The sequence below is a fragment of the Sceloporus occidentalis genome, unplaced genomic scaffold (genome assembly GCF_023333645.1).
Source record: "Sceloporus occidentalis isolate IW3139 unplaced genomic scaffold, rSceOcc1.0.p SCAF_62, whole genome shotgun sequence".
Lineage (NCBI taxonomy): Eukaryota > Metazoa > Chordata > Lepidosauria > Squamata > Phrynosomatidae > Sceloporus > Sceloporus occidentalis.
In genome coordinates this window covers 1,790,835-1,862,923 of record NW_028317042.1, presented here as the reverse complement: position 1 = coordinate 1,862,923, position 72,089 = coordinate 1,790,835, and the positions used below count along the sequence as shown (strand labels likewise).

Here is a 72,089-nt window from a genome sequence, read left to right as displayed (position 1 = left end):
GCAGCATGTAGCCAGTAATTGCCAGCAGGTCTAGATTCAGCACGTCCTTGTCTAAAGCCCGTTGTGTCAGCAACCCTTGTGGATGGACATCTGACAACCCTGCCTTAGGCAGACGGGAAAACTAGAGAAAGAGTGGGTTTTTTTGTGTTTAAAATAACCTTCCCACATTCTTTCACTATCTGAAGCAAGACCCTTAACCTCCTACTGGTTCACATTCACAAATCTTAATTGTTAAAGTTTGGTTCCAAGAGCATCTGATGGCGGCCTTACTGCAATCTGTTATAAAGGGCTAAACATTGCACTCTCTGGCAGTTAAACGGTTACTACGGATGGCCGAAGGTCAGCTGGTCATGTGAGAGCAGCAGACACGTCACGTAATGAAGACCTCGGATAAGGTTGCGGATTCATACAGACGGTGGAATCCAAGAATACGTGTCATTCCGCTGACGTTCTCAGAATTACATTTCCTGTTAACAAAGATGGGCTCACCAGACAAAGAAAGAAAGGCATATTCAGAGGTAGACGTTTCCTTTTCATATTCGTCACCGTGTCGCCTGCTAATGAGCGCTTTGGGAACTGCTAGCAGCTCCAGACAGAATGCCAGAGTGTTACTGGGGGGGTAAAATACGTTTACAGAACGTAGGACACAAGTTATTTCAGGATGTGCCGTTTACAGGACCGATCCAGTGCACGTTTCAATTAAGTCTCAATTAAAGGGACACTCCAGCCAGTACATACACTGTAATGCATACAATTGCTCTACGGTCCCTTTAAATTCCTGTCCTGTTCCCCCCTTGCAAATGCCAATGTCTGTTCAGACCCCCCCCCTGTGCGCATGTGCAGAAAGCGCTTCCATTGATTTAGGTTGAGTTCATTCCTGCCACTGATTGGCTGCTTTAAACAGCCAACGGGTAGGCAGCCAATGGGAGTGTCTCCTCCTCGCTCATCTCCCATCTCCCATTGGAGAAACACAAATTTGGAACAGTGACATTTAGGTTCTTCAAATTATGCACTTCTTAAGTCTACCTGAGGTACAAGAAACTGAACCGTTCTAGATACTCCTCCATCCCAGGACACCATCTCCATCATGAAACCTACAAGAGAGCAAGACGATTTATAATCTGAGCTGTTTTAGTTATACGTTCTACAGATAACACGTTAGTTACATGTATGCCAAACAGACAGAAACATATTTGGGAAGTGGAGCTCCACGTGCAAAATGCTCTGGAATGAAGAAATACTTCCATGGTGGCTGCAATGTACCTAGAACCCAAAACCGCACTTTACTCATATAACCCATTATGTTGGTTTTTTTTTTAATACATCATTTTTTTAAATGTAAAACACTTATAGCACCATGAATATTGGAATAATAATAATAATAATGTGATTTCAAAGCTTATAGTGAGTTAAAGTGTCAGCTCACCTTTGACACACTTAAACACCAGCTCGGCTCTCTTTGAGCACCATGGAATGGTCATTTCCTAAACAGAAAAGAAAGGCTGTGAGAAAATCTTTTTGGATCATTATTATTAGGTCCTGAGGGTGTGTGTGTGTGTAGAGAGTACGTGCATGTGAACAAACGCTAGTTCAGCGTCTCCTGTTATCATCAAAAATAACACACAAAGTATTTGGAGAGCCACGGCTGTGAGGTACGTGTGGCATTCTCCGAGGGTGTATACTGGGAAATAGGAACATTCTCCTTTTTTTTTTTTTAAGTTAGAAACAAAGGCATTTCACAGATTACATTGTTATTGACATGGCCCACTAGGCTTGATTGCGGGAAAATATGCTGCTATGGGTGGGTTTCTTTGTATATTGTGTTTTTTGCAGTCATCTGTGGGGCTGGAACCAGAGAAAGCGACCAAAAATATTTCAATGTGGTCTACGTGTTCCTTGGCTCCTGAGACATAGCCCTTCTAAATAATACCTTATATGGGGTTCTAGAGCAGGGTCCTAATTCATATTTATGAAACAGTTTTGTATCCCACCGACATTTTCTATATGCCGACACTACTAGACGGGAAGCCTCCAACGAAATAGTTTCATGGGACATTGAGGTTCCCAAAACTGATTTCAACGCAAGATGGAGCCCAATGTATATCGGACTTCAATATACATTTCACAAGGGCTTGTTTAAATGTTTAACTGGTTACATCTATAAATGATATGCCTTGAGAGATACCCGCTAATGAGGACCTTAAAGGCTGAAACGTTCTCCTGGGGTTGTTGGTTCCCTCGTGTAGAGGACATTGGCCCCACATTTCCGTTCTGGACTGCCCTTTGTGGCAGGATCAGACCGATACGTTTTCCCTCTGTAACGGTCCATGAGAACCAAAACTTGAGATGCTCCAGAGTGGGGACAACTCTTCCCAGTGAAGTTCTGCTCAGACTATTTTTTGGTACGTGGTACATAATACCGTAAATTCATATTTTTTAAGATAAACAAATAGTTTTTCGACATATGTTTTCTATCATTGATGGCGCATGCCTTTCGAGTTGCTTTTGCGGGATTAAACAATTTAGGAGAGGTCCATCCTGATGTGGATAAATTTGTTCACTTGGACCATAAATTTAAAAGCAATCCTTTTCACTCTCTCGCTGAGAAGGGAAGAGAGATGAATTCCTTTGGGCATCATAATGATTCATCTGCCTACACGGAACCGATGCTGTCAACAGTAGTGTAGGCGACGGACAGTGGTTTCAGCCCTGTGTTTTGTACAACGATAAAAGCCAGTGTCCTAAAAAGAACTGTCTTTTTTCCGCACCCAAGTGACATTAATGTCATACATATGGAAGAGAGAGGTCAATAAGGTTAAGGGAGAACAAGCTCAGAATTGAAAGGATATTTGGTAATATGAGATGGCTTCACTGGTCTCAGGGGTTAAATCTCTCCCCTAGCGCTTCATTCACAAAATACCGGTATATGGAATGCCAATCAACAGGTTATAGCCATATTAAAAGAAATCTTTAACATACAATGTGAGCAGACATCAGATATAGAACCCAAGGGGACATATAACAGTCACTAACTATTATATATATATATATATATATATATATATATATATATATATATACACACACACACACACATATATATATATATATACACATATATTCATAAATATACTATATATATACATATATACTATATATATATATACTATATTCATATATATATATATATACTATATTTATATTTACTATACTATTTATATGTACTATGTATGTATATATATATATATATATATATATATATAAACAAATACAAAAAGGAAGCACTCACCTGAACTAGCATTAATTATAAGGGGGTGCTGCTGAAGACCAAAATCATACACAATCTCTAAATCAGCGCACACACATCAAATAGATTATAAACTCTCATGACTGTAGTTAAAACTACTTAAAAACACCTTTCTAAGATGACAAAATTGGAGTTTTAGTCACATTATATGGCCATATTATGCTAAGCCCACCACTACGCCAAAGTACTCCAATGTAGGTGGGTCCTAACCTAAATACTGCTGCTTATATGGAGCTAAATCTTTGCAAGTACATTGCTTACCAGGAGCCAAAAGGCCTTCCTAAACACAGACACTCCTGCAATTTATAGGTTTCCAAGGACCTCACAAATGGAGCACCTGTGGTGGAGCACAATGTACTTGCAAAGATTTAGCTCCATATAAGCAGCAGTATTTAGGTTAGGACCCACCTACATTGGAGTACTTTGGCGTAGTGGTGGGCTTAGCATAATATGGCCATATAATGTGACTAAAACTCCAATTTTGTCATCTTAGAAAGGTGTTTTTAAGTAGTTTTAACTACAGTCATGAGAGTTTATAATCTATTTGATGTGTGTGCGCTGATTTAGAGATTGTGTATATATATATACTATATATTAATTTATTTATATATATATACACTATATATTCATATATATATATATATACTATATATTTATATTTACTATACTATTTATATATATATATCTATATATTTATATATAATATATATATATATATATATATATATATATTTATAACCCCATTGTACAGTGCTACGGAATTTGATGGCACTATATAAAACAATAAATAATAATAATAATATATGCTATATCTATTTATATATATATATATATATATATATATATATTTATATGTATGTATGTCCTGTGAACTATTTAGCATGACGGAAACTTCATGTTAAAGGTCTATACTCTTCCCTTGCAATAGGAACAGTCTAAAGCAGATCTGTCATACATTTTGCAGTTTTGTAATAAAATAAACCTATGCAATGGCATTTAAATTGTAGGAAGTAATGTATGTCCTTTGAAACCCACCTTATGTATATACCATGACGTGATAACCTCCTGCTCTTGCGATCTGCATGATTATTCTTCTGAATTAAGTTTGTCACATTCCTACTGTTAACCATTTGGTGATCAACTTTTTTTTACGATATATTAGTCCTTTGGAGAACAGTGCAATTTGGCCACAGACTCTCTGGGGGTGTTTGCGGACCCCAGGGTTCTCTCCTCATGGTGAGATTATTTTTACTCTTTTATGTTTTACTTTTATTTTGTATTACCGTATTTGCTCGATTATAAGACGAGGTTTTTTTCAGAGCAAATGCTCTGAAAAATACCCCTCGTCTTCTAATTGGGGTCGTCTTCTAATCAGACCTCAAATAGAGTCTGATTAGGAGACTAAGATCCAGATCCCCCGCACCGCTGCAGGGGACCTGGATCCTCCTGTCTCACCCCCCCCCCCCCATCATACACACTTACCGTCCGCTGCAGCCGGAAGGAGGTGTGGCTAGCAGCGGGGGTTGTCTGCGTCCGTCGCGTAGACCTTCCCCGACTGTCAGAGATCTCTGATCTCTGACAGCCGGGGAAAGTATACGCGACGGACGCATACAAACCCCCGCTGCCAACTCCACCTCCTTCCGGCTGCAGCAGAAGGCGACGTCAACCCGCTGCCCCGGCTGGAAGCACCGGTAAGAGAGGGCTGAGAGGGGAGAGAGGGGAGAGAGGAGAGAGGAGAGGGGAGGGGAGGGGGGGGAGAGAGTGTGTGTGTGTGTGTTAGTTAAATGGGGGCATAGGGCATTTCTGGAGTGGCGTTAAGGGGGCATTTAATAGAGCACTCTGCCTCCTGAAATGCCTTATACCTCCCTATATGCCACTCTGCCCCATAATATGCCTTTTAACCCCCTAAATGCCAGAGTGGCATATAGGGGTATAAGGCATTTCTGGAGGCAGAGTGCTCTTTACAATGCCTTTTAACTCCCTTAATGCCACTCTGCCTCCTGAAATGCCTTATACCTCCCTATATGCCACTCTGCCCCATAATATGCCTTTTAACCCCCTAAATGCCAGAGTGGCATATAGGGGTATAAGGCATTTCTGGAGGCAGAGTGCTCTATACAATGCCTTTTAACTCCCTTAATGCCACTCTGCCTCCTGAAATGCCTTATACCTCCCTATATGCCACTCTGCCCCATAATATGCATTTTAACTCCCTAAATGCCAGAATGGGATATAGGGGTATAAGGCATTTCTGGAGGCAGAGTGGCATATAGGGGGTCAAAAGGCATACCATGGGGCACAGTGGCATATAGAGGGTTAAAAGGCATATCATGGGCCACAGTGCCATATTGGTGTGGCAAGCCTGGGGGCAGATGTGCGTAACTGGGGGACAGGCTGGAAAATACAAGAAATAAAAACAAAAAAAATATTTTTCTCAATCATAGCTTTTATTAAAAAAAATAGTTTACATGAATTAACATTTACTGGTAAAACTTTTTTCCTTTAGGGTCGTCTTATATTCAGGCTTTTTCTTTTTTCCTAAGTTAATATTCAGATTTTGGGGGGTCGTCTTATAATCAGGGTCGTCTCTTATAATCGAGCAAATACGGTATTTTTTTTGTTTGGAAGAGTTAGAGTTGTTTCGCCACCTTCTCAGTCTGATCTCATCGCCAACTAACCACACAGTGATCAGGAAACAGTGGGACTTTCCTGATCGTACCTTGTGTGATCGCTAACAGAGGGGAAAAAGGAATATTTCATACTTCATGCTACTTTAAAGACGGGAAACAGCACATGTCCCGTTCAGAAGAGCATTATTCGCTTTGGATGCTGAAGAAAAGTCTCGATAAGCTTCAAACCACATAAACATCTACGCAGCTGTGCCATCGGATAACACATGAAAATAACAGTGTGGGCGAAAGAAACCTCAAAAAGAAAATGTTAGAGCGTCACGTGGTTCAACACTTGGTTTGGGAAATCTAATACCTGGAACTTTGGCGCTCCAACGTTCTTCTGCATAATTTGAATGTTCCAGATTGGGGACATCCAGCTGCAGAAATTCTCAAAAAAAAATAAAAAATCCCCCCTGTCATTAGCCGAACAGAGAAAATCCATCTCTGGGTCAAGGAGTTTTCTCTATCCTTGTATCTACGTCCGTGAACTCTTACTGTTTTAATCTGAAACACAAGATTCTCCACGTGTGATTTCTTGTTCTTTCCTGGTGTCTGCAGTTGGCCCATTAATGGTCCTGATGTGGAGAAGACCTCAGTGTCACCGACGGTACCACTTGCCTATTTACACCCTGTGCTCTTAATAAAAACAATAAAAATGTCACACTCATGGAGATCACCGCAAACCCAAAATGCCATTTTTATCATTTACCTAGAGCTTGGGGAGATGGAAAAAAACTTATGTTAGGCATTTTTTAGGGATGCATGTTCTTACCTCGGACATTTCATGAACCAGAAGCAGGGGTATATTAATGGTGGTGATATCGTGGGTACAGCAGACCTTCAGAATATTTCTCAAGCCCATTATTGCCGGATCACGCGCAGATATGTTGCCGCTCCGTATATTGTCATCCACGCACAGGTGGAAAACCACGTGGATTTCGGACAGGTTAGAATGTCGGGATACGTAGAACTCGCCTGAAGAACGAACGCAGAACTGGAGACGGTAGGATCTGTACTAAAGTTCAGCCAAGTATAGAGGTAACAAAATCGATATGCACGGGGATTTGAATCTAAAATATCCATCATTACAGAGGATCACTCTATGTCACAACTCCAGATTTATATCTAGGCTTGGAGTTTCAAATAAATAAATAAATGATAAAAAAAATAATAATAATAATAATTGTATATATATATATATATATATATATATATATATATATATTTAGAGCTGGGGCTTCCCATTTGCGGCTATGGCTATGGGCGGGGGGGATTTGTCAATGTGTACCCCAAAGGAAGGTATCAGGCAGACCTGCTTGGCTGATATCCGGGACTGACCCCCCAGTCTGCGTTCCGCAGTAATTTTTTTTTACTTTTTACTAATATAACACTATTAACCCCCGTTTACCTGGAAGTAAATTAGCTTGGTTGCGCTCGGTGTTTTTCACTTTATCGCCCCGTCCTTCGTTCCCATTTGCAGATTCTGTAAAACAATTTTCAAACATCACAAACGGGAGCATTGATTTTGCTTTCGGGCACCATCGTTGGAAGAACAAAGAACCGAACAATAGACATCCACATAAAACGCACAGGCGCCATACTGTGCAAATCACAATAACACTGTGTGATGATACCCCACCATCATGCATTATTTATGGCCCCTGATTTAAACGTTAAAGCAGGTAATAGGATATTTAACGGCCCCCTTCAGAAACATTAGTAGCTGGAGGAGCAGAGGAGGTGATGACACTGGACCTTTTTCACGGCACTACATGTAACCATCCATCATGTAGCACTGACTGCGAAGGACACACACATCAAATTGCATTTGGCTCCCTGGACAGGTACTGCAAGCCTGCGATCTGCGCCATTTAAGTCGGTAGGAATAAACAGCCGTGTTCGGTTGCAAGGCTCGGAGTTTGGTTCGCCTTACATACGTGTGTCGGCATAGGGAGCTGTCAGCTGCCAGTTTGATGCTTTCATTCTAATGACAGTGGGCTATATTCACTAAGGAATGATATGTACACAAAAAAAAAAAAAATGCTAGGCACCTCAGAGTCTCAAAGTTTGGCCAAACACACTCACCGCCAGTCAGCTCCAGCATTGGCTTAAAAAAAGCCGTTCGGTGGCAACGAACCTCCGACCATGGAGGAGAAGGGCAGCTGCTACAGCAGGGCTGCAACCTCGGTGTCTTTTCTTTTTTTATTTTGGAACAATACGTATTAAAGTACTCACAGGGGGATAGGGTTACCCACAGATTGCTTATGTATATATTCTTATAGGGGCATTAGAATGCCCCTTTAATGAATCCTATCCCTTTAAATAAGTCCGTATTGGCTTCCTGCCCTGAGTCTGTTATAGAAGGATGGCAGAATGAATCAGAGCCCCGCGTATATATGCCTGTCACCGGCCCATGACACAATTCCTGAGTGGAACACACAGATGTGGCTTATTACGTTCGAAACACAATACAACAAAGAATGACATCATTCCCACAGGATTCCTCTTACAGCAGCACTTTACATCATGCCGAAACGGACGAAGGATTGTTAAGCTTGCATCTCACTGCAGCCTAGAAAACTCTACAGGGGGCGCATTCTAAAATAAATAAAAACTTATCAACGGATGTTACAGAAAGCTCCTCTCCGCTGGTCTATAAAGGGATGAGGCTACTAATGTTACGAGCTGGGAGGATTTTTGGCACGGAGAACGTATTCTTCATAACCCTTAATGGGTGCCTGAAGCACTTATGGGGTACGCTTTGGAATAATTGTATTTTTGGAAGTGGCGGGTAAGGTTACAACGGCGTTCACTGCGAGCCTCGCTTATCCTCCAGGCATGAGGAGGTTGCCGCAGGACATGAGCTAAAGTTGGAATGAAATAAAAAAAAGTGCAAATATTTCTGCTATTTGCAGGGAGAGTCCTACCAGTCCATCAAACGGGGAGAAGGAAGGAAGGAACGGAAAACAGGCGGTTGAAGGAAGACAAATTAACAAAAATTCCAGTGAGCATAGGACTAGCTAGGCTGAAACGTTATCAGCTTGCCGTATAGCAAGTCCACTTTTGCTCTGGTAGATAAACTAAACGGCGTCTCTGCGGAAGTGGTAGAGGTTAATACAGTGAGGAAGTGGGCATATGGCTACTGAAGATGAGACCAAGAACTGATGAAGGTTGGAGTCTTTACAGCTGGAGAAACCGGCACACTAGATAAGCGGTTCTTATATGTTGTTAGATTCTATATTTCTAAGCAGATAAAAATGCAAGTCCCAAAGCTCCAGATAAGCTTAAGCCTATTTGGGTCTTGCCAGTGAGCAGACGATGGGCCCTTCTGCATAAGAGATAAGCACCACAACCGGGCAGGGGGCGCATTGGGAGGGGAGGGCAGCGTGTGGGGTTGCCCTTTTGTGGAAGTACTTCCTATAACAAGAATATTGTAGATGGGTTAGCGGAGAAAGAGCTGCACAAATGCTTCCTTTCCATTGCAAAGCCATCTGCAATATTCTGGCTTCTTGGCAGGGCCAAAATCAGTGCATTTCACAGTATATAGTTATGAGAGTCATGCTGTCCCACTGTCTGCACCACTGTATAATGATATGAGTTATTCTGTACCACGGTTAATGCGTGGATCACTATGTAATGATGGGAGTTAGGCCATACCACCATCTGTGTCTAGCACACTATGTAATGACGGGAGTGGTGGTTTACCACTGTCGGGCTCAGTATACAATGATGGAAGTTATGCTGCACCACTGTCATTGCCTGGCTTAATATATAATGATAGGAGTTATACAGTACAACCATCAGTGTCTGGCTCAAAATATAGTAATGGTATTTACGCTGTGCCACATATTTCAGGCTCACTATGTGCTTATGCTCACTATGAGCTGCACTGTATGTCTGACTAACTGTATGCTGATGAGGGCTATGCTATAACACCTACACATGCACAATGGGCATTATAGTACCACAGAGTGCCAAAGGTAAATTTTCTGTCCCTAATGTCCTATTAAGCAGTTTTCTGCAGTTTCCTTTTCATTCATTTCCTTGTTATTTATTTATCTTCTCCCCACGTCAACTAGGCTGGTCCCTGGTTGCGTAGGGAGCATATAAGTTGTGGCAAGTTTTGGCAGTAGATAGCTCACTAAGGCCAGTAAGCAAGTATGCCCACATCAAGATTTCCTTTTGCAAACTCCTGAACCAAGCCAACAGCTCGTTCTGTACCTTTTTATACCTTAAATCATTGTTGGATCCATGGGAATTCCAGAATTAAGAGGGACAGATGTTAAACATACATGGGGTGAGCATACTGTTCCTGATTCTAAGACAAGACCAAAGGCTTACATGAGGAGAAACGGACACACTAGGTGGGCTGTCAGATTATATTTTTCTATTTAGTTATAACAGTGAGATGTAGTTTAGTTGCAGTGGGGTGTCCCACTATGCATTATGAAGGGCAAACCATGGTGGGTTTCTCCTGCATATCACACACTTAAATGAATGACATCCCTCACCTCCCAAAATGGTCTTTCTTGGGCTGAACTCACTTGGGGAAGATCTAAGTATAGCCAACCTTGGGCAGGCTCCATTTTTTTGTATCAAATTCTGTGAGGTGTGCAACTGGCTTAATACATTGCACCTACTAAGTAGAAGTGCTTTAAATATAGGGTTCCTTTATATTGAAAGATAAACCCCAAATGCATTTAGATGAGTTTTAGAACCCATATTAAGCAACAGGGATTATCCAAGTACAGTTAGTTCCTTTTAGTTAGATGCTCTGAGCCATGGCCAAATGACTAAAATCTTCGCGCCTACCATTTTTTCACTACTTAGTAAAAGCCGCTCCCTGTTTTTAGCAGCGTCCTGCTTGCATTTCAATTTATAGCGCAGCACCGAGCAGATGACATACCAAATACAGACACAGATAAATATAGACGTGTCTTCATTTTGTAATGTGCCGATATATATTAACGTCAAAGGGTTAGGCTGTTTACAACACGTCTTAAAGTGGAACTTAGTTATAGTCCACTAGTTAAAGCTACCTATAACTACCTACAGCTTATACCGTTTTGTGCCATTGCCTTGGAAGTATTTTGTTTAAAAATGTGCCTGGGAAATACGTGTGGTAGAAGGTGGCATAACTTCCGTCATCTAATCAAGTTCCTGTCTTGAAGCTCTCCTCCTTCTCCATCTCTGATCCTTACTATGGCTGCCAGAACCAATCAACAGTAATCAGCGACTTAACAACAGGGGAGAGATAATGTAATAGGGACAATCATCAGGATCCTGAGACAAGAAAGTTAATAGGAACGGTGCCCAATATTTCTCGAACGCTTGCTTACCGGTAGTGTTTTTCTTAAGAAGGTTTTGATACTCGTTACCACTACTTACCATTACGGTGCTTTGCCTTATGGCTCCTCTGGGCTCTGGCATAAAGAACCACTTGCTGGACTACATCCAACTGCTCCTGCAACTGCGGGAAATGGAAATCGGTGCATTCCTGGCAGACCGTAGCAAAATCTGAAGGCAGGGAAAAGCGGTTTCAACGTGAACTTTACATTTAAAGATACTGTGACAGCCATAATTGCCTGGCCCCTTAAGAAGCTGACGATGGCAAAGGATGCTCAACAATCATCATCAATCAATCATCAACAAAGGCTTGCAGTATACAACGACAGTCTGAGATCCAAACTGTTATAATGGCAAAGCCCATCAGTGGCCTTGAGATAATAAGAAGCCATGTTTAAACCATTGCTAATGATAGGTTCTCGGTTACTGGCATGGGTGGCACAGATGCTTAAATATCCTCGGAGCTTCCCTTACGATTTGCAAGGCCCAGGGACAGAATGGTTTGTGGGGCCCCTACAACTTCTCCCACTTTCTGCTTCCTATTCTCTCTTGGCATCAGTGCCAGTTCTAGCACTCTCTTTGGTGACAAGTGTCACGTCTCCCTCTCTCATCTTGACGCTCTGCCTCGCGTTGTCTCCAGGTTTAGAACCGCACAGGTGTATGATGTCTCTCTCTCCCCACAACCTACCTCTCTTGATACCGCTGTAAGAATTGATGCGATTGTCGACCAGCAGGACGAGGCCGCACAGCGATGTGGAATACAAGGACAGCGCCGTCTGTAATCGGTGTAACTTGACGCCGCTGCGGTGATTGCGCCTGTGCTTGCAGAAATCCAGCATGTCTGCTCTTAACAGCCGCAGGTTATGCATTGTCTTTAACTGTGCCCCTGGACAACGAAACGCATGAAGATGTGACACGGGCTGATCCAGCCAAATATTTGGTCTTATCAAGAGTTAAAACCAAAGCTTATCATCATAATAATGTCTATTTTTCTACCGACCCCTCCAATTCATAGCAAAGATTATTCATACCCAGGTGGATTGTAAAACTTTCTTCAAGCCGACGATGTTCCTCGTATGTTGGTCGACTGGAATCTACAGTATCCTGAAGATGACTTGGCTGAACTTTGATTTCTTCACTACAAAATGAACAAAACACATAAGGTTGGAAGGAAAATCTAGAATGGTGACAAAGATGGTGGGTTGAGAATGGAATTTGATTTATCATGATTGTCTTGCAGTAACCTTGGGTAAAATAACTCCATTCAACTTGGCTGAAGTAATTTGGACCTAATCAGGATTAGACACATTTGGATGCCAACCCAAGCATTGTAGAACAACACATGACAAGACCCATCAGAGAAGTCCAGGACGGGGACAAGGATCTTTAATACTGTGGTTTGCCCTCTTTTTAGCTGACTCCAGACCAAAATGTGCATCAAATGTAATTTAATCACAAGGTTGTCCCAAAATACCAGTGCAACGACCATCAGGATGTAACAATGAACACCGCTAGGGTTTCTAACGTTCTCCATTCTCGTTGGGGGTTAGCGGTTCCAAGTCCTCACCTCAATATTCTGTTTATCCACAATACGACACTTCAGAAATATCAATAGTACTTATTTTGAGGTTGACCTGCCAGCTTCCTTAATTAATGGAAACACAATGTTGATGAAGATCAAAAACCAGTGCCACTGAGACCTAATAAGCATCTGGTGTGTAAAATGATCCCCCCCCCCCCCAAAAAAAACCCCACCTTCTCATGTTTGTACAAACCTTATAAAGCTGTTGCTTGGATTCTTTAGGTCTTGGTGCAACTTTATGACCCAATCCTGGTACTCCTGTTTTTGGATGGTAGACAGCTGTTTCAGTTCTGTGACCCATTTATTTTCTAGAATCTACAAACAAAACGAGGGCGGTTACTACGGTACTTTATGTTGTAAACCTTTATTTGGATATTGCTAAAGTAGCGATGCATGTTTTAATACAACAGTAGCACTTAAACGAAGCTTTTGCCCATCAGGGGCAGATACTGAGTTCAGTGGCCCGTGGAGGCAAAACCTGAATAACTAATTACTTCTGCCCCTCCTTTTCCTTTCTTCTTACACTGATCAATATCCCACCGAAGGGGTAAAACAAATGAAAGGGAAGGAACGATCGTGCTGATCTTAGGAAAAGGAAGATGACTACACTCGTGGTATACTCATCATTGCCTTCAGACAGCCATAGCCCCATTCCTACCTCACCCACCGAGTGGTCAAATCTGAAATCTGTGATAGCCAAGGTTGCCCCCGAATCTTCCTCAAGTTTTGGAGAGCACCCAGCTGACTGGGCTTAAATCTGTAATGCTATGTCCTGTTATGTTGTTGCCCATGGGTTTCAGCGCTGGCTGTGACCGGACCAAGCGCTGGCTGTGACCGGACCAAGCGCTGGCTGTAAATATTGACTTCATTTACGTCCAATGATTTTTTCTTATTTTTTTTTTTTTTGTGGGATGCAAGGAGATCACTAAACACCTCAATTTCCAATACATGTCATCATGGGTTCAACACAAAAGGCTGGCACATGCAGAATGAGCTGGTAGCACGATTTCCTTTACGCAGACAGATCCACACCTTATCTGTACATCTACCCCCAGCGTTTTTAAGCGGACCAGCCACGGGCGAAATATCACCTGCTGAGAGTCGAAATGCTGGGCTGCCACCGCATTCACATCGTCATCACTTAGAGACTTGCCTAATTCCTGCATGACTTTGTCCATCTCTGCTCCCTGCCTGGAGACACAACGTTAACAATTAGAAACAGAATTTGATGGCAGAGAAGAAGCATTCGGTCCAACTAGTCCGCCCTTCGTCTTGTTTAAGTTTGAGGGCATTCATATGCCTATCCCATGTATGTTTAATTTCCCTATCTGACCCTTCAGCACCTCTGATGGGGGCTGGTCCCCACTTTGTTACATTACATCAAAACCTCTGATCCTCTATTTTTACATTTTTTCTAACATTCCTCCTCTTTTGAAACAAACTCCCCTCCTTTCAGAAATCCCTTTAACTATTTAAATGTTTGTTTCACATCTCCTCCCTCTCTTATCTCCTTCAAGGCAGAATATATTGAGATCGCTAAGTCCTTCCAAATTAAACTCATTTTCAACAATCTCAAGCAACTACCATGGCTCAAATCTACGTAAGGATGCACCTTGGAGAATTCACTAATATACAACGTAAACATCTCTCAATCATCCCAAAATTAAAGCAGTTCGGAGCCGAAATCACTTCTAAGATGAATACAGGGAGCATTTTCATCTATTATATCAGAACAGGCAAAAAGTTGCTTTCCTATTAAACAACACATATTAAAGGCTCCTTTAAAGTGCAGTTACCATGGAAATGTATCAACTTATAAATTCGATCTTGGTATGAAAGGTTTTTACATATAGAGTAATATTACACCGAAATTTGTGTGATTGAGATGCAAAAACGATACAGCGAGGAGAGAAAACGTAAGACCAGGGAGAATAAAAACTTCGACCCGAAGACACGGTACCTCTCTCGCAATTTCTTCATCTCCACATCTCGTTCACTTAACAGCTCGGAGATGCTGACGAAATAATTGTGTTCCAGGTTTAAAAGTGTTTCGGAAGCTGGGGAATGGATGAGGTCATGGTAAATATCGGCAAAGTCTTCATCCCTGTTAGGTTCTTCTGGCCGGGCATGTTCTAGAGTAGTCTGCAGAGAGAGAGAGAGAGAGAGACAATTATTGATACAAATAGCTTACTTGTGATCAGTCGAACATAATGTCAATAGCGGTCGGTCTGGTCCTCCTGTCATTATGGAAACAACACGCTTCTCCTCTTTACTCAAGAAGCCCCCAAAAAAAGAAGATGAACACACACTATATTAATGATAAATGCTTCTTTTAGAGGAAATGTAGTCTCATCCTTACCTCTGTGTATGCTCTCATCCAGGTGTTCGCCAGCTGGTTAACATCGACTTCAGACGATCTGACGGCCTCCAGAGCTTCTTCGGCATCCCTGTCGTAATCTTTGATGGTTTCTTCGTCCGCAAACTGATGCAGTGATTTTTTGAGATCTGAAAGAAAACAAACACGTAGCTGATTTACTTTAACAAATGTGAAGGTTCAGAGGAGAAACATAACACAAGTAATAAAGCAAACAAATTAACTGTTGACCAATCAGTACATAGTTTTGACTGATCAGATAATAAAAAAAAAATCAGTTGATTTGAAACCGTCCGTGAAAACGATGTAATCCACTTGTGTTTTATGACGTTCAGAGGCGTACTTAAGCCTTGGCATACTTTGCCTAGGATGGAAGGCTGAGAGGGGTGCAAAGATGCCAACTAGGATGCAGTGACCCGTTTTAATATGACAGATATTATTCGCTTGCATCCTTGCCCAAAGTATGATGTCATATCCTGTGTGCTATACACACAATGACCATTAGAGGGCGACATAGAGCTGTACCGCCGATATTATGTAGGTAAAGGTTCCTCGTTAGATATGATGGCATATCTAGCGGCACCCCCCATGTACATTTATTGTCGCCTGCGCGACTGATCTTGGCCAGAAAGCGTAAGAGCATAGCTCCTCGTGGCTTCGTCATTTAATTAGCCGCTAGCCTTAAAGTGGCAGAGTCCATTTAAATCCCAAGCCTTCTTATGTAACAGTTTGTGTGTCAATCTGAATACTTCATAGATCATGTCATACGTAAAGCATGGTACACCCAACAGTTCCCCATTCCTATTGGCTTCTCCTGGCTCGTCCCTCTCGGCTCTACCCACAAATACCAAAGGAGAATGACAGAAATTGGGCCACTGAGTCACCAATGGACCCAGACCCAGCCTATCTCGGATACAAGATGCTGTGTAAACGCCATTACATAGAGAATGTTACTCGAGGAAACCCATCCTTGTCGTACTATGAACCGGTCCTCAAGTTGCTTGGTTGGAAACAACCAAGAAAAAAATAGAAACTTATCTGCAGTAAATTAGTTCTCTTTACCATTATTTTAAGTTTCCATGGGATTTTACTATATTTATAAATTTTGTCACAAATACGTAATAATTAGACTTGGACGCCGGCCAACTCTTCGTCTTCGTGGGGGAAAAATCATATTCCGCGAATACTCGCCAATTCCTGTGTCCGGTTCGGGCGAATATTCGTGTTCATTTTTTTTTTTTCTTCGTTTTTTGTAGATGGGGTTATTACGGGGTTAACGCGGTACGGACTACGCAGCAGCTTTGGCGCCAGGATTTTAAATGCCCGTACGAGCAACTCTATTGGTTGCCTGCAGGGGCCTCCTCTGCCATAAACCAATGAAGTATACCACCTGAACTTCATTGGTTGATGGCAGACGAGCCCCCTGCTGGCGACCAATAGAATAGCTCGTACAGATTTTTAAAATCCTGCTACCCCAACTTGGCCGGCAGAGACCCCTGGTCTCCCTGCTCCAACAGTTAAAGGTCCATGCAAGCGACTTTATTGGTCGTTCACACAGACTTTTAACTCTTGGAGCGGGGAGACCAGTGGTCTCTGTCGGCAAAGTTGCCCGTCAGGAGTTAAAAGGCCGTGCAATTGAGCATATTGGCCGCCTGCAGTGTCCTCCTCTGCCATCAACCAATGAAGTACACCTGTACTTCACTGGTTGATGGTAGACGATGGCAGACAATGAAATCAATGGGAGCACTTTTCACATCCCCTTGTGCGACATTTGCCAAGTGAGCGCTGGCTGGTGGTAAAAATATCATGTGCCTGGACGTGTGTTCGGCACAATCCCAACATGCATTTGGAAGGGGACACCGTAAATAATTAATGGGAGCTCTTTGTCTGTATTAAAGTGCATATGGTGTCTTGAGTGTCTCTGTATTGAACCTGTCCAGCTTTCTTGTAAATCCAGAGGGATACAGATTTTTGGCGTAAACTGAAATATGAACTAAAGGCACAAGCCTATGGCTATCCCTAACGAAAAGCAGGACCAAGGACCGAATAAGATTTATGATGTCAGAACAGGCTGAAAACACGGGTAGGCAAGATAGGCTGAAAGGTTTGCCAACAAATCTGGTGCTTCCATCCTGTGAAGGCGCCTGGTAACGTCCTACGTTTAGATAACGGACCCTACAGAAGTTGTTCTACCCATACAGTAAAACAGAATATATAGTATTAGTTCTGTTCTATGTATGACCAGGTTTCCTTACTGTAATGTAAAAATTAAAGCAGATGTCACATCCGCTGATAAAGTAAACACGCCAATACGAAAATTTGAAATGCTTGCGCTTGGATATGCAGCAGATTCTGAAATATGTTGGGTCGCTGCCCGGAGTCAGGTGCTTTGGCAGCTGTCTGCGTCCTCAAAGGTCACGTGGACCCGCGGTCACGATAACAAGCTTCTGTATGACTTGTTCATTAGCTGCGAGCAACCGCATCGCCTGCGAACCTCCCAGCCCAGTACCACACCATCTGGGAATCGACTTTGGAAACCACAATGGGTAACATTAGTTAAGCGGACTATAGGACTATTCCACAAAGGGTAGTAAAGGGAGGATAAGTCTATAAGCCCATAACTCAATGCGATGAATTATCACGGAGTATGTAGCGAGTGTACTGTGGACTAACACCGATTTGTATTTTTTTTATTCAGTTGTTTTGGATATCTTTTGCTGAGTTCATATTGTTGAAGCTGAGAAGGGGAGCAGCCTGTGGCAGAATCAGCATTAAGTCATCAATTTCCTATAACTCACCTTCTCCTTCCTTTTCACCTTTATAAAGGCTGCACATAAGGTACACACACAGGTACGGGAGAAACCATTTACCGATATAACAGGCCGTTATGTCATGCAGTGTTTTAATAAGTTGGCATCGTCATGTCAACGAGTGGATATTAAGTGTTTCTACCATACTTCTGCAGGTGTTGGCATTTCCATGGGAGGATTAAACAGCCGCAAGGTACTTTGCATTGTGACGTATGGGGGGGGGGGGGGGGGGTAGGTATCCTGGACCACCATAACACCAAACAATATTTCACGACGAGTCTTTTACCAACATAAAGTACTTTATTATAATTATCTATCGCTACAGATGTACTTTGGAAAAATTAACCAGCGGAACAACCCTTAAGGCATTCTCTAAATATAAGGCAGAAAAAATATATATATCCCCTTTTTAATTTTCCTTTTCAAACTTTATTTCAATTTGTCTGAGATTTCATTGACCAAGCCAACAAGTTCACGAAAATATCCGTCCGTTTCTTCAGACTTCTCTTCCTCTTCGACAAACTCTTCAAACTCATTTCGCAACAAATCCAGAAGATTGTGAAGACTCCGGTCTTCTAGGAACTCATCCTTGCAAGACGCGGTCAGCACCGACAGCATCCTCAGAACTTTTTCTCGCGCGTCGTTTTCTGGCAAACTGAGAAGATTTGATATTATTTTGCACCAGCCTTGCTCGGTTATGGCTTCCGTTACGTTAATTTGGTCATACTGATGTTTTTTTTCTTTTGCAAGTTCGATATTGCTTTCTTTCTGAAGTAATATCTTCTCCATGATCATATCGTATAACAACGTTATCACCCGGACAAACAACGGCTCTGTGTTTTTTTCCCTGAAGACATTTTTTAGAACTTGAAGTCCACCCAGCTTGAGAAACTGTTGCTGAGCGTACGGAAACTGACGCAACAGAGAGGATAAGGCATACAGCGCCTTCTTTTTCACAGAGACGGGTTGTTCTGTTGCCAAAACTGCTAGGAGCTTCTGAAGGACACCCCCTTCAAAAGCTTTAATCTGAACCTTGGGGTTACTGGCAAGTGCAGAGCCAATAACAAAAGCCGAGTGTTCTATCAAGGAAGGCTCTGTACTGTTTAGGCTACTGATGATAAGCTGAAGACCCCCAAGTCTGTGAAGGTTTTGGGCATTGTCCACTTGGTGAACATAGTATTCAAGGTCATAGAGGGCATTGACCTTCTCAGCAGTAGTAGACACCGAGTTATTAAATCGGTTGATTATTTTAGTCATTATGTCGAAATCGGTCTCAATATTTAAATTGAGTTCACGGAACTCCTTCTTCAAGTCTTCTATTGGCCGAAAACGTCGCTTGACTTCTTCAACGTCATTCTGTTCACTCTTTAGATTGTGGTCCTCTTTGAATTTAGCCAAAGCTTCCTTTAGCTCTTTTTTGGTGTACGCTTCCGAAAAGGAAGATGACTGGGGTGCCGGCCTCTGGTTGTCCGTGTCATGGTTTCCATCTGGAAGCTTGGCCTCATTCCTTCCGGTTTGCAAATTGAGGCGCATATGTAGACCTGGGGGGACAGCCTGACCTGGTTTAACCACTTGCCATTCACGAGTTGGATAAAATACTTCCATGTCTTGGAGGTCATGTTCATCTTCATTTTCTACAACACCCTCTGTTTCGCTTTCATCTTCTGCGTCTTCTACTGTCATTAAAGAGTTTCTCACGTTTGTGTCGTTCAAGCATATGTGGAGACACAATGATAATAAAATAAAAATAACCAACTGTCCATTGAAGCCAAAGCAGCTGTAGGCAGCGTGCGGATCCATAGTAATAAAGTATCTTGAAGGACCAATAAAATTGTATCTTGAAAGCACGTCCGTAGAATTCCAATTTCCAATTCTCACACCAAGAACTTCCAAAACTATTGTTTTGCTCCACTGAAAAATCACACTGTGGAGTTAGAAAAAAATTACAGTGGGTGTAAGGCGGGAAAAAAACCCAAAATGTGTTTCATTTAATATAGCCAGTCAGAATAAAGCCACTCTGTAATAATTTGACCGCAAAAGGGAACAAGAAAGTAATTATTTCGCGTAATATTATGTGAATATTATTTGATTTTTAGACAGAAAATGTATTTTTATATTTAAATACTATGGTATAAGGAAATCCCGTGGTATAAGGAAAAAAAACAGAGGGAAGCCGAGCAGAAGAGGTAACGGTCAGATACTAAAGTGTTAAAAACAAAGAACACACCATCCACCATATGTTTCTATAAGCTGAAGCACCCTGAATCAGACAGGAATTGTTTTAGAACAATTAGAACCAGATATTCCCTCTATGAAAAGCTGATTTAAGAAGTCATTAGAAAAGAGAATTATCTAGGAACGCGCAGAACTACACCACACGATGAAAGCAAAGACCACATTCAGAGTCCGGCTTTACCTTGTTCTATAAAGCAGGGCAAGTCGTGCAGCAGCATTAGCCGTCCATGTAAATGATCGAGGTTTTCTTGTACGGGGAACTGGAGAGGAACGGTCAAGACAAAGCTCCGAGACCCAGCCTCAAACTTGTACACAAAGTCTCTCTCTCTGTAGAACGGCTTTCCTTTTCCTGGCTTCATTCTGTAGGTGAAAAGGAACCTTCCATTAAATTGAACATCACAGAGCAAACACTAGGTCTAAGAAAATATTTGTGTATATACATATATATATATATTAAAGTATATGAAAAGTTCAAAAGTTATGAAAAATACAATTAAAAAACTTGCCTTTCCTAGGATTTGTAAGATTTATCGGTCCTACTTGGTAAGATTTATTGGTTTATGTTAGAGAGTTCAATTAAAAGGACATTATTGGTTTAGCTTGGATGCAATTAAAGGGACAGTTTGGTAAAGAAAATGCACTCTGAGTACTTTAATAAGCATTCTTCAAATAGGAATTTGCAGCTGCCCTCTTCATCTATTGTCTGACTATTCTTTCCACCGATTGGCTGCTTGAAGCGGCCAATCAGTGGCAGAAACATGCTCCCATTAAAATCAAGGAAATCAGCAATAGAGCGGACTACAGGTAAGCATATCGCGTGCATGGAGATGTGCTGAACATACCTTCTGCATGGAGAACAGCTGGGAGATGGGGAAAGGGGGCAAATACATATGCGGGCGGGGGGGAATCGTCATATTGAATACTTATGGCTACGGGCTTCTCAAACCATTGACAAGCTTTTAAAAGCCATGCTTGTTGAAACAAAATATTTGCTTTTTATAAGTGGATTTGTCACCCAATGCATCAATAAATCCTTTACGTTGCGCTGACAGCTTTTAAAGCACTATATAGTGGTTTTTCAGATTTATGTTGGCCAAAGTCTTTTTTTTTTTAGCAGTGACATAAGCAGCCTACGAGCGGGTGGCTGCAAGTCGGCTGTTCTCACCAGAAAAGGTATTGCTAATATAAAGACCGTTCCTCTACTGGTCAGGGCCACGTTTACATTTGGTGACAAAGCCACACTATATACACTTTCAATATTCACAAAATACATACCCAGCTGGTAGGTGCTTTATCTCATCTGGTCCATGCAAGGAGCGTGATTAGCGCTGTAAATAAAATCAACATGTCGTTATGGAAACTATGTCTACTTACATCATCTTAAGCAACAAAGAGAACATCTACAACTATTGTAACTTTAACTTGGGGGGCTTATTCACTAAATGGTTAGTTGTCATGAGAGTTGTAGCTTCAGCTCCATCACATGACTGTATAATGAATAATTATACATTATACAGGGCCGGCCAAGTTCTCCATGCAGCAGAAATCTATCCACGATGGGCCTTCATAACGTGTAGTAGCTGAAACACAACCCTCCTGCAAACTCTCTCTTTAGTGAATCCGCCCCTAGTTTACAGAAGGCATGACAGCTGGGTCTGGTATCACTGTTCATGCCTGATACCACAACTCCCATTAACTGTAACACTCAGCCAACCACTGCTAATCACACACATCCATATAATTTAGTGCATCATATGCCTATCCCTCTCGTATGGACTACAACTCCAGTCAGGCTCATATGGCAATGCCTCAGCAACGTGGGAGCTGTATTACAGCAGCTGTCATGGCAGGAGTTGCTTTGTCTGCAATTCCAGGTGGGCGCTTGGTGATGGGAGTTTCTGCCCAAGCCCCGCACGTAAGGCTGGTAGTCTAACGCCAGGCTCCATGGCCTGTTTCGGTACCCTTACCTCACTCCGCCCCACAGCCCCGTGTGTTGTCTCACTATACTGACGTGCACCTTCGGAATCCAGCTCCCACAATCCTGCGGGCGCTACGAGTTCCAGCAGAGACCAAACTACGTCGCACATAAAAACGCATTCAACTCAGGGGCTCCATCTGGTGGCCATAGAGCGTACAGTCCGTGTGCCGTCTTTCAATGAACAAGAGAAGCAGAAGAGTTAACCTCCTCACTGCTGGGCTGCTAATTAACTCCAAGATTTATTATTATTATTATTTATTGTTTTAGATAGCACCATCAAATTCAGTAGCGCTGTACAATGGGCGGACAGGACATAACAAGTAGCATGTAACATAGCAATTTGACTATGAATAGTAAACAAATAAAAAATTGTTACTTTAACTGAGTGTTACAGAAATAGCAGGGCGGTTAGTAAATGTTGCCATGGAGAAGAATTATTTAAAAAGTTCCAGCAACTTCGACTATAACCGTAAAGTACAAAATCTTGTTGTTCTGAATAGGTTGGGAAGTATGATCTGTTACAGGGAACATATTTACCTATAGACAGTAAATTGTCTGATAGTAACAAACCTGAAGTATTCAGAGTGGGTGGGGAGGAATAAATGATTCTCCCGTAAATTCAATACACTAGTGTATTTATGTGGAGTGCTGCTCAGGGCCTGACCCAGGATAGCACCTGCAGAAGGATGCAAGGGTTTGGCACCACGTATGCTCCACACCGGGCACAAGTAAGAGAAACTATGGAGGTCTTGCCATCTACAAGGGAGATCTGAAGCCCTTCAAACAGGCTCCTTGGACAGCAGCAACCCAGGAAGCCGCCTGACCCTGGTAATGCGGCAGAGGGTCGGCCATCCAAGACGATACCCTTACTTCAGGAAGGATTGATTATATTAAAATTCACCCAAAAATGATTGTATCCTTAGAACTATGAGACTTGGTCATTTCATTCGTGTCTCTATAAGCGGTACATGTAAAAAAGTAAGAGAAGCGAACAAACATCTTCCCCAGTCAGCCCAAATTTTTTTAAAAAAAACAAAACATTTATTCATAGTTACTAAAACAGCAAGAAGTGAAGGAAATAAGTCTGATAAAATCAATACAACGTATAAAATACAATTAAAAAAAGAGGTACAGTTAATTACAAAGTGGGAAGTTGCTTCAATTATCTTTAGTGATTTCAAATGGCTATTTCTTGTTTGAAAATGGCTTGCTGACCGAGCTGCTCCAATCCCAAGAATCGTCTGTCCCCCCCCCACACCTTTTTGTTATATGGGTGTGATCGTCAAAAGTCCAAACTTAATCGTTGACAAATGTCGCATGTAATGGTTTGACTCTTGCAAATCTCGATAGGCCGAGCCGGAGACCTTGGGTGGGTGACCTTACAGCAGCCCCTCCGAGTGAGCTCTTTACGTTGTTAACTGTAGCTGCGAAAAAAGACAGACGACCTTGAATAGACAAAATAAACCAGTTTTTCTTCTTATATATAAAAAACACCAATACTTACCCATCACTGAACATTAAATATAGTCCATGATTCACACTGGGTGAATTTTGCTATATTCGATTAAAACGTAAAGTCGTATAAAAAAAATTAATAATAATACATTTAGTATTAAAGGTGCTGTCCCACCAGCTATGCTGATTTAAAGGAAAACAAAAAAAACATAATTCCTAGTACTGCTGAATGTCCCGACCCATTGTTTTCCTCACTGCAATGAATAAGATCTTGTTAGATTGTTTTAGTACATCCTAAAGAAACAAGTAGATTAGGTGTAACAAAATAATAATAATAAAAAAAAGGTTTTGATGGTACATTCAAACCGGTGGGATGTGATTGTAAACCTACTGGAGCGTTGAACGCCAGTGGTACCTGCTTGTAAAAGATTCGGGGGGGGGGGTCAGATATCATTGAATTTCTTAGGGAAAGTGACTGACTCTCCTGCCTTTTACCTGGGGGTGTCCATTTCTGCTTTTTCATGCCTACTGGAGGGCTCTGGTGAAGTGTTGGTTTTACAGGAGCAGGGGAAGAGACAAGCGCCCTCGGTGCTGGCAGTGGTTTTGACTTTACAGGCACAGAAGGTACAGCTGAACGCCCTGCAAGGTAAGAAAAAATAAAATAAATTAAAAACCCATAAAAACAAATTACAGCTGGTGACAGGGTTAATACGCATGTTCAGTGACAGCTCTTACCAGGAGCCTTGGGTTTGGAAACGATTTTCTCTTTCTTGTCAGTCTTTTTGGCACCCTTCTGCTTGTTTCCTTTACTTGGTTTTAATTTGCTTGTCTTCTTCAGATCAAATTCTTCGTCCTCCTCACTCAAGCTGAAGCTGCTTTCAGAGCTTTCATCTAAAAGAAAAGAAAAAAAAGTGTATTAAACCTAACATTATTATTTGATCGCTGTCAGGATGCAATTTTAGGTTAGTTATGTTTCACATAAAAAAAGTTAAACTTACAAGCTGCTACCTCTGGCTTAAACTCCTCTTCTGCCTCTTCTTCCTCACTGTCGTCCGCTAGAAGCTTCCTCTGTTCTGTAATGGCTTTGCTTGCTGCTTGCCTGCGACTTCGACCATTAACCTGATCTTCTGGATTGTCTGAGATCTCATCCAGACCTGTGGAGTGTGGAAAAGAAGTAGTACATTCATAACATTTAGATTTAATGTTACCTATCTGCTATTAAGCTTCTAGAAGAAACAAGAGGCACTAATAATTTAACTGTGGAATTTCTTACTGTACAACACTAGGGCTTTAAGAGATCAATTATATAATTATTATCCAGGGAATAATATGTATTGAATAAAATACATGTGGGGTATAGTACCGTCATCAAGTATTCAGAGACCATATTCATATATAATATATATATATATATATATATATATATTTTTTTTTTTTTTTTGTATAGTACTCACTTAACACAATGTGATAATTTTTTTTTCAAGTAATATAACAAAAACAGACCGGAGTATAATATGCGAAGACAATTATTTCCAGCTCTGTGGTTATAGACGGTGAGCATCAACGTCTGTGCGTATTTTACCCGAGTCATTTTTTTAAACTATCTTTTCTTTGACATATGGGTCATCTGAATGAGTCACTATAATGAAAATGGGAGAAAAGATACATCTCTGTTCATTATTTACCACCTTATATGTATCATTTAGGGGATATTTTGCGGTCTAACAGTTTCTAACATAAGCATTTACAAGTTACTAGCTCAGGTCAATGACTCCTGCCTGTGTTGCCACCTGGTGGCTATAAAGTACCTAAGGTTTATATACTTTGTCTCCTTTGAAAAAAAACAAATTACCAGCATTCAAAACTAAACACATAATTTGTATAAACACGAGGCATTAGTACTGTATTTTAAGTTAAGTACATAAGCTCACCTGCCATGTAAGCTCTGGTTAAAGATACAGAACTAAAACCTAATTCTAGTTCAAGAATTAGAAAGTTAAAAACGGTTCCTATCTTTTTATTTTAAGATCTTGTTTTCCTAAAAACGGCTACAATGTCAGTCACATTGTTTTGGCTGCACTTGAAAGCTCTAGGGGCTACACCTGGCCCAAGGACCACCGCATTAGTCCCACTGACCTAAAGCACTGCTGTCCACACTGCAGTTTGAAAAGGAAGTATCAGCGTCTTTGGTTTCGGTAAACGGTGAACCTGCACAAACAGAACAAAATACAGCATTTATTTTTGTCTCAAACCAATAACCGTTACCTGGAAAAATATAATGGGGTTTATTCATTAAAGGATAGTTGTGGATTTAACTCTCTCATTATTCATTATGAAGGACCAACATCAGCGTGGTTCTCCTGCATGAGGGGCTGAGCTGGCCCTGTATAATGTATAATTCAATGTCTAAGGATTTATAAATACATTATACACAACCAGCCCAGCTCTTCATCCAGGCAAGAACAAAACACATGGAACTCGGCACAAGAGCGGCAAACACTGCGACGATCATTAGCATTTTACTTGTAGTAAATCTAACCTAACAAACTTAATTACGGCCATCTTAGGATCAGGAAGCTACCCGGATAAAATGCCTACATTATTTTATGAAGCTTTATCTCTCCATTTTTTTATTTTTTTTTTAATCCCCCAAAACCATTACAGTACAACATGAAAAATGTACCTTTGTCCAGCTGGTCTCCACTGCTTTCCACGATGGCCGTGGTATTCTGTACAGAGAGGGCCAAAGCTACTTCTAAATCTCTTTTGTAGAGTTTCTCATCCAATGGAAGTCTGCAAACACAAAATCAAAGTTTTATTCCTTGTCTCTTTCACGTTATGACCATTGATATCTTACTGACTTCATCATTACCAATAAAAAAAGAAAAGAAACAAAGCCATCTCTGGGGTTTACTGACTAAACGATAAGTCTGCAGGTGGGAGTTGGGCCTGCATTTTTTTTTTTGCCGGGGGGTACAGAATCACCTTTTCCCCTGTGACGCTTCCTGTGATAAAGAATCTTCTTTCTGAGGCTTCTTTACAGGTTTCTCCTTTTTGTCTTTCTTCGTTTCCACCCGAGCTTTTTTAGTTGGTGGCGCAGAGGAACATGCAAAGTCCTCATCTGTCGGAAAATAACAACGTTATGGTCAGAACTGAATAAGACTTTTCCCTATCTTTATATCTTTGTTCTAAAAATAAAGTACATTTTTTATTGAATTCACTTTTTTGAGGGGAAAGCTTAGCATGATCAGCATATTTTTGTTCTATTGTAAATACATAATTCCAAAATCCTACCCTAACCACTCTTAGCAACTCCAAAAACAAATGTGCCAAGCTACCTAGGAATATGACCATTACAAAGGCCTGGAATCTATTCATTCAATTTGCACTCACCGTCATTATCCAGATCTCCGAACTGCGAATAATCAACTGCTTTCTTAACCCTGAAAAAGAGAACATGTATTTCCATGAGCCCAATAAGAATGTATTGAGGGAAATCCCAAAAACTGGACAGAGGACAATCATCTATGGATTCTAGCAATCAGAAATATGGTTGGCATGTCAAAATGTCTTCTGCTACTTAATATAAGACATTACACCTAAAAAGTAAAATTTAGACCAATTATAGTAAAATGTAAATGACACGGGGGGGGGTAGTATCGTCACTCTATTTAGATCCCCGGATATAAGATACATAGTTTACTCCCGTTCCCATTTCTAGACCATATGATTTTATTTTTAACCAGCGGACATCTATTCTTTCCAAAAAGCTGGAGAAAGCTCCAGGTAACAATTACCCCTAAAGTTCACTGTTGACCCCTACATTTTGTTACAATGATCTCCGCTGATCGAATCGATTAAAGATCCCCTAAATTCTAACGTAGATCTGTCCGGTCCTGGTCCTAGAAGTTTAATAAAAGGTCCTCGGGTCAATTTTAAGCGTCCATCACATTCAGGACGCAGAGGAAAGAATAAAGGGTACGCCAGCGAAGACTTAATTTGGGTTTTAATTCATTTTCCAGACTCTTAATGAAAACGCAGGACTGGAAAGGGATTGGCGCAGTTGGTAGAAAGCCATAGAAATGTTAATCTGTCACAGGCGGTTTGCGGTTATTAGATTTTATTAAGAAACTTGTGATCAATGACACTAATCGCACAATTTATTAACAAATAAACATGAAAATACTTTATTAGGGCCTTTAACCCTTTGGAAAGCGTTCAGTACATTCAACTCGTGACAAGTCCATGCGAGCGATGAAACGTCTTCTTTACCAAAGAACAGACGCCATGCTATCCGTCCATCAATAAATTCCTTGATCCCCAACCTTCTATCCCTAAGCTAAATAAGACAATATTTATTAAGCGTTTAAAGCGCTGCAGACTATGTGACGCTGAAAATCTACCCAACCACCCTTAAAATCAAGGGGGGGGGTACATTCTAAGGTGTGTCTATGAATGTATGTGTAATGAATTATATATATATATATATATATATATATATATATATATATATATTTATGTATATATAAACCCCCCTAAAATATTATATTTAGTACAATGTTAAGGAAAGGATATTTTCTCCCTGTATGTGCCCATACTAAATGAAGGCAGTCTATCCTGAACCCCCAATGCTGACAAATACCCACCTGACAGGCCTGTCCATAACGGGCACTCATATGAGCTCACGCCCGCTAGACTACAAGCATAATCAATCCGGTATTCCCGGAAAACACAGTCGCAGTAACCGAGAATACCCGAGATCTGGTCCGAGGAGAAGCCGCCAACCTGCACTCAAAATCCCCGCGCAACTGCCGGACCAGCAGCCGCCTGACTGCTCACAGCAGCACATTCGTTCGCTAGTAAACGTCGAATTCTCAGGGGGAAAAAATATTCCAAGGTATTTTGCGAAGCGAACAATGTAACATAAATCCTGGAATGTTTTGTTATATAAATATTTTTATTTACTTACCTTTGCATTGACGGAAAGTGCTTCTCACGAATTTGTCCGACTACTTGCAAAAGAAGTGTTTGCCTACAGCGAGGCCCCCAAAAATCACGTGATCCTATGTATTGTCACGTGATTTTGTTAGCCGGCAGCTCTTGTGTCCATACCAACCAAGTACCCTACTTCGGCCCCAAATATGTTCCTGTTTTGAAGATGTTTGCTGGGTATAAGGGTACCTCAGTGCTCTAGAGCCCAAACATTTCTAATAATGTGCATGAAAATGACAGAAAAGAAATATATAAATTGGGGAAAAATTTTGAATGATGTTAAATAAAGTTTAAAAAAAACAAACGATGTTGTAACCCCTTCAATCCTCGGGGTTTTTGGTACCTCAAAGACCGGGGCAATTTTGCCATTTTTGCGCTATGTCGGTTCAGCGATTATTCACTTTTCCTGTGAATAGTGTACCCATGTAAACTATATATTGTTTTTTCAAGGAAAGATAGAGATAGGTAAAGTGACAGAAAATTTCATCCAAATTTATCAATTCAGGTGTCCTGATTTCAGAAATACCTAATTTATATAGAATTTTCATAGTTTTCCAGCACATAAAGCCAACATACTATAAGGTGTATATTACTTTATACAAAGCTGTAAAATTTTTACATTAGGTATGATGGGACTGTAACTCTAATTTTAAACAAATAAAACAAAAACACCCACAAAGGTATATATTTCTGTAAAGCAGACAACCCAGGCTATCCTATCAGGGGTATTTTTGCATTCTACATGCAGGTATTTGGCCACCAATCACTGTCAAAGGTGGCCACAGAAATTAGTTCCTGCGCTTTTTTCAACAACGCGTCTTAGTATTTTGTAGTATTCTTAGTATTTTTTGTACAGGGCATGTGTTACGGCAGAGAAATCTATCCTAAATTGTTCAGCTGCCTCTCCTGATTACGGAAATACCCCACATGCCTAGTTTTTTTGTGGTTTTCTGGACATTACAGGGCATAAGTTGTAACGTGCCGGCATACTGGATTACTGATTACGGAAATACCCCACACGCATAGGTTTTTTATGCATATGGTTATTCATGTTTTTTTTTTAAATCATTTGCAGGGAAAAAACTTATGGAATTGTGCCAATTGAAAATACCCCCCTGTGGCTCACCCTAACACAAAAAAAAAAGTATAACGGAAATGTAATAATCTACCTTGGTGTGGTAGATCGTGAAGCACTCATCGATGCAGAGTCCTAGCAAAGAGGGACAGGAAGGGCAGTGGTACCTGAAGTCCTTCCTAATACCCTTTTTGTAACAGACTCTTACATCTTTTCTGAGGCTTCTGTTTGGCACCAGTGGTGGGGATTGTAGAAGGAAAATGCATGAATGCCGGTAACTGTTACAGCTCCCTCATCGGAGTGATCGGGTAGCCCAGCAGGGTCTAGACAGTGATATACCCTGTCCTCCCGTGAACTTCCAGGTGACGTCAGTAGTGACATCACCTGGAAGGGAAAGCCCGATCGCGCGATCGGGCATTTATATCTGGAGCAGTTTTCCATTACAGGAGATCGGGCAGCAGAAACCCAGCAACGCTGGCTTCTGCTGCCAGGGGGGAGTCCAGGCTGTCAAAAGACAGCCTGGTCTCCCGTGCAGCGGCAGGGATGTGTCCCTGACGCTGCACGAAGGGCTAGACGTACCGGTACGTGCATAGGAGTTTCTTAGTGGGCGTTTTTTGGACGTCCCGGTACGTCTATAGGGGATTGAAGGGGTTAAGTTAAGTCCCGGGCAGGCGCCCCTGCTACAATGGCGCCCTGTGCGGTCGCACAGGTCGCACACCCCTAAGGCCGGCCCTGGTGGGGAGTAGACCTGACAGCTAGCTTTCTGTTAACCCATTAACAACATTTAAGCAAATAAACTATGCTTTCTCAAAGCTGTAACCAATTTTGGCCACTAGAGGGCCTCGCATTGCAAAAAAGGGTATAGAATATATATGTGTTGTTTAATTGGATTTGTAATTAGCAACACAAGCAGAAAAAGGGCTAATTTGGGTCTCACAAAGCACAGCTAGATCAGTAATTTTGCATCATAATGGGAAGTCATGTGTACGTCCAAACTAGTCGTCGGGCACACCAGACAAACGCACTGCTGGGAGCTTACAGCTCTTTCCACCTACCGTTATAGTGCAGGTGCATGTTTGTGATTGATTGCCCGCTGACCAGGGACGATATTATCCGAGGAATATTTTGTGTGTCTTTCCCTGCTTGAACGCCACACTGAACTGGAGTTTCCCTTTGCCATGTCCGGGAGTGCAACTAATGTTTTATGCTCTATACATATATCTATTTATTAACTCATTCTTTATTAGAATCATTTGAATTAGTGATGCTTAGACACAGCCGAATGAAAGCACCTAAAACATTTCTTTGGTTCTTCCGAGCGCTGATCTTTCTACAGCTTCTGATTTTCAAATGCAATACGGCACACCGATCTCAACGAAAACAGAACACAGGCGGAGACTCGTCCCAACGCCAGCCGCGGTGCGTCTCCTTACAATACACAAGTGTGGGAAGATTAAATGTTTGTGATCGAGGTTCTGTGTGAACAATCTATAAACTCAAGAAGGCTTTTATATCTAGGGAGGGGTGTTGTTTTATTATGTCCGTATCTGTTTGCCTGGTAAATCCTTTAACTCATTGCTGGAAGGTGACTTGCAAGAAGATCTCGGGTTTGTCATGAAAAAGCGAGACTCCCATCAACAAAATTGTATCACTTCAAAAAATGTTGCGATTCTTTCTGTTTTAAAACAGTTCTTCTTTTTCATGTAATATATATTTTAAGAAAGCTGCATATCGCGTGCATGTGTTCTATTATCTTAACCCAATCTAGTAAATAAACACTGTGTGCTTATCTTATTGACTTATGGTAAACAATAGAATGGCTCGGTCCTATTCACCCAGAAGGACTCTTGAAAGCTTATGGAGGAAAGGATCCCATTAGATAAACAGGACTTCATTAGCATTGCCATAAAGCATCAGCTCAGTGTAGGTTTGAGCAGGGAAAGACATCCAAATGTCACATGGCTGACAACAATGGCCGACTCCAGGTCTGCAGATAAAGGAAGTTTTCTGGAACAAAAAGTTATTTTTTCAGGACTTTACTTTGCCTTCCTCATCATTACCATTTGTGACCATAATATTCTTCACAGACGGGAATCCAGAGATCCAACCATGACGGTATATGGAACCTTTTTAAAACGTACGGTGTGTCCTTCAACACACAACAAAAATAGGCAAGGATCTTTATAAAAAGAAGAGACCTTTGAGCTCCTGAAAGTTTAGGAGACGCCACATGTACTTCCACGCTAGTTAAATAAAAGGTGTCGCCTTTACTGTTGTAGGTGATACCCGCTGTAAAATCTCAAATCTTATGTGTTTATTATGTCTCTTATTTACGCTTCATGTATGTTCAACTTCTCTCACTGTATTAGCCGCTACCGCTTCTGCTGGAAGGCTGTTCCTCCTATCTACCACCTTCCTGGTAAAGTTTAACTTCCTTACATTACATCTAATGGTGCTGATACCACAGCAAGGTTACGATTTTAGAAATCTAAAGTGTATCTCTTAGAAATGACAGAAAAAACAATTCTAATGTCCTATTCAAAGTCTGCACTGTAACATGTAATGTCCTTTAATGAACTAAAGCAAGAAACGAAGGCATAAAATGACGGCTTGTTGAATAGTATTGGTGGTTTGGAAAGGACCAGGGAAATGACAAAATAAGGAGATTTCTATACAACAGAAACACCTATTTTTTTGTCTAGCTTCCTTGCATGCTTGTTCCTCCCCACTCCTGTCGCAGACACTGCCTGTCCCGTGCTAGCACCTCCCTCACAGGGAAGCACAGAACTTTAGTTTGTAATTCAGGGTTTACTAGTTGTCCGTCTTATCTATAAACATATGCGGATATACTAAAACACCTCGCCGACTCCTTGAAGAAATGGGTGTCCGGAGAAGCTAAGCGTCTACCTTTCCACTCCACGAAAGTAAGTAACAGTTGTTGAGAGACTGTGAGTCTGAGTGTGCGTTTGACAAGCACTCACATAAAAAGTCAACAGATGTTTCAGACAAAAATGTTGCTTGTTCTCTCGTGTTCGGGAATCTCTCCCTGCGAAGTGTCAAAATCCATATTGTCGTTTTCTCTGTTGCCTTTAATGCTTCTTGTGCATACGAATAGGTTTAAACACCTTGCATACATGCCAGCTGTCATGGATTCCTCGGAGACAGTCCTTTTTCTATTTTAATTCTCATTATGTGTTTCTTCAAAGACTTGAAAACGTTAAAGTTTATTCTTCTTAAAGAATGTTTTAGTTTCAGGCATAACGGTGTTAATAGAGAATTTCCGTCAGTCGTGCAAGTGTATACGGGGATGGGCTAGCATGGGGGAAGGGGGAAGCTGCCCCTCTGGCCAGTCCAGATTCTTCCAACAGGGTCTGTACAGCCAACTGGGCCAGTCAGCTTGGGGGGGGGGCATAGTGGGGGTCACTTAACTTGAGGTTAGGGGACCCCATGGTAACAGAACACATTCCACACAAGGTGAGAGTGTAGTGTTAGTATGTGTATGTGTCAGTCTGTGTGTGTTATTCTGTGTATGTTAGTGTTTATGTTAGTTATTTGGGGGCACTTGCCCCCTGTACCAATAGATACCAGCCCTCCCCTGGGTATATGAATAATACTCGAATAATATTATTAATATTATCATAATTATTAAAATAAATATTCCAGTAAGCACTGTTTGATCTTAAAATAAGGGCTTTAACACTCATGGGGCAAGAGGGGGAACCCAAAGGTGGGTGTGATGTCACCATATGGTGCGACCTCTGCCCCAGGCACCTGAAGCCCTAGTGGGGGCTCTGCTAAAAAAACGTTAAAGTGTCCTCATATGAATGGAATTACGAAATTTTGTAGTGGTTGCAATACCGCCTCTTTGGATGTGGTGGGTAAATTTGTTTTCCTGTGTGTAAAAAATACAAACAAACAAAAAACACCCATTCGTGGTGTGATTTGGCATCTTCTTTTTCACAGAGCTACATTCTGCTATCACTGTCACATATTGCCAAATTTCTTATACGTTGGAGCGCTCACAGTTGCGTTTTCCACCGTTATTATTATTATTATTATTATCCTTTATTTATATAGCGCCAACAGTTTACGCAGCGCTTAATACAATACATAAATTCAAGGGGTCTGACAAGACAAGAATTGACCGACTAAGACAAACTGATACATTTGGTGGAGAGAGCCCTTCTCGCAAGCTTACAATTCTTGCACTTCCATACATCTACCTGCTTCTGCGCATCGTATTGCAGGGGTTTCAATAAAGTGAAAGAATTCCATATGATAGAATTCTTTCACTTTAGTTCTTGTGAATCCAGCACAAAATATACTGAATATATATATATATATATCTTAGGCCAGAGTGCTATGTTAACCATTGACGTTTAAAATATAGTATATAATAAAAATTCTATTTAATATAGAATTTAATTATCCGACAGGCAAGTGTAAATTTGGTTATTATAAAGTAAATATGTACAATTCTTCATGAACTTGAATATGATTCTATTTATACTTTCTGTATATATATATAATCTGATGCTATTTATGGTGCACTTTACAAGTATATTGCACATTCTTTTCTTGCACGTAATTGACAGGGCAGATCGTGTATTATGTGACACCTGGTACTGCGTCCTTTATATTTTAAAAGAATATAGCGATTCTCTTATTTCAGTTTGGGGCCGTTTATGTTTAGTTGACATTTAGTTCACGTTAACATGAAAGCTGGCGTTTGGTTTCTTGCGTTCTTGTTTGCAGCCACTTGCAAGTAGTTTAAAAAAACCTGCTTTTCCGCTTGAAGAACGCTTTTCGGAGGCCGTACACGAAAGCTGATTTTTAGTAATGACTCATTGCGGGATCTCCAGGAAACCACATGCAAAAAGAGAACATAGTTTAAGGTTTAAGATACTTTAGCAAGGGAGGAAAATCCTTCTAATTAGACTGTAAGCTCTGGGGGACAGGAGAGATTTTCTTTTCAGGAGAAAGCTTAGATACTCTGCAGAGCAAACGTTTATTGGTGAAAGCTTATTTTTCCTGCGAGAGGCACTTGATAATTCCATATTTCTGCTGGATGTAAACGTAAGGTCTATCAGTATTGTCATCTTTGTATGTAACCCCCAGTTTTTCCAATGGGGGGGTGCAAAATATCCTCCACACCTTTAGTTACACAAATATAGGAAAAATGATATGACCACAGTAGTAGTAGCTACAGACCAGCATGTACCTGTGACTCATTAGAACTTGAGTATACAATAGCTGGAGTGGTACAGATTAGCCACAACTACCCCGGTCTACAATTCCTATGGCATTCAGCCAGCAATGGCCCAATGTATATCACGGGAGCGTCAGTCAACCACAAAACGTTAGTGTGTAGTGTAGGCCACACAACCCCAGTCTATAACTACAATTCCCATGATGTTCAGCTGGCAATGTGGCTGCTGAACATTATTGTAGATGCAGACAAGTTAGAGTTTGTACTGAAGACTTATTTTAGCCCCAACTCAATCTATATACTCTATACAGCCTAATCTTTCTCTCTCCCCTTGCTTCTGCTCCAGTGGACCTCTTTGAACGCCCATGGCATGGCGCCATTCAGGGTCCACCGGGCAAGACTTGAAGGCCATAACTGTTTTTCCTCCAACTCCATTAAAACAACAATTTAATTCAAAGGCCTGTTCTTATAATCTACCTCCATCTCAGTTGTCCTGTCTTTCCTTAGTCAAGTGGTGTTCTCCCTAGGACAATAAAACAAAAAAAAATTTGACTGTTGGACCCATAGGTGACCTTCCGTGGACCCCTGGTGAATTAATGGTCATTGGAATCAGCCCCTTTTACTTAACTTAAATATGACCTTGGGTAAGGTTGAAAACACTCTTGGCAACTGGAGATCAAAAGATTTGCCCAGATGCCTCCATGGCAAACGCTCTGGTTTCTTTTAGGAACAGGCTGGGGAGGGTTGCATTTGAAAGTCACCTCTGGCTTTCATGCGCAATTGGTCTATGGGTACGGGGCAAGCTACTTCACAAAACTTATGACAGATTGACCTGACCATTGATTTTGCCAAAGAAAAATAACCCCACCGACAAAATAAAAGAATGTAGTTGTGTATCTTTTTTCTTAAATTGTAGTTGCTGTAAGAAAACGCTGCAATTCTTCTTAAATACACATCACTACTGTTTGTATGAATGAATTGCCCTAATAAATGTTTAATGTTTATGACGCTTAAATAAAAATGCAATCCCCCAGAATGATAATTAAGGAACTGTATCAAAGACAAGCCTTGGTGAGCATCTGCATACATGACATCATACACAACAGTGTTCTATAATGTCAAACCTACAGTAAATGCATTCGAAAGATGGCAGGAACACAAGCATTGTCCCACTGTATTTTTTTCCATTTGGAATAATGGGTGGGTTTAGGGTTCTAGAGGCCCTAAGTGAATATATTTAGCGTACAAAAGGTGACTTAATTACATACATATAAGAACAGCGCCACTGTAGTGGTGTAACATTATGATAAGTATGTTTCACGTTTTTGTATAGGGCCATCTTTAATGCAGGGCAAAATGCAACAGCCAGGACATACCTTCAAACAATACTGGTTTTCATGAGAACAATGGTTTTAACACAGACCTCCACTGCAGCTTGTACTAAACCTCCTCCCAACACTAGTGTCACAAGGTGGCCATACCTTCCGCCCAATTCTGGAGCTGGGCTCCTCATCTCTTACCCCACACCACAATACAGGTGTCTCAATTCAGATATCTGAAATGTTGAGGGGTATGGCCACCTTAGTCTGGAGGTTTGTGGAACCACAGACACAAACAACTATACTTCCTCCCTCATGGCTCGCTCACTACCAACTGGGGCAGACAGCATGGGTATGATGTAGATTGAGACAAAATAATCATTTCTGCCGAAAAGGACAGGGGGAATCGGTACAGAAGGAGAATCTATAATAAAACCATAAAAGAGGGCCTGGAAAGGTGAGGAACTTAAAATGGGGGGGGTACTTATAGCTTACCCTTTGAGCAATGAAATAATATAGAGACAGCATTTGACGGCAGGTGAGGACCATTTGGGCCATCTAGTTTGCCCATTTTTTCCTGATGTAAAGACCAAAACCCTAATCAATCCTTGGTCTCGTCTTAGATTCGGGATTATTTGGGTAGAACAGTGATTTCCTGCAGTGAACAAGAACACAGAGGATTTTTGGGGGGGCAATATTAACCATAAGCCATTGGGGTTCTTGTAAAAAAAAAAAAAGGTAGAGTTTGTTCTACGGTAATAATATTGTGACTCTGTCTGGAATATTCATTGAATTTCTAGACCCAGTATTTCACTCAATTTTAATAAAATGGACAATGTCCCCTATTCCATTTTCTTCCATTATTAACAAAAGCTCGGCTGAATAATATTGAATTCATTTTCTCCTAATAAGTCACATTACATAGATGCTCTTGTTCCTCCATTATGAGTCTTTTTAAGCTAAAACCTCTTCTAATGAGCTAATCCCCTGTACCTATCTCAGGCAAATTTTAAAAATGTTCTAGCTTGTGCACAAAAGACCTTTCATCTTAAGAACAAGAGAGCTCTGCTATGTACTAAATTATATTTCGGCTTATAGTTTACTAGTGTTGCTTTTTTCTAAGTGTGTTTTTTTGCCTTATGTATGAAGTTTGTAGGAATAAAAAAAACTTTTTGACATGCAAAAAATGGCACAGTCTCCATAGTGACCTTACTCCGTGTATGCACTGGGGTAAGATGTCATATGCTCTGGACAGTGGTCACGGAGGTAAGTGGTGGTTGGGATGATGTCCTGAGTCCCGACTAGAGCAGCACCCAGCCAGGACACGTCTCTGGAGGTGAGGTGCCAATGTGGGAACTGTAATGGAGGCTGGTAATGCAACAGCACAGACCTCCAATGTTTTTACAGCTCTCTTAGGCAGTCAGAGGAGATCAGAGCATCACTCCAATCAGCTCATGGTCCCCATCGGCCTCAAAAGCAAATGCGTGGGGCGGCCCGGTTGGGTATCACCCAAAGATCGGCATTGCTCTGTGGGAAATGAGACTGGAGTGTTGATACATTATGTCATGTACCAGTGTGTTTGGAAAGGCAGGTAACTATGCTCACTGGTGTTTACTGTCATCTTTAATTGACTTAATTAAGCGTGTACTACATAGGTGTGCTTAATTAAGTACTATTAAGAGTTCTTGTGAAAGCCTTGTCTATGGAGACATCAGCCATACCTCAGTGATGTGGTCTACAAGCATACCTGGGAACTTGCCAGGTGTCAGGAACCAATTTTTCACTGCCTGAACCATGGCTTTTTTATACCTGTGGCGTTTACATCTGCGACCACTAGTGGCCACCCTCCGCCCTCTGGAGCACTCAGAACTCAGGTGTGCCTTGTTACCTGGGTTGAGCCCTAGTCCATACATCCAGCTGGGCCTTGTTATCTGGATTACCCTGCCTTTATGAACCTGCCCTGCCCTTCAGTCAGGGCCTTTGTATTGAAGTCTATGGACCTTCCTGCTGTGGCTCTGCACCTGTACTGTTCCTGGTTCCCTGCTATTGTGTCCTTCCAAGTGGACTCCCTGCTATTGTGTCCTTCCAAGTGGACTCCCTGCTATTGTGTCCTTCCAAGCGGGCTGTGTGCCTTTCGTACCCTTCCAAGCGGGCTCTCTGTCTGTCGTGCCCTTCCAAGCGAGCTCTCTGTCTGTCGCGCCCTTCCAAGCGGGCTCCCTGCCAAAAGACTTATTACCTGTATTTTATTTTGCCATACGTCCGGTTACTTGCTTAGACTATATTACCCTTATTTGCTGGTCCTGTTATATACATGAAATACACTGCATTACCTGGATTTCTGTTTGTGGTGTCTTTGTTTGCATAATCATGCACCGTGGGTTACATACTGAACCCCAAGTATCCCCTGCGTATGGGCTCCTACCTGAACTGATCACCCGAGTCCTGACACCAGGTTTCACCCAGTCTCTGGATAAAGTGCTGCTTCCCTAGCACCTAGTACCTATTTTCATTCACCAGCCAAGATAGTGGCCCAGGTTCTGCCCACTCCCGACTACTCAGTGCCCCTGACTACTTTACTGCACCTTTAAAGACTAACTGGGGCTAGCCCGACCACGTACTTACAACCAGACCTCCAGGGCAGCAAGAAGCTCCACATAGCCAAATCTGAGAAGCTCCCAGGAATACATATTAGTAAATTAAACATTTATTCAGTGTTAATAGCATTAATGGCATCTGTCCCGATAAATCTTATCTGTAATATCGTTTCTTTACCAGCAGAAAGTTTCCATTAGAGTTTTTGCTTATCTGACCCCAGAGGCAGACAAGACTGAAGAATGCTGCTTTACTGAGAGAAACAATGAAGGTTTATACATTTTTCAGATGCGTGTTAAAATAGACAGCCTTCAGGGGATTATTGGAGGGTCTTTACATTGTTTGAAAATGTCAAACTGTACAGCCTTAGGAAATGTGAAATACTGTTTGTATAGGTAAATGTATATATACAGTCACGTGAAAACAAAAGTACACCCTCCTTCAATTCTATAGGTTTACATATCAGGACATAATAACAATCATCTGTTCCTTAGCAGGTCCATGTAGGTAAATACAACCTCAGATGAACAACAACACATGACATATTACACCATGTCATGATTTATTCAACAAAAATAAAGCCAAAATAGAGAAGCCATGTGTGAAAAACTAAGTACATCTTATGATTAAATAGCTTGTAGAGCCACCTTTAGCAGCAATAACTTGAAGTAATCATTGTCTATCACATTGTTGTGGAGGAATTTTGGCCCACTCTTTACATTGTTGCTTCAGTTCATTGAGGTTTGCTGGCATTTGTTTTTGCACAGCTCTCTTAAGGTCCCGCCACAGCATTTCAATCGGGTTGAGGTCTGGACTTTTACTGGGCCATTGGAACACCTTGATTTTTTTCTTTTTTCAGCCATTTTGTTGTAGATTTGCTTAGGATCATTGTTATGTTGCATGACCCAATTTCAGCATTAGCTGTTGGACAGATGGCTTCACAATTGACTAAAGAATACTTTGGTATACAGAGGAGTTTATGGTCAACTCAATGAGTGTAAGGGTCCTGTGCCTGCAAAACAAGCCCAAATCATCACCCCTCCACCACCGTGCTGGACCATTGGGATGAGGTGTTTGTGCTTATATGCTGTGTTTTGTTTTCGGCAAACATGGCGCTGTGTATTATGGCCAAATATCTCCACTTTGGTCTTGTCTGTCCAAAGGACATTGTTCCAGAAGTCTTATGGATTGTTCAGATGCAACTTTGCAAACCTAAGCCATGCTACAATGTTCTTTATATATAGAGAAGAGGCTTTCTCCCTGAAACACTTCCAAACAAAACAGTATTTTTCTGTACTTGTACTGTCATGGACTTTAACACTTAACATGCTAACTGAGGGTAGTAGCATTTGACTCTTGGGATTTTTGCAATTTCTCTGAGCTCTCCACGGTGTGACCGTGGGGTGAATTTGCCGGGACGTCCAATCCTGGAAAGATAGGCAACTGTCTTGAATGTTTTCCGATTTTGTAATAACCTTTCTCACTGTAGAATGATGCATATTAAATTGTTTGGAAACCACCTTAAAACCCTTCCCAGATTGATGGGCAGCAACAATTGCTTCTCTAAGACCATTGCTTATGTCTTTACTTCTTGGCATTATGTTAACACACACCTGAATGCTCCAAACCAGCAAACCATTAAGACGTTGGCTTTTATAGAGATGCTGATAATCAATTAATCAAGGCCATTTGATTAGCAGCACCTGTCTGCTACATAGCATCTCAATTGCTATGGAAGCTTAAGGGTGTACTTAGTTTTTTTACACATGGCTTCTCCATTTTGGCTTTATTTTTGTTGAATACATAATGATTCAGTGTAATATGTCTTGTGGTTGTTCATCTGAGGTTGTATTTACCCACATTTTAGACCTGCTAGATATGTAAAACCATATAATTCAAAGAGGGTGTACTTTCTTTTTTACACAACTGAATCAATATACATATATACAGTACACATCTATATATAAATTAGGTTGTGCTGCATTAAACAGAAAGAGCCTGACCCCCCACCTTGGAAGGTCCCACATGGATTCCTGGGAACTTACCATGGTAGGCTACTACAAGCTCTTCCTCTTCCGTGAGGGGCTAGCCCTAGATTGCCTTAACACATTTCCGAGTGAAATTGGGCAGTTACTGGAATTGGACAGGTAGTGGGTGTGGCTAACACTACGTCCCTGCCTGGATAAAGAAGAAACTGACCCAGAGACCTAGGGAAACAGGGCTTTACACACAGAGACTTCAGGTCAAACCTGGAGAGTTCCTAGAAGTGCCCACACAAGCTCAGCTGCATAAGGAAAGCTGAGTTTTAAGTCATGATATCACTGGGCATATCACAATATTTACAAGGACAACCAGTAAATTTATGGAGGCTGGCTGATAAGTTGGTCTGCTGAAGCCATTGGATACCCTCTCCATGGTTGATTTTTTTTGTTCAACAATAAGAAGACCAGATCACCTTAGATCTATACTAAAACTGCGTACTGCAGGACTACATTGAAATGTTTCGATGCCCTCCCATCCTGCTTAATCTCTTAATTACCGTGTGACGTAATATTACGTACTGCACTGTTTTGCAGTATCAGCAATGAAATCTCTCTGTATGGAAGATAAGACTGCCTGGTCATCTCCCTATCAGCAGGAGCCAGCATCACTAACTCAGGTCTGACAGATTTAGTTAAATAGCGCTTGCAACATACGCAGTTACCCTGATGATGATTTCAGCATTTCCTTCCTGGCGTGTCAGCCATAAGCTTCCTGATCCCTCTTCGACCAGCAGCCAGAGGTATCAAAATGACAACAGCAGGAAACCAAATCTCCCCTTCCAAGTCAATTCAAGTATTTATAAATACCGGTATATATATAAATATTTCAAGAATTGAAATCACAGAATTTTTTAAATAGAATAAAAATAACTCCCAAAAAAACAAGTGCCAGGCATACACATAATAAAGAAACTTTTCATAACCTGAGCATACGGACCCTAAAGTACGGTAAAGGAAGAAGAAATAACTAAAAACAAAATGTATTTTGGCCATTGAAGTGAAACATAAAGAAATCTATGCATGTGGGGTATTATCGTACGCAGAGTGTATTGCTGAAAGAGTTAAACTTGGCTACAAAACAAAAATACAGACATTTAAACACTTATTTGATCAGGTGTGTTCTTCTCATTAGCCCGCAAGGAAAACACTTAATCGACTGACTCCCACACCCCAGGCAGAGATTAACCAGCAGCGACAAATTAACCCCTTCACATCCGGATTCCATCAGTACCTACAAACTTCTTTAGGGACTGCTAAAAAAGAGCCATTTAGTGATTTAGACGTCTTCTTAAAGACACCGTTCTTTTATTGTTAAATGCAGCATTAGAAACATCATTCATATTACTATTAAATGACCACAACTTTCCCCTGGAATAATTAAATTACTGTTTGGCTCATGTGTGATTTTTCCTGGGAATACTTAATTGTCATGTGACACAAAAGCAGGAACTGACAGGCTGTTGCCATAGAATGTGAAAATGTGTTGGTGATGTAACCTTGACAATAAAGAATAAGCATAAACAGATGTGCTAATATTTACTGGCTTAACATACTTTAAAATGCAACCTCTTCATGACCACAGTTTTTTTTGTTTTTTTTTGCATGTTTGGTATCTGTTTGTTTAACCGTAATTTTCTCGTTTGTAAGACTCTATGTTGGTGCTTTTTTCTACCAGTATGTTATGGTTGATATCCCTGTTTGAATGCAGGTAACTCAAGTGTATCTTTAAATAATGGCAAGTCAAGGTTTTCCACGAGGACAGCATTAGAGCTGTTTCGTTAACACATTTGGTTAATCACTACATAGAATATTAATAATGGGCTATTAAAGGGTTAATATTTCAAGGGTTTTAGGAACAGCTGAATTAAAAAGTTCCCAGAGATTGCAGGAGTGGCAATAATGGGGTAGACACTGGCCCTTTAAGGCCAGTGGCCGCAAGATGACCTAAGCGTGGCCGATGTCTGGATATGCGCCACTTTTTTTATGCAAGATATTTAACTCTTTATTATATGAGCCATGGACTTCATATGCAGTCTATACACATACATGTTATGGTCCTTGATAGGAGATAATCTGATATTCCTGTGTTCAGGCATTAAGTTCAGCTGTGAGCCCCATGGAGCCCCATTGTCCTGGATCTGCCACCCCAGTCCTAGGTGGCTTAGGCCAGAACACGCTATTGATTACAGTAGCTGTATTTGCTACTTTTTAGTATGAAGTCAATAGTCACCATACACGGGAACTCTGAGGGTTTGACCATGAGTCTCAGGACTTTTGGCCCAAAATCAGAAGGGAAAGGGGCAGATTTTAAGGGTCACACAGTCTGGAACTGCACAAACCTTCTGCACCAATGCCTATGTTGAGTTATGTCTGGCATTCTGTGCCTTGGGGTGGTGCCAGCGTCTTCTTTTTCAAATAAAGGCATCTTTACTAGTTTGGATAATGTCTAGAAAGTAAAAATTACTTATTTAAACATATTTATGTTTCCGGTGGATCCTGCTCATAGTCCTGCTTTTTGTAGGCAGTGGGGATCAAGGCCCAATTTGGGAGATTCTCTTATCCTACGTAAGTATACATTTTTGTTAAATGGAAAAAAACCTGTGGCTCTTTCGTTAAGGCAACAGCACTGAAGAACAAATCATCTATCCCCACGCGTGATAGAACCCGCAATCACAGCTTTACATTTCCCCTTTAATGGGTCAAATTTGGCAAAATCTGTAATGTTCCCAAGGGAACGTATCACGGGACAAGTCTTTTGCAGTTTTTAGAGTTTCATAAAATAATATTTCTCATGGCGTGGGCCAAATGAAGCGACTCGGAGGGAGAACTCACATCGGGTATCAAAGTGAAATGGGTTCTCATTACGTCTTTTGATCATTTTAATTAACATTCATATCTGATGAGTACTTGCACCTGTACAGCTCCGCGGAAGAGAGTGTGACCACACTGTGGCCATGGTTACCTCACTAGAGGTCATTTTCATTTATATACATGTTTCAAAGGGCACATTGACTATTTTGGTCAGTGAATATATAAAGAAATAAACAACACTCGCTTTTGACACCATGAGGAACAACATTTTTAAATGTTTTGATACATCGTGTTTCTATGTTCAGAAGAAGAAAGCAAGCTGAAACCTTCTCCTTTTGTTATGGCAACCATGGTTCCCCTGGTCCATCACATAATTTATGTATTTCTCCTTCGACCGATATATTTATAGGGCGTATAGCCTTTTGGAGAAATGAATACAGAGCGCTGTGCCAGTCATGTTATTCTGTCTTGTGTATCTCATACTCTGCCTCCTTGTTTTCTCTGGGTCGGTGCCTTCTAATTTACCACCATCTTCATATAAGTGAACAGGGACAACAACTGATACCTCCCCTTGTTTCATGGATCACGAATGTGTCCATTGAGAAGTGGACAGGAAAACTGAACGGAATGTGGTCAACAACGGCCACAGAATGGACATCTCTATCATCGCCCATTCTAAAGTTTGGTTCTAAGGCAGGCAAGGACTGGACATCTGGGAAATAGGGCAAATGCCCAGTGGGCGGTGGTACGGCTCACATACAATACATTTACTGCCACTTCAGTGTCACATCTTACCCTTCATGGTGCTGCCCGGGGGCAATAGCGTGCGGCTGCATATATCCAACTGGTGGCCGCACATACACCTTTAGTGGCCATTGTCCTTAAGGTGTCAGGGCCACTGTTCATGCCCAGTTTGAGCCTGGTTTAAGGAGATGTCAGGCCTGGGGAATTCAATCGTACTGGTAAAACAGTATGTTTTACAATTTTATCTTGTCCACACCTGGCTACCTTTTATTGTGACAGATTAACTAATTTCTTTTATTTTCTTTTTTTAACCCGAAAAAGTAAAAATTACCACAACCAGATCGTAAGAGATTTACCCAGGGAATTGAATTGCATTAAATGTAATTAAATGTTTTCATTGTGGTCTTATCAAATTGTGTTCTCACTTGCTAAAATGACAACATAATTCACTTCCAAGTCTCCATTTTTCTTTTTTTCTCTTTATCAATTACTTCTTTCATCAATCTTCCTCTCAGTCTAATGAAAACCAGAATTCATATTTGTGCCTCTCTCTCTCTCTATATATATATCAATGCAGCAAAAATTATGAGGCAGAAAATCACTTATTGGCAGATTTCCATTTTGGAAGCAGAAATACAAGAATAAGCATTTTTTTTAGTTTCTCCGTAATTCTCCAAACTGGATAGATTTGTAACCTCTAAATCTGCCAGAAATATTTTATTTAAAGGGGCAGTTAAGTGTCCCATACAGCCCCATCAATGAAGAATTCTGGCCTTTGACTAGGGCAGCAGGACCCCTTTCGGCCAAACCAGGGCCACACGGTCCTGTTGGGTGTGCAGTTACTCAATGGCCGGTTAAAAGGTCCATCTCTGATCTCCCCAACCAGTCCATTTACAAAAAAGCTAAATAAATATCATACAAACCAGACTGCTCATAGCACCTAAAAGTGGTCCATATGGGACTGAGCTACGCTGTTTCACCAAAAAAGCGTTACAAAAATATCCCTCTTAGAATTAACTGAGGGTCTGAACTTTTTTCGCTGATACCCTATACTGTTTTTTTTTTCTATGATCATGTCTTTTCCTACAATTTTAGAATAAATGAGCTTTTATATGACTCTAACAAGGTATTGCATTGCCGCATTGCAAGTGACGTGACATTTTTGGCCAAGAGAAAAAAGAGTCCTTGAGCCAGATCTTAATTGTCTTTTGAGTATGTATTTCGTCTATGTGTAGAAATATATTTAAAAGTACAATTACAAATGCTCTGTGATGTTACAATAACAACGTGAAGTATAACAAGCTCTCATTAAATTGATATAATATGTAAGCCGTTACTAAAATATATTGGTTTTATTTAATAAATTTAGCTATAGCACAAATTACTGCTGCCTTAATATGTTGTTTTTTTTTTTTTGCCCCACTTTAGTGCAAAATGCCACATTCTGGTAGGTCTTGTAGACAAAGAATCCACGTTAAAGTACATTGTAGGTTTTTAATATGCATTCTTTACGCCTGTCAAAAAATAAAAAAAATACCAGATTTAAAAAAAAATTAAATTTTTTTTTGTTAAGTACAATATTACAAATTTATAATTTAGCACCAGGATTAACTATATATATATTTTATATATGGGATTGATTATTATTTTTTATTGTTTTATATAGCACCATCAGCGCTGTACAACGGGTAGACAGGACATAACAAGTAGTATATATAATTTGATTTACAGCTGAGCACAAACAAGCTAATCGATTGGAGTTGTCCCAAAATCCAGGATTTTTTTTGAATAGGTTTAAAGGTACAGACACCGCTGGTGGTATTTCATATATCATTTCTCAAGGGCTGCTTAATTGTAGCGCTCTCATTGGTTGAAACATTTTCTTGCCATAACAGCAGAAAAACAAAAGGCTTCTCCGACAAGGGTTTTTGTATGTAAATCTCGTGAGGAAATAATAAAATAATGAGCCTGCCTAAATCCGTTTGCTGATGCACTAAGGCAATATTTACCTAGGAAACGCGGCACATTTCAGCGCAAACATAATAATTCGACCTCCGCCCCACCAACAAACAAAAAACAAATATCATCTTCCGGGTAACACTAATTAAAGTCATTCCTTTGCTTAGGAGGAGTCCTTGTGAACTTTCTCCATATGTTGTTATATCAACAGCACTTAGTATGTTGTTAGTGCATTACACATATTAAAAAAAGCCGTAAATGCTTTTAAACAAGATAATTGTATAATAGGCGGCTGTTAACCACTTTCGGACAGAAATATTGCATTCCTGCTCTCTTCATCTTGTAATAAACAGTATAGAGTGGGTATTCATAATGATACAGAAGTGGCTGTAAAGATAAAAAGAATACGGTTAAGACGCCATCCACATACTTCAAGGAACCTGCGTATTTTATACATTAAGCTGGAGAGACGAAACGAAAAAGTTCATAATTTTAAAACTGATTTATTAAAGGTGAACCGTTGCTGTCACAGCATTCACCATCACTAGATATATTAATTAAAGCTATTTTTGCTTTTTTTTCGGTGTAATTGTTCACTGAAGGGAAAGTGAGATCTGTGTCACAGTGTCACGGAAAGATAAGAAAGATAAATAAGCAACAACCAAATTAGTGTGCGTAGGGCATTAGGCTACAGCTTTCTTTATAAGCCCCTTGGCCAGTGAAACATAAAATAACCCTAAAAAAACCATACCGCCAGCAACCGAGCCTTAAGACCCCGTAGGAGGTTCTACACATGAACATGAACCATTAGCGTTCTTCAGGACAGGTCTCCCCAATCCCTCTTGGACGAGCACCAGGATCACAAAATGTATTAGCGATTAGAAAAGAGAGCTGTAACCAATTAGGGAAGGGAAAGAGAAAAAAGCACCTCTCACCCTCCCTTTAACCCAGGGGTTCTCAAACTGCGGCCCTCCAGCTGCTGCAGGACTACATCTCCCATAATGCTCCTTCAGCTAAGGGGCTGGCTGAGGAGTATGGGAGATGTAGTCCTGCAGCAGCTGGAGGGCCGCAGTTTGAGAACCCCTGCTTTAACCCCTTACAGCTTGCATCGATGTTCCAAAGTCTCCCAATGGAAAAGGGTGATGCTGACAAACCGCTCAGGCCTAGGCCAGCAGCCACGTGCCCCTTCCCAACCGGTCCAGGGACCCCTTTATCTAACCAATGTCCTGTTCCGAAGTTACCCCCCTTCTCTCCCCCCACCCTTGCCTGAACTAATCAACAATCATCAGCAACTTAACAACAAAGAGAGATAACTTAATTAGGAGGAATAATGTCAATCATGAGAAACAATGTAGACGACTGCTTTCCATTGTATGTCTATTTAATCAATAAATGTTTAAGTATACCATACTGTTCTAGACAACCTGCGCACTTAACAAGAGACCCATAGATCTAAGACATATTCATCAAATTTATAATTGCTCTTAATGCCATGCAATCTATTTCAGCATTCTATAAAATTTTCCTTTGTTTCAAATAATTTAAAATGTACTTTATTCTCTCTGCTGATCTGTAATTATGCAACCACCATTATTTATTTTTTAAATAGCAGTCAGCTCCATATAAAACAAAGTTTATGGTGTCTGTCCTCAGATGGGGTGGCAGACATATGACTCACCTGAACAATTTTATCTCATAAAGCCTGCAGATTTTACATATTCCAAACTACGCGCGTTATTTACAGAATTTGAATCGGCGATATTTTGGATACATGAATATCTTCATCATAAACAGATAGGACGGACGAGAGAAAGAAAGAAAGAAGCCTTTCTTTCATTCGATCTTTCTCTTGTTCTTTTATTCTCTCGTTCTTTCTCTTGTTTGTTCTTTCGTTCGTCTTTTCTCTCGTCTGTTCTTTCTTTCGTTCGGTCTTTCTCTTGGTCTTTTTTTCTCGTTCTTTCTTTCTCTCTTTTGTTCTTTCATACGTTTTTTCTCGTGTTTGTTCTTTCTCTCGTTCTCTCTTCTATTTGTTAATTAGACCCCTTTTTAAACGTGCCTAACCAGGCATAGCCCCCATTATATCAAAGCACAAACTGAGACCACATGAGAAGCAAAACCAGTAGTTTAGAGAACACCTTCTACCAAAATGCAGCTAATTTAAAGAAAGGTGCTATAATGCCTTATTATTTCTTTAATGCTAGTTCAGATCAGTCATAGAACCTACAAGAATGAACATTTGCCATCAATTAAATCAATTGAAGAATATTTACCGTATATTGAGATTATTGGTGAAAGATGAAGGTGATAATAGAGTAATATAGATACATTTAATAAATGATAGCGTATAATGGGTGATAATCATGTATTTTCTTTTGTTTATTAGCTTGCTGTATTGTTGTATGCATATTAGTTTATTAAAGATACAGAACACGGTAGGGTTTTTCTAAAAGCCTTTTTTTTTCTTTTTTTCCGAGGCTTTCATGGCTAATTAAAGAGGTGGTTGCTAAGAGAAGAGATGACAAGTGGCATCACTGTATTTCTCATGTACTTTTCTATTTTCCTACCTTCTAACACTCAGGTTCTGGACCAACGCTCAGATAGACGGAGTAATCATTGTACAATGGCAGCCCTTGAGAATACTTCTCTTCGAGGCATCCAGACTGAAGAAGGAGAAGCAACTCCAGAAGATGACCAAAAGTGGGACACGAAGGCAGGACCCAAGCCGGGACAACATACTATGCTGGGAAAAGCACATGAGTTTTTTCAGATATGTGACATAGAAGACAAAGGCTTTATCACGCGAAGAGATATGCAGGTACTGTTGTCCGATCAACATAGACTTACCAAGTTGGCACTCAATAGAACACTTAGAGGTTAACGTATATCACAAAGAATGATGGTAATTAACAAACATCTGAAGTCTCTGCTTGAACACAGGTGACTTATTTCATAATATCACTACCTTCTGACAAGTCATGGTTTTTAGGACCATTTTCATGCCACCTTAAGTGAGTCACCACAATAAAATCTTCCGAATGCCCTATTAAATGGTCAATATTTGATTTATTTTGATTGTCTTTTTTTTGCCGGCTAAAACAAAAGACAAACTTCAGGACTTTGTAATTAAAATTAGATTTTTATTTAATATATTATATTACTTTTCAGTTTTTTAAGCTTGGATTGTTTAGCTAGACAGTATAAAGGATCTTTTACTTTGATATATTATTTAAACATAAATAATTTTATAACATTTTACACAAACCCTTTTTATAATTTTTTTTTATTTTATATGATTATATTTCAATATTATTATGTAAACAGGATTTTATTGTAGAATTAATTTAATTACATTTTTTCCAACAAATAATGCCTCCAAGAGGCATACAAATTATTTTATCTGTAAACTGTCAATTAAATTCATCATTTAAGTTATTAAGGGTCAGATTTTCATTTCTGCTGCTAAATAGTTATATGAAAAATGTCGAAATGGCAGTGAAAATCCTTAAAAATGAATTATTTCACAGATCCCACAGGTATTCATATGCCTTGGGAAGCTACATTTTGTTTCTAAGGTTACATTAGGCAACCTTAAATTTACAGATTCCTTTGTTTTATCCTCAAAATGTATCCAGCCTTTTGTTTGTATGTAGTGAAGGTCTTAATTTAGTATGCATTTTCTTAGGAAATCTGTGAAATACTCAATGCTGATCAGCAAAAGTCCAATATTTTTTTTTCTCTCTTTACATGAATTTTAATTGTCTAACCGTAGCACAAAAAAGCGAGACACAGTGGCATTTTGGTAGACAAAATTAATGCATTTATAATGTAAGGTTCCGATACTGAATTAATTGCAACATTCCTATTAAGAACACCAGAACCACCACCAATGGGGTGGTCAAAATGGCTAAACCCAGTAGGGCTTTGGTCATTTAGGCAAACTCTGGACTTTCCAAGTGGTATCATCGAGACCTTGCTCCATCTGAACCAAAGTGTGATCATGTTGAGTAACTTGTGACTCTTTGTGACTCTATGGATCTCTACTTTATGGATCTAAACTGGTTTTAAGTGACATATATTCGATTTACCCAACGAAAAATATATTCTTTCAGAGACTTCATGGCGAGTTGCCACTTAGTTTGGAGGAACTGGAGAATGTTTTTGACACTTTGGATGCCGATGGAAATGGTTGTCTCACCTTGGAAGAATTCACTACAGGATTTAGTAAGTTTAATTTGCATTTTAGCTTTCCTGCATATTCTGTTGTTTTGTCTGAGCTTTGCAGTGTGAAGTTTGGTGGTGTAGAACAAAAGTATTTATACGACAAAATATATAATTTTTTCTTTTTTCAGGTCAATTTTTGTACGGAGACCAAATTTCGGCACAGAAGTTTACTTTTGGTGAGCTTGCCGAACAGATAGAATTTGAGAATGCTTATCAGACAAAATGGGAAGAAAGCGCTCAGAAAGCAGAAGATGATGAAAATACTCAGTTCTACAGCTTGATTGACAGTTTAGGGGCAAATAAAGTCTTGGAAGAGTAAGTAAATCAGACATTGGATATCATTTTTTTTTTCGTTTTGTCTTTTTGAAAATACAAAGTACAAGGTTGATGTTCCCATAATGAACCACAGACTGATGACATTTTATAGGACTTTACGTGATGTGGCTACAAATGTGTGTGTTTTTTAAGCTTCATTAATGTTCTGCTCAACTCTAGATGACTCATGCCGTCTTTCCCACCCATCCATCAATAGACCATCTACAGTGTATTTAGTATTAGTTTAATAGGTATTCTTCCGAAAATAAAAAAGCACTTTCCTTAGGGTAGAAGCTGTCCTTCTTCTCCGTGACTCAACGATTCTTGCCACTGATTGGCTACCTGAAGCAGCCAATCAGTGACAGGAAATAGTTGTGATTAAAACCAATGTGCAATGGGTGTCTATACAGTTCTGGAGCTGATTGGATGTATATTACGTGCAAAGAGGGAGGAGGGGCAAATGCAGAATCCTCCCATGCATTATTAAGGGGGACACCACAAGAATTTAAAAGGACCACCTTGCTCTCATATGCATTAAAGTGCATATGATGGTTGGAGTGTTCTTTTAAGGTTTTGTTGAAACATGAACTCCTCGGGTGCCTAGGTAGCCCCAAAAATGTAGGGTCACCATAAAGCAGACTACACACTTTTTTAATGCATCCCCAATTCATGAGTTTAGTAAGCATAACGCTCTGAAATATGCTGGTATTTTTTTAAAAAATGTAATAATAATCAGTCTCCAATTTTGAAATGTAAAGTTTTTCAGAATAAAAAAAAAGCTGGAAAAAATGGGTCACTGGGTTCCAAATAAAAGAATACTTGTTCCTATGTCTAAAAAAAAAGGCAACCCCAAGTCCCATTCTCATTGAAGCCGGAGGATATTTTGTTTCATTTTAACAGGAAAAAAATTCAATGTGATGTATTCTTTCGCAAAAAATGAATAAAAAAACCATACCCACATTGCACCAGTGATAGCAGATGTAGCCCAGGGTAGGATCACAATTAAATACGAGACTATTATCACTTTTTATATTTTCTAAAATTCAGGGTAATTAGGATGTTCTTCAAGATAATCGCATGAATCCCAAAGGCTCAATGGTTCGGGGAAACACACAATGAAACATGCCATTTTTGATCGAAGCAGTGTTTTGTTAGGAGAAGAAATGTTCCAAATCTGCTTGATGAATTGTGGCATTCAAAACCGAGAAGAGCTATAATTAACAACTAATTCAAATTAAGATTTGTCTTTTGTTTGAATTACATGAACGGTAATTATATAAATATTCACTGTATTATATTCTGAAGCTTTAGAGTGGAAATCACAAAAATCGGAATATTTGATGATGTAAAGGCTAATGAGCGCTCACTTTGATCAGCGATTACATCAGAATTAGTTGTACAATTATGTGACTGTACACCTTACATTGTGAGAGTTGATCCTCCGAAAGGTACGACAGATGTCTTTGGGACGAGTTGGGGCGAGTTTTGAAATGGTTAACCTGTTGTGATCAATAACATATCAGCTACTACTAACAGGTCAGTGAGACCACTATGGAGTTCAGAGACCAACTCCCCAATATTTGCCAAAGCAGAAAAAAAATCATACATAGACATAATATTTATAAAACATATGTATTAAAAAAGCAAATAGGACATTTCTTTATTTCTTTTGATTAATGCATAAATTGTGATAAATTTCAGTAGAGTCAGGCCAAGTTGACCTTGATTCATTTCATGGACAATCTGGTTCCTTTCACAGACAAACCTGTTATGGTTCTGTATTTGTTTTTTTTTAAATACAGCAATATATCTTCTTGTAAACCATATAAAGCTTCAGGGGTGTTAGTCAGATTCTACTGTACATGGAACATCAGGGACCAAGAGAGAAAGTCTACTGCGGTCCTACGCTGGGTGACCTGGTTCCTTTTACTTAAGAAAATCAGATCATAGCTGTTTTTAAGGAAAACAACGATATTTCCAGCTGTAACATAATTGCAAAATCAATTAGCCTTTTAAACTTAAAGTTGGATCAGCGAACACAACGTGCCATTGGAACACGGGAGTGATGGGAGTGATAAAGGGCCATTGGAACACAGGAGTCATGGAGTGATAAAGGGCCATTGGAACACAGGAGTGATGGGAGTGCTAAAGGGCCATTGGAACACAGGAGTGATGGGAGTGATAAAGGGCCATTGGAACACAGGAGTGATGGGAGTGCTAAAGGGCCATTGGAACACAGGAGTGATGGGAGTGATAAAGGGCCATTGGAACACAGGCGTGATGGGAGTGATAAAGGACCATTGGAACACAGGAGTGATGGGAGTGATAAAGGGCCATTGGAACACAGGAGTGATGGGAGTGATAAAGGGCTATTGGAGCACAGGAAGTGATGGGAGTGATAAAGGGCCATTGGAGCATGGGAATGATGGGAGTGATAAAGGGCCTCTTTCTAAGTGACCCCAAACTTTTGAACAGTAGTGTATATTTGTATACTTTGTTAAGTCCTTCCATTTGGGGGTCACAGTTCGTACCCACCTGTACTTATCTGACATTCACAAAACAAAAAAAAGGTGTTTATCTAAAATTAGTAAATAATAATAAAAAACATAACTTCTGTTTTCATCAATTATTTTTTATCATGTTCACCAGCAATAATCTTTCATTCTTTTTTTTCCCCAATAATCCTCAATAGGTATCAAATTTTCATCGTAGGTTACTTGGCATCTTTATTTATCGTTTACAAAATTCCTGCTAATGAGAACATGCTCTTTGCCATTGATTGCTATCATTCTAATTAGTAGAAATATCATTATAAACTGTAAATAACGAGAATGTTGTTGTGTTACTAAGAGGACCCCATGACATCAGAAGTCTAGAGTGATGTATTATAAACACACTCAATGGTTCAAGAAGATAAGAAGTGTTAACCTTGTTTATTTTTCCAGAGCCGTCTGCAATCTTCCGTATCTTAATTAATGTCTTTATTAATATATTCGTACCCCTCCAATATGTAAATGTAACAAAACGTCAGAACATTGAAATTGCAGACCTACAGCAAGAATATAATTTCTAAAATGTTAGGCAAGGCATATATTCGCAGAAATCCAAAATACTCAACAAATCTATCCGCAATATTTTGCAGGAGGTTTTTATAGTCAAAACAGTGGCCTAAATATTAGTCATTTTTAACTGCCTGTGAGATAGATAACTCAGTATTAAATATATCAGTAGTAAATATTCTTGGAATGGACTCAAATAGTTTAAGGTCCCGTATCAGAGAATAGACAAATCAAGTATTTATATATATATATATATATATATATTTATATAATAAAAACATATTAGATGTAAGTATGCGCTGTGTACAGTAATAATGTTAATGTCTACAAAAACATTGTTTTATCTCATTTTGTTGGAATAAACTTCCTTTATCTGGAGACCTGGAGGCGGCCATTGTTATCGGTCATGTGATATTTTGAGTGACTTTCCCAGCTCAAACACCACACTGAGCTGATATGGCAATGCTAATGAAGTCTGTTCCTCTATAGACTTTCATTAGTCTCAAGGTCAGAGTGTCAGACTCGGTGATTAAGACCGAGTCATTCTATTGTTTGTCACAAACAGTATGATAAAGAGTCAGGGTGTTTGTCTAGTAGATTGGGCCAAGATAACAGAGCAACAACACATACAAATGGCTCATATTCAGCTGTCTGAAAACTTGCTGGCACAGCCTCCACAGAGGGCATTATTATATATTAAACGAATAAAAGCCAATTTGGTGAAAGCTGAGACCTTTATTAGCTAACTATAGAATGCAAGCTTTTGAAACTATCTAGGTCTCTTCTTCAGATATATGATAATCTATGACATAGGCATCATATGTCTGAAGAAGAGACCAAAATAGCCTGGGTATCAAATTTGCTCTCATAGTGCCGGCATATGACATCATATTCCAGTGCTCTGCAATGACGATGGTGGCCGTGGAGGGGTCCCTGGGTGAGGCCTAGGGGAACACCCAAGATTCATACGCTCTTGTAGACAGATACCAGAAACCTTGGTCTCAATCGCATTAGAAACCATTGTCTATTAGCTTGGCCTAGCTCACCCAGCCAGATGCCTAAATCGGACCTTTTTTTTTCTTACCAAAAAAACTTGACTGATCTGCTACCAAAAAAAGGAAAAAAAAATAAAAATTTACGTACTTGCTAGTTTTTAATCTTATTAATACTGTTGAATGCTGAATTTTTCATTGCAGTATATAGACTATAGAATCAACAGTGTGAAGGAAATGAACTTTTCATGGAAATTCAATCGAATTACCCATTCATAATTTGTGCTTATTTTCAGTGAAATTCACATTAAAAAAATATGGATGGAACTGAAAAAAGACGAACCTCACCTGCTTACAAGTTTTGAAGAATTCTTATTCCGAATTTTTTCCCAACTCCACGAAGCGAATGAAGAGAAGCATGAAATGGAAAACGCTCTCAAGAAGTCGGTTGGGTTCATTCATGTTGTTCTGTGCATTAAAATGATGTGAAATCAATCAATAGATAATACAAAAATCTCTATAGATTGTGTTATCCATTTTCTTGTGAGCACATTTCATGATGAAATGGCCTAGAGGTGCAAAACAGTAGAAGACCTCACTGAAATCTTTATTTTTTGAAATAGGAAGATAGCAACGTACGATGTTGAAATACAGAACTTATATGAGGAGATGGAGCAGCAAATAAAGTCAGAAAAGGAACAGTTCCTGCTAAAAGTAAGTGTTTTTTTTTTTTTTTTTTTAAACAATTATTTTATAGTTTTTATCACAATTACTACCCTGCTATCTTCCTAGCTGATCGCCATCTCTCTGACCAGGAAAATGAGAGAAAGTTCCTCAGTTTCGGTAAAAGATACAAAAATGTGAAAAACTACCAATAAGATAGGGTAAGGGCTGAGACAGATGGTGCAAAAAAAATGGAAGATGAGCTTCAGAACATGAGTAGGAGGAAGTCATCCAACTGGTTTTTGGGAATTTGGACCACTCTTCAATGGGTCCATGATGGACCCATTGAAGAGTGGTCCAAATTCCCAAAAAACAATTGTGATTACAGTGTGATGTAATATTGCTATTGGTGATGACAACGTTTATCAGTCATGTAATTTAGATGGCGCTAGGAACTTATTTGTTTAAATAATGCTTATCATACTAAGTAAAATCTGCAGTCCTTCATTATTAATCCAAACCAAATAAAGCCCAATTTTTTTTTTTTTTAAAGAAATCCAACATACTTACAAGCATTCATTAAAATATTAAGTCTTCCTCCTTTGCTATTATTAATTTGACAATCTTTATGATAAAGGTGAATACATACACGGCACGGAACTATAATAGGTTTATTTTTATACATATTGCATTATAGTTTTAGAGAAACTGGAGAAAAAATCTGTAGGTTTTTTTTTTTTTCATTAGAAGCAAAAATCTATATTTCATAAACAAAATTACTGCCTAATGCATCTGAACAAAAGCATGTGGGCGAAGATTAATTGTGCACCTTTACTTTTTTTATCATCCAGGAAATGCTCCTTAATTGAGTCTTTGTAACAGAAATAAACTACAAATGTCTAAGTCTCAGAAAATCTAGCTCTTAACCCTTTAATGACAAAGCCCGTACATGTACGGGCTCAAATTGCATTGTTTTCAATGGGTTTTGGGGCTGCCCATTGTCCTTAAGGGGTTAAAAACAGCAATGTTTTTGTGTGGCAGGCTTGAAAGGCTTTTAGTGGCAGCTAAGGACGCACAATGGAACAGCCTCTTTAATACTGTGTATGTAGGAGTAAATGGGTTGATCGACCACTGCTTTAATTACATTATTGTTTGAAACATATGGGAATATAGATCAAATTTTCTAAATCTTGTATTAAGTTAAAATGTTCTACTAAGGTTTTAATAAGCTATAGGTAACGTCTGTCCCAAATACTGCACAGAATCCTGTTGAGTTTACTAAACTTGATCTTAGCATGAAGAGTATTCCATGGGGTAGTTTGTGAGCCTCCAGGGAGAACCTACAGTACACAGAAGGACCATACGTACCTTGTTTGGGACTCGCCAACAAGATCTTATTTAGGTTTCATAAGTTTTATTGTTGAACAAAATAGGAGCATTCACACAGTCCTGAAGAAGCTGTGGTTATTCATCATGGCTGTCCCATGCATGGGCAGGGGTTCAAGTAGATACTTGGTGCAGTGTAGGTCATGAATGGTTATATCTAATAGACTTGGGCACCAGGGGGCTCTTCGTCTTCGTGCTCGTCTTCGTCAAAAAAAAAATCTTCGTATTCCGCGAATATTCGCCCGTTCCTGTCTTCTCTTCGGGCGAATATTCGTTTTTTCTTCGTTTTTTCCGGTTAAGGGGTTAATACGGGGTTAACGCATACCGCAGCAGCTCTGCTGCAACTCTATTGGTCGCCAGCAGGGGGCCTCCTGCTGGGGACCAATGAGCTCACTACCATATATAGCTAATATATTCTCGGGCAGAATATTATGCTACTCAGAGTAAAACCAACAGAGGGCAGCATTCTGTCCGAAGATATATTAGCCATATGTGGCAGTGTGTTCATTTTCATCTATTAATTATTTAAATAAAATATATCCCCATGATCCGCTGGTCTCACCGCTGCAACAGTTTAATGTCCGCACTCGCAGACATTAATTCTGTCGAACTTGCAAACTCTTTTTTTCTATTTATTTTGGGGGTTTTTTTGTATTAAACCATTACACGAAAGGATCATGGGAATGTATTTTATTTGAATAAATGCAAATGAGCACACTGCCACATATGGCTAATATATGTTCGGACAGAATGCTGCCCTCTGTTGGTTTTACATTAAGTAGCATAATAACTGGATTTCTTTCAAGCATATGGAACAACGCTACTTAATGTAAAACCAACAGAGGGCAGCATTCTGTCCGAACATAAATTAGCCATATGTCTTCGGACAGAATGCTGCCCTCTGTTGGTTTTACATTAAGTAGCATTGTTCCATATGCTTGAAAGAAATCCAAAGTTATTATGCAACTTAATGTAAAACCAACAGAGGGCAGCATTCTGTCCGAACATATATTAGCCATCTGTGGCAGTGAGCTCATTTGCATTTATTCAAATAAAATACATTCCCATGATGCTTTAGTCTAACAGTTTAATACAAAAAACCCCCAAAATAAATAGAAAAAAAGAGTTTTCAAGTTCGACAGAATTAATGTCCGCGAGTGCGGACATTTAACTGTTGCAGCGGGGAGACCAGCAGATCATGGGGATATATTTTATTTAAATAATTAATAAATGAAAATGAACACACTGCCACATATGGCTAATATATCTTCGGACAGAATGCTGCCCTCTGTTGGTTTTACACTGAGTAGCATAATAGCCCTTTACCCTACGGATTTCTGCTCCCGTTATCCAACGCAGCATCGCAGGGGTTAACGGGAGCGGAAATCAGGAGTTAAAAAGGCCGTGCGTGTGAGCCCTATTGGTCACCTGCAGGGTCTTCCTGTGGCATCAACCAATTGGTTGATGCCAGAGGAAGACCCTGCAGGTGACCAATAGGCTCCCTCACACTGCCCTGTAACCCCTGATGACGAACCTGCGGATTTCCACTTCAGTCAACTCCCGCGATGCTGTGAAGATAAGGTAAGTTAGATGGGGAAGGGACCGGGGAGAATAGTAGACGAAGGCGAAGATTCTTCGTGTGTGAGTCTTCGTCTTCGCCTACGTTTTACCGGCACTGTCTTCTCTTCTTCATGTCTTCGGAACGAACACGAAAACGCACTCTTCGTGTTCGTTTTCATGTTCGCCCGAAGACGAATGCACAAGTCTAATATCTAAGTAGAGAGTCGGGAAAAGGTGACGGTGAGTGGGTGGAAACGCAAGCACAACAATGATAATCTGCAAATTCTGGAAATCTTTATTTATTTGCTAATTCTGAAGTTTGTAAGTGAGGTTTCTGGAGAGCTGCAGTTTTGACTCATTGGGAACCCCACACCAACCCCATGAATTTCTCTTGAAAGAAGTTCTGACCTGGACCTTCAAAATCCGGAGTCACTGATGTTTGTCTCCTTTGGTCCAAATAAAATGAAAATAAAATGGGACAACTCAGCTTCAGTGAACTGACGCGTTCATTCCACCACGTGGCAAAGTTTTGATCCAACTACAGGATCTTTTTCAAGCCATAAAAGTTTTTTGGTCCAAATAGGTTTCTGAGTAACACATCTTTCTACAGTAGTGTGATAAGATAATTGACAGACATCAAAAAACACTAAAAATATATATTTTTTATGTTTGCCTGTAACATGTATTACATTTTTTTAGTCAAAGAGTGCAATTACATTTTTTTACATTTTCAACATAAAAACTACAATTATCTTTTTGTATTTTTTTCCTCGTTGTGATTCTTGTAGGACACAGAAAGGTATCAATCACGCAGCCAGGACCTTGAGCAAAAACTTGCATCGAAAGAACAAGAATTAGAACAAATCTTCAACAAGCAGAAGAGGGTATATTTTTATTTACTGTTCTTTTACGGCTGCTTTGATGTATCTCCATAATCTATTTGTTGCCTTTGAGTGGTTATGTTCCGGTTTTTCCCCCATAACTGATTGTATTATTTATCTCCGAGGCATTAAGTATTCTTGACAAACCTCTTTGATGTATCAGAGAAAGACGCTAGGAATATAAAGTGTATCGCTACAATTTTTTTCGATGTTTATGCAAATGCAGCTGTTCTTTTTTAAATAGCGTTCTTTGATAAGATGGCATTTTAAAGCTCAGTGCAATAAAGCAGCTCCAGCAATTAGGGACTATTACATAATTTCATAAAATTGTCTCAATGTGGGTTTTTTTTCTTGCATGCACTTAATTTATGATGGCCTATTAGGGAACAGAACAAAATAATTAGGGGTTGTTATTTTACCAAAAAGTCATACTTAGGTTATTTATTCACCAGCTACTTTCCAAACAAAAAGTCCAAAAAAGAGGCCAATACAATTCATACATAAGCTACTTTGGTTTTTAACCCATTGAACCATGTGAAAAAAGTACACCCTCTATAATTTTACATATCAGGGCATAATAACAATCATCTGTTCCTTAGCAGGTCTAAAAATTAAGTAAATACAACCTCAGATGACATATTACACCGTGTCATGGTTTATTCAACAAAAATAAAGCCAAAATGGAGAAGCCATGTGTGAAAAACTAAGTACACCTTATGATTCAATAGCTTATAGAACCGCCTTTAGCAGCAATAACCATTTTCTTTATGACTTTATCAATTTTTCACATCATTTTGGAGGAATTTTGATCTTTACAACATTGCTTCAATTCATTGAAATTTGAGGGTATTTGTTTATGCATCGCTCTCTTAAGGTCCCGCCACAGCATATTATTCGAGTTGAAGTCTGGACTTTCACTGGGCCATTGCCAAACCTTGATTCTTTTTCAGCCATTCTGTTGTAGACTTGCTGGTGTCCTTGGCATCGTTTATGATTTTTGGTATAAGAAAAAGGCAGATTTTCCAATTATAATTATTATATTATTTTTAATGAAAGTGTTCCTTTAAGTATTGTCATGGCATAGAAATATTTACAGATACATGTATGTATTTAAAAAAAGAAAGAACATTAAAAGAACATTGTTAAATAAAAAAAATCACTACAAAATGCATTTTTGTGTAAGTTGCAAAGATATCTTTCATATGAAGATGTTCTATTGGTAACCGATAATGTTTCTCATAGCCTTTCTTAAACGTAGATATCAATGACTGTTTTTCAGCTGGAGACCCAATGCATGGAACTGAATAACGATAAACATGAAACAAAAGCAGAAAATGAAAAGTTGAAGCTAACCAATAAGGAGATGAGAAGAGAACTCGAGAGAACGTCTCAAGAGTTATTAACGGCGCAGAGACAGCTGAAGTTCCTGCAGGAGGAAGCCTCCCAGCTCCACGAAGAGAGAGAAATGTATATCAGTTATCTATAGTAAATATCATAATTAATAATTACCACTGACGTTACCATTTTTTACATTTCCAGACTTATACACAGTATAATAAAATAAATAGACACTGTAGTATTGCTAATATTTTTCCTTTTTTTTCCAGGGAAGTATACCGGGTGACAGAGAGCTTGCAGCGTGAACGGATGGCTCTGTTGAAACAGCTTGATCTGTTAAGGTAACTATATGGATTAGTAAATGTATATAAACTAATATATAAAAGCGTGGGTTGGCTGCAGTAAGTCCATGTTGATTGTGAGACCTTAAAGTGCAGATGACCTTTTCATAAGTGTGGTATAGAACAAGCTTCTATGGCAAAGAAAATCTATGGGGGAGAGATGCTCTTCCTACCACCACTTTGACCATTCACCCAACCCAACTCACATGACCTAGAGTGTGACATCTTCCTTTATATGCGTATTTTTTTTTTTTTTTGGCTATGTGTTTTGTTTTCGGCAAATCTGCGGCAGATCTGGTGCTGCAACATGCTGGATATGCCCCGCTTCATGGTGCGTGAGCATGAAAGTATAACCACACGTATCCAGTCGTTGGCCAAACTGGAGCAACATACGCACAGAACTGTAAACACATTTTAGACTTGGGAACTGGATGTATTGGTTTGTTTACAATTTTGTAATAACCTGAACATATTGAAATCGATGTTGCTTTTAAATAACTCATACAAATTGACTGTTTAGGGAAATGAATAAACACCTGCGAGATGAACGTGACAGTTTTTTGCAGGTAAAATATTTTCATTATCTTTATTTGAATAGTAATTAAGACACCAAATCAGAGCCTTAAGCACAAGTTCTTTTCGTGAATGGCTTGGTCTTTAGAAGGACATGCGTAGGCTCGGTAAACGTACAGAGACATAATTGTTCTTTTAAGCTATTTTAATAACATTTGATCTGATATTACATGTGCCTTGTGCTTAGAGCGTAACATTTTCCAGCATGCGTCTGACCTCGGCTCTCTGGTTCCTGCACCATTCTGTATCTTTTCCTATCCTGTTGTTGAAGTGGAGCAGAAATCAGGGGATAGGAGTGAGAATTTAGTTTTATTTAACATTACTGGTTATTCTTCATTCTTATAATAAGTTTAATGTTTTATCAGTTTATTTGAATAACATTATTTTTCTATAGATAAAAAGTTAGTTTTAATAAACCTTTTTTTTTTATACCCAAAGTTACCATGGCCATAGTTCCAACTAAAAAATGTACTTAATATTAATATGTATTGTATTGTATTTGTTTATGGTTCTTATAATTTGTACCAGGGAATTTGAAAAAACAACGATGCTAATAACTATGACAACCGTATATGTGGTTTTTTTTTTTGGTTTTTTTTAAAGAAATCCAAGGGAAATATCACATCAACGCTGCGGAATCAAAGATCAGGATCCATAGTTGGCAAATATTTTGACAGGAAGCAGTCAGTAAAAAGGTGAATAACATAGAGCTTAAAATAAAGATTCATAATGTTTTTTTTTTAAATAAATTTGTCATGCATAAAATATCTTGCTTAGTAAAATTTGCAGCTTTTTATCTAAATTTATGTTTTTACCAAACCAAGTGGCACTATGAAAAACAAAAATACAGTATCATATATTATACATTTCTGTTTCATGGTTTGGTTATAAAAGCACCAAGGCTCAAGATCCCTTCTGACTAACTGCTTTATATTATTAACAAAAAATTAGGTAAGATCTTTTTTCTAGCTTTATGCCCAAACATTAAAGCTTGTGGAAAACAGCGCAGTGTGAATGGGCAGTTTTGTGTAAGGGCAGTGTATGCGTATATATATGTGTGTGTATGGGCAGGTGTGTGTAAGCCAGTGTATGTGTATATGTGTGTTAATGGGCAAGTATGTGTAAAGGCAGTGTGTATGGGCAGCCGTGTGTAAGTGCAATGTATGTGTTTATGCGTGTTAATGGGCAGGTGTGTGTAAAGGCAGTGTGTATGGGCAGGTGTGTGTAAGGGTGGTGTATGTGTAAAAGTGTGTTTATGGGCAGGTGTGTGTAAAGGCAGCATGTATAAGCAGTGTATGTGTATATGTGTGTTTATGGGCAAATGTGTGTAAGGGCAGTGTATGCCAGCTACGGCTCTGGGGCAGTGCATGTACTAATGTTTGCCTAATCTTGCATCACAGGAACTGGGTTTATCCTGGAAAGAATGAGGTTTAACATAAAAATTTGTGAGCGATAGACAAGGAGTAGAAGCTGTAGCCAGGCTAGCCTTAACTGTCCTTCAGGATTTTGGTTCACGCACCTAAACACAAACTTTTCATTATTGGATAACCTACAGATAGAACCGAGCTTGGAAACAATGCTTATTAATTCACAAGGTCTACAGTTAACACTCCTGTATACTAAATAAACCTACTTTATGGTTTTAACATAATGAAATGAGATCTTATCTATCCTTGATAAAGCCGTCCATGACAAATCGCTGGGAAGTTCTCATGGGTTTCAATGATTTCATGGGATCTTATGACTAATACGTGCATTTTGGTATATGTATACCTATTCACGCAGATATGCCAATCTAATGTAATTTGTGACTTATAGCGTAAATTTATAGTATTATAATATACTTTTATACCATTGTTGGTGTGCTGCCTTTTCTTTCTTATCTTTTTGAATACATGGATTGCTTACTGGGAGGACAAACCCTTTTAGGTTGCAGCACCATTTTTTCTGTGCATTGACTTGTGCTTTGCCCACTTGAATATTTTATATTGAATTACGTAATAAAATGTGCGAAACCTAAATGTATTGTTATGTTATGTGTATGCCATGAAGACAGACATTTTAACTTCCCGTTCTCAGGATTGGCATATCCTCCCCAATAAATTATCTCTCCCCTAAGTTACTGATTGTTGTTGATTGGTTCAGGCAGCTTTTGTAAGAGTTGATGAGGAGAAGGACAGGAACATTAATGGGATACTACTGGCCCTGCCACATGCCGCCATTGATCTCAGCTTCCATGAGTTGACCTTTTCAACTAATATGTTCCATGCAATCTCTTAAACAAAAGCACAATCTACTAATTGAATGCATCAATTTACTTCTCATGATGGCACTTCCCCTTTAAATGTAAGCAGATTATCATAGTTACATATTGTCCCCAACAAGAAAAAAAATAAAACGATAAACTTTTCATTGGTGCCGACACAAATATACCTAAATTAATGTAAAGGCTTCATAATTGCTCTCTCTAAGGGGATGATTAATGACAACCTTGTTTAAAATGTTAAAGAATATCTAATTTTAGGAATTGCTAAATTAAACTGAATGGATTTTCAAGTGCTGGGTATTTTATTTTTTTTACCATACGTTCTCAGAACAGTTAATTAATTGCTAATTGGAAATACATCTCCAGGGACGCTCTCAATTATTACTACCTTCCAGAAATAATTGAATTTGTTAGATAAAAGCCAGAAAAGGCACGAAGTGGTGAGAACACTTCAGTTACCCAGAACATGTAACATGATGCATTATAAATATTTCAAGGGGGTTTACTAAAATGTTCAAGTGCTAATGAGGTCAAGAGGATGTCAACATGCTCCTAAATTTCTAATCCCGTAAACTGCTTCTTAAAAAAAAGCCAGTTTAGACTCTGGGATTTATTAATCTAATTCTAACTACGATATGGAAATATTTTTAACGGTTAAGAAAATGATTATGCAAACCGTATATAACTTATGTTACTGCAGATCACTTCCTTCCAGGCATTCCTGGGAACTTTCCAAGTTTCACCTGGAGACGTTCTCCAGTTATCCAGGTCGACACCTGAATCCTCCAGTTCACGGGATCAGGGTCCTGAAACGCCCCCACACCCCGCCCATTTCCCCTTTAAATGGAGGTGTTTCCCACGATATATGATGGCAGCGGGAACACCCACTGATGCCAGCAGGACCGCCCACTGACATCAGTCCTGGCCACATCCCTCAAGGGTTGCCTCCGGGTAGCCAGAGCCCACAAGTTCCCGGGAAGTTTCTACTCTCTGATTATATGGGCGCCACTGTGTCCAAATCCACCGACAGATTCCCACTTCTGCCAGTGCCCAGAATCAAAAAAAATGAGAAATTATTATTTTTACATAATTCAAGAATTATTTATGGGAAGGGTTTGGGCTTTGAGTTTGACCAATATTAGGATTGATGCTTCTAATGCTATGTTACAAAAGTATGACATTTACCAGCATATGCAGAGCCAGACTTGGGATAACATGGTGGACTTGGCACTTTAAGGCCAGTGGCCAAGAGCATCCATTTTTATGCCCGTGTAACATGCGGCATATCCAGCCGAATCCAAAATGTTAGTCATTGGATACGTCGCTTGAACTTCTTTTGTGTTTATGGATCTATGTCCTTAATATTTCCATTTTTCCGACTGTTTGATTCATTTTTTTTGTTATGGCACTACTGGAAACCATCAATGCAGGCGCATTTCATCATAACCCAACCTAAGACCACATCTCTGTACAAGTGGCAGTAGAAGGAGGCAGAAAAGATCACAACACCTAATACATTTAGAGCACAAAACATTTCACCATAGTTTGTGAATTTTGAATTAACTGTGCCAAACAAAATGGGTATAAATGTAACTGTGAACATTCTGAGCAAAATTCTTATAGCAATTCTGGCACAACATTTAAAAAGCGATCTTATCACCATAGAACCCATTGAATGTTCCTCATCAGAAGTTCTCTTATTGAAGTTAATATTTTTGTCTTTTTTTTGTCCCTACAGCCAGTCATCTGAGGAGGATGAAGTATTTTCCAAAAAAAGTCCTGTTGGTGTAAATGGGTGTCTATCATCTACTACTGAAAATGACAATGTAGAGGTCAGACACAATACAAATCAACATCTACAAAGGATAATATCAATTGAGGAAGATCCTCTCCCTCAACTTCTTGAAAGCCATCTTGAAAGACCATTACATGACTGGAAAGAAGACAACGAACTTGAACAAAATGCCCCGAATGTATCTGAAAACATCACAAAGGAAGTTGGACTTTCCAGTGAAGAGGTTCCATCTTCTCCAAGGGGACAACCGGTGGGAAAGGAGACTTTTCCAAATGTAAGATGTAATATGTAATATGCAGAACATGCACATTTGTACAGTAGACATTTTCTAGAAGAGAGGTCTTTTCTGTAACCAAGGAATTCTAGTTTTATTTTTTTCTGTCAAGAATACTATTTTTTTCTAAGGGCCCCCTTGTGATAAGTGTTTCCTGGCAGATATCATACACTTTGTACTGCAGTCCTGGAATCTAAGGATGAATGGCCAGATTCTAAGATCATGCAATCTGTAGCATCTTTACTCTTTACCCTTACTTTAGAAGAAGCTGCTGCTCCAGATCAGCAGTGTCCCTCCAGCTTCATAGTCTGTGTTTCCCACATTATTATCATTATTATTTTATTACAGGAGAATGCAATGGAACATTAAAGGGTTAATATTAGGAAGAATCCCAGGGTGAACTTATTTAGACATTTCCCAGGTATAGTAATATCCATATTTAATTTTTTAAGAAGCCAGACTACCAGCAACTGGGGGGGAGGAATGAGAACAAACATCTATTTTAATAATAATTTATAACCCTGTTATAGGCCAGCATACAATTCTAGAAAAATGTTCTATTGCATAGAATTCCAGATGCCAGAAAACAGTTCTCCAGCTGGAAGCGCAGCTTCCAAATTACTCTTGGACCAAGAAACTCGACAAAATTAATCAAATATTAAATAGTCCCATTACATGCACATTTTACTAATTAGTTCACAAAGTCCCATCATATTCTTGTTAAATTGAATGGATTTGGGTTTCTTATAGGCTGTGCATTACAATAAATTATCTTTATTGAGAAATAGTGTAGTTGGGAAATAATTTCTCATTGTCGTCCATCATTTTATTTTTATAACCTATTTGTAAAATCGTATGAAATAAGCTATTAAGGGAGAAATAATTGTAATTGTTTCCCAAAATCCATGTTACTGTACACACCCTAGTGGCAACATGGGTTATTGCAAGTAAAACATATGTTGTATTTAAAATTCAGAATATATTGTATTGTACAAAATGTTGTATTCAAAATATTTAAATCAGAGCAGCCCATAGGGCAATCCTCCCTCCCCCTTCGCTACCCCTCCTCTGATTGATATTGAGAATTATAGATATAGGACATCATATGATGATGATGATGATGATGATGATGACATTGAGGTGGCCATACAATGAGCCATAGCTTTAATAAAATACAAATATTTGAAGCACCTCAACTGAAATCCTCAACAAGGTCTTCAAGATTCCTGAAGAGTCTTTTGGCAAACGCTAGATGTGCATTCTTGCTCTTTCATTTAGTAAAGTAATTTGCATATTTTGAATTTAAAAACCCCACACCTTGTTCCACACCTGGTCCAGTAGATCCTAGGATAGGCACTGTTTTGCACATGCATAAAATAGTAGTGAGGACCAAATGAGAAGGGAGCTTGGCACAGCTAACTCAACATGCCGCTATAGCAATCAATGTTCATCCTTTTATGTCGCCGCTTCCAGATAACCCTGAAACATTTTGTTTAAAGGAGGAACAGGTGTACTCGCCTCCGGATCGGGTTTTCAAAATCGTGATGGTTGGCAACTCGAGCGTTGGAAAGACGTCATTTCTTAGAAGGTTTTGTGAAGACACCTTTTCTCCTGGGACTTCAGCAACTGTAGGTAAGAGTTTGTTCAAAGAATTGCCATCTCTCTATTTATATTAAAAAAAACATTTCTGGGAAAAAAGTTTGAAATAGAATCTCAAAAACCAGCCAAAAGTCTTCAAATGAGAAGTTTAGATCAGAGACTACTCTTATCTCATTAACATCCTGATACATTTTAATGCGTACAAAATAGTCCGACATTGAAAAGGACATTATAATTAAACAACAAAGATCACAGTGTATGTGAAGGTGAGGGCTTGCACTTATTGGCCCGGGGGGCTACACGCTCACACATTCCCTCTCCCGCTAACACACTTGGTCTGGATAAAAACTGGGTGCTTTATATCTTCACACCCTCTGTCACTGCTTACCTCCTACCTGTGAAAACTTTGCTGAATCTTGAGGAGACAAGCTTCAAGAGTGGGGGCTCCAATCTTATTGAGGATCCACTCGAGAAAGTACTAATTGTTGGAATATACTCATGGCAGCCCTAACCCAGCTTGTCACTCCAATAACATAATATATAGAGCTGTCCTGGTCCATGCACTTGAGTCGTCCTCCAATGTCACCCTACATGGGTAAAGTATAGAGGAAGGTTAATAGCACTTTTATCGCTTGGTTTATCTCAAATTGCTACATCAACTGTACTTACCCCTGCAAAAGCTCTGTAGTGTATTCACTAAAGTAGGAGATAACAGGGAAGTTGTGGTCCTTTTTTGTGTTTTAAGACCAATTTGTTATTTCGGTTTGTCTTGCAGGTATTGACTACAGTGTGAAGACGGTAACAGTGGATAATTCTCAAGTCGCGCTGCAACTCTGGGACACAGCTGGACAAGAAAGGTCTTTAATTCAATTCTATTTCATTTGGATTATGGTGTTTAATGACAATCTGGCTGTAATGAAGCGCTCTAAATTATTTTGTATGTACTGTATTTGGACATCATGGAAAATTGATTTTCTCATGTTTGTATGATTACTATAGAATCTATGTATCTATCTATCTATCTATCTATCTATCTATCTATCTATCTATCTATCTATCGTTCTAGATTTCATAAGTTAATATAAGATATTGTGATCTCTTAGGAGTCTTTCCACAATGCTTTGAATGTCAAGTTGACAGTGTGGTCTAGTTGGTTGGGTCATCTCGACATTGGTTAAAACCAACCAAGGTGCCTGTTTACTGAATAAAAATGTATCGGTCAACTTAACCAAAGGATAACTCAACTTAACTGCCAACTCGCAGCTGCTATGGCTAGTAGAACTTGACCGAGAACGCCACTAAACCCAGCAGGGCTCATCGACCTGGCAGAGCTATGTGATGACTTGATTGGCACACTAACGTGACAGACCACTGACTCAATCAACCAAAACGACCAGCAGACATGACAGTCAACTCAACGGCAGTCAAGTTCAGTCTGACAGCTATTCAATATAGTTCCATTGAGTCAAGACAGCCTCAAAAATAATATGGTGGCAACACAACTTGATGCCGCTCAGCTCAACAGAACCTTTTTATGAGAAGATAAATTGCTGTTTGAGTTGTCTGTAGTCAAGTTCTGTTTTAGTGTTACAGTAAGTTAGTTTAGTTAATTCTGTAACTTGTTTAACTGCTTAAACTCTGTTTAACTGACCTGTTCTAATTCTATCATAAGCCAAATTATATGGGGGGTTTGTTTTTCATTCAATCATTAACAATATGTGTTCGTATGTCTCCCCATACAATATTTAAAGTTCTGTTGGTTCTAAAGAACTGTTGGCTCTATAGAATGATAAAACATTTTGCACAATAAAGGCTGTCTTCATAGACCATACGCAAGCTCAGCTGGAAAATCAGTATTTATTACAGGACGATGAAATACGTATACTTGGTGTTTTTTAGGTACCGCAGCATAACCAAACAGTTCTTTAGGAAAGCAGACGGCGTCATTGTAATGTATGATATCACATCCAAGGACTCGTTTACTGCGGTACGGCAATGGCTGAGCAGTGTGGAGGTAAGAAAACGTTTCCTCTAAATGGCTATAAATATAATCGGCTCAATTTCAGTTTATGTTGAGGCAATTATTTACTTGCTGATTTTTTTGGATTATGATTCCAGGCTATTTTAAGGGAGTGCGTCCACAGGTAAGGGCAAGTTGGTGGGACTTGCCCCAGAGGAGAGCGGTGTTCACCTATATTTAGGCTTTTAGGAGAGAAACCGGTTGACTGGTTTATCTGAGAAGAACAAAGACCGTGGGGGAAAGAGTTCTAGGTTGGTTGGGGTGGAAAGGACGTTCTAGAAAGTGGATATAAAAATAGTGAGATAAATCAGAATGAATAAAGGAAAGCACAAAGTTCTAGAATAGGATTATAATGAGATAAAACTATAATCACAGAACAGGATGGCCGGGGCAAAAGAACAAGAGATAAATAAAACGAGGCAGAAGAGACTGAGGAGAGGGACAAGGCGGAATACATAAAGTCGTACTGTGGATCTGGTATTACAGATTTTTCTGCTTATTTCTACAGAAGAATTATTGGTTGGCAGCCTGGTTTTTGCTAAGATTTGTCACATATTCAAGTGGATTTCTATTCTATTTTGCAGGAAGCTGCTGGAGAAAACATACCAATACTGCTCTTGGGTAACAAAGTAGATATTGAAAAAGAACGAGAAGTCCCTTGCGGCTTAGGAGAACATTTAGCTAAGGTACAGTATGCCATAGCCGTATATATATATATATATATACTGTATGCCAGTGAGGTGCATGATCCAGTGACATTATTCTTCAGGAAAAAAGATCTAGAAAGGGACTCGGGTGGGAAAGAGCTACCCCCATTTGGGGCTGGAGTAGAAATGTAACATTCGACTCCGCAAGCTAACAAATCTATCAATTTAGGCTAATAATATTTTTATTTAATAATAAAACAGAAAAAAATATTTTCATGTGTATTAATATAATTGTTTATATTTCTATTATATATATATATATATATATATTCATATTTTGTTTTCTAGGACTACAATTTTATGTTTTATGAAAGCAGTGCCTCTTCAGGACACAATGTAAAGGAATCTGTTGTACATTTAGCAAGGTAAGATGAACTTACCCCATAGGGACATACCTTTTTAGTTAAATATTGGTGTTTAGAAACAAAACATCAGAACCACATTAAGATTGTACAGATTAAAATGCCTGTTTGATGGGCTAGTGTTTTAAGACATTTGTGAGTCTAAATATATTAGCAATTCTAGGGCATTATTTACGGCTCCTTAGACTCACACAGAACCAGAACTATGTCCAATTTACTACCGAGTTTAGTATCTTTTATGTCAGCAGTGTCTATGTCGAGTACTCAAGAGCCAGGAACAAAACAACAGCTTGAAATTCATCAAATTAAATTTGCTGAATTCTTGCCGAATTCTTGGTCGCTCCTATAGCTTAGAGTACGCCCTGTTTTTTAATTCACGCTCTAAGCAAGGATCCATGGTGTGTAAGAGATCACATCCGGACAACGTTGCCAAGTAAATAATGAATTCATTTAAAAAAAACTCTCTCTCTTCATGAATGTGTTTTATGGGTGGACTATACATCTTCCAAAATGATGGGGCTGAAGTTATGGCTGCCCTGCATAGAGTGTCTATGCTGGAGAACCAAAGGAAAACATAATGTTTTTTAATCACCCTCGTCCTTTTTTTAAATTCTTCCAATTTTTACTAAAATAACTTATTTCACTAAACTGTATGTTTGCAGCGGAATTGAGTTTCAACTCACAAGCTTCACCAACCAACCCAAGTGAACTGTGGCATGGAAACAGATTTCAAAGGCTTTTGGCCCATCCAAATAAAATATATATATATATATATATATATATATTTAATTCAATATATCACTTTTTAAAAATTTGAAAAAAAAATATCAGTTATTTATATATTTCTGTGAATTATTTTGGCAGGATTCTAAAGGAACAAGAAGATAAAGTGAAAGAGAAGACCGTCCGTCTACTTGACTCGCCAAAGAAAAATAAATGCTGTTCCAGACAGTAGACCACTTTTTGGCAAAACTTCACACACTACAGGATTTAGACGAGTTTCGATATTTGCACTTTTTTGATAGAGCATAATTTGCCCGTCATGTTACACTACGATAAAAAATAATAGATCTTTGAGACAGTAATTAAATAAAAACATCTCCAGTGGGTGAATATACAGTATTTTTTTTACCCACAGACACCTTTTTTTTATTAAAAATGGATGTGTCATGTTTCTACAGCAACACCATTTTCCTGAATTATTATTAATTATTGTTAGCGTATTCCGCATTTTT

The 72,089-nt window shown here is 39.4% G+C and overlaps 3 protein-coding genes across 3 annotated transcripts in view; 1 reads left to right on the top strand and 2 right to left on the bottom strand.

The window, feature by feature from the left end:
- Positions 1–24,475, bottom strand: part of LOC149287282 (FERRY endosomal RAB5 effector complex subunit 3-like) — a 25,293-nt gene extending 818 nt beyond the window's left edge. Inside the window, exons 1-13 of the mRNA XM_089493007.1 lie at positions 24,444–24,475; positions 20,508–20,653; positions 15,267–15,412; positions 14,868–15,049; positions 13,999–14,098; positions 13,101–13,222; positions 12,357–12,463; positions 12,014–12,211; positions 11,368–11,496; positions 7,388–7,462; positions 6,752–6,954; positions 1,427–1,484; positions 1,027–1,094 (exon numbers count right to left, since the gene is read on the bottom strand). Coding sequence (XP_089349133.1) covers positions 1,027–1,094; positions 1,427–1,484; positions 6,752–6,954; positions 7,388–7,462; positions 11,368–11,496; positions 12,014–12,211; positions 12,357–12,463; positions 13,101–13,222; positions 13,999–14,098; positions 14,868–15,049; positions 15,267–15,412; positions 20,508–20,653; positions 24,444–24,475 — 1,566 coding nt within the window. The remainder of the gene's footprint in view (positions 1–1,026; positions 1,095–1,426; positions 1,485–6,751; positions 6,955–7,387; positions 7,463–11,367; positions 11,497–12,013; positions 12,212–12,356; positions 12,464–13,100; positions 13,223–13,998; positions 14,099–14,867; positions 15,050–15,266; positions 15,413–20,507; positions 20,654–24,443) is intronic.
- LOC149287283 (nucleotide exchange factor SIL1-like) lies at positions 18,521–19,891 on the bottom strand. The gene has a single exon (XM_089493129.1). It carries the CDS (start codon positions 19,889–19,891, stop codon positions 18,521–18,523), a length of 1,371 nt encoding a protein of 456 aa, XP_089349255.1.
- Positions 24,476–28,360: 3,885 nt separating the features above from the next.
- On the top strand, positions 28,361–71,809 carry LOC149287281 (EF-hand calcium-binding domain-containing protein 4B-like). The gene is made up of 19 exons (XM_089493006.1): positions 28,361–28,656; positions 45,639–45,669; positions 49,081–49,317; positions 50,612–50,723; positions 50,852–51,038; positions 55,386–55,532; positions 55,713–55,803; positions 59,487–59,582; positions 60,859–61,046; positions 61,187–61,258; positions 61,779–61,824; positions 62,435–62,526; positions 65,836–66,166; positions 67,666–67,798; positions 68,541–68,622; positions 69,665–69,779; positions 70,370–70,471; positions 70,781–70,857; positions 71,719–71,809. Exons 1-19 carry the CDS (start codon positions 28,361–28,363, stop codon positions 71,807–71,809), a joined length of 2,526 nt encoding a protein of 841 aa, XP_089349132.1.
- The last annotated feature ends 280 nt before the right edge of the window (positions 71,810–72,089 follow it).

Bases quoted from the DNA above. Each gene is read 5' to 3' on its own strand.
- LOC149287283 (XM_089493129.1), bottom strand. From the start codon at position 19,891: ATGGATCCGCACGCTGCCTACAGCTGCTTTGGCTTCAATGGACAGTTG.
- LOC149287281 (XM_089493006.1), top strand. From the start codon at position 28,361: ATGAAGGCAGTCTATCCTGAACCCCCAATGCTGACAAATACCCACCTG. The intron at 62,527-65,835 runs GTGAATAACATA...TTGTCCCTACAG, and splicing joins AGGAAGCAGTCAGTAAAAAG to CCAGTCATCTGAGGAGGATG. The intron at 66,167-67,665 runs GTAAGATGTAAT...TTTTGTTTAAAG, and splicing joins GAAAGGAGACTTTTCCAAAT to GAGGAACAGGTGTACTCGCC.